Source organism: Bufo gargarizans, chromosome 5 (genome assembly GCF_014858855.1).
Source record: "Bufo gargarizans isolate SCDJY-AF-19 chromosome 5, ASM1485885v1, whole genome shotgun sequence".
Classification (NCBI taxonomy): Eukaryota; Metazoa; Chordata; class Amphibia; order Anura; family Bufonidae; genus Bufo; species Bufo gargarizans.
Window position 1 is genome coordinate 29,908,553 of NC_058084.1, and position 72,089 is coordinate 29,980,641.

Sequence of the window (72,089 nt, forward strand, 5' to 3'; positions counted from 1 at the left end):
CCCTGTAATAAATTACGCAATTTAGATTCCGCCATTGAGACCCGATCTGGATCATCATAAATTAATCCCAAGGCTTTAAAAAATTCTTCCACCGACCGGAGGGCCAGAGAACCGGACGACAGAGAAAAGGCCCAGGATTGCGTGTCCCCTTTAAGCAGGGAAATGATTATCCCTACCCTCTGACTCTCATCACCAGACGAAGATGGACGCAGCCAAAAATACAACTTGCATGGCTCTTTAAAGCGGATAAAGTCATCCACACCCCCTGCAAATCTATCAGGGAGAGCGACTTTAGGCTCCCCATAAATTTGACTTCCTCCTATTGCACCTAACGCCAGAGCATTCTGACACCGTGTGACCGAATTACGCAGATCCGCAACCTTTAGGCCTCGTTCACACTTCAGTGTTTAGTCAGTGATTTCCATCAGTGATTTGTGAGCCAAAACCAGATGCGGCTCTAAACACAGAACAGGAGCAGATCTTTCCCTTCTACCTCATGTCTGTGGAGGCTCCACTTCTGGTTTTGGCTCACAAATCACTGATGGAAATCACTGACCAAACACTGAAGTGTGAACGAGGCCTTAGGGATAATCCCTGCATGCGATCAACTAGCGCATCAATTGACTCCATCTCAAAACAGCTGAGAAATGGCAGTCAAAGTATTGGCGGGTTCTAATGTCGCGGCAGACAGGATACAAGATACACAGGATATAAACAAATAAGTGTCTAGGCAAGAAGCTGGGGATAGAGGTCACCTCCTGACAAATCCTTACCAGCTCTCCCTAGACTTCTATGTCCACGTGCAGACCCTGAAGGTGGGAATAACGTGTCCTTGTGCCTGGGCTAAAGATTCCCTAGAATCCCTAAGATGGTGAAAGGGGGAAAGAGGCAGCCTGCTCCCTCAGGACCTGGAGGGGGCAGGCGTCTCTCTAACAGCCTAGACAGACAACCACAAGAAAACAAAACCAACTTATCTTTTACTGAGCAGGAACAGCAAATCCTTCCTTCCTTCTTCTGAGCCAGACAGAAGCTAAAACCCACAAAGGACACTGGGAGTGGGCGTAATTTAAACTCAAACCAACGACCCCACCCAGTGCACCTGAAGGGAGGCGGATATAGCTTAATTCCAAAACAAAAAGGCTACACACGCGCTGCTAACCTGGCAGACCTCTGCACATAGCCTGAGCAGGGCATGACAGCCAGTGCCAGATACCACAGCGCAGCAAAAAATCCCTACCCAGCAGTGCCAGATACCACAGTGTCACGCCCTGCCCTGTGAGTGATCTGAGAAGATCTGTCAGACTTGCTGCACGTGAATCTATCTGACAGATTGCTTTGTTGTGGCTTTGGGCAGGATCCCACCCCCTCACAGGTTCTGCTCATTAGTTAGTTAGTTATGCTATTTATACCTGCCTCACACTATAGCCCTTTGCTGGTGTTTGGTGGATCTCCTGGAGATCTCTGCTGGTGTTTGGTGGATCTCCTGCTCCCAGTTCGTCTTCAGTTAAGTCCTCCTTCCTTCCCTTCTGTTGTTTGTACTGGCTAGGCCTTAGGTTGACGCTGGTTCCTTCATCTTGTGCAAGGAACCGGTTGTCTTTTCGCCTGCTCCCTAGCTGAGGGTTTGTGTCAGTTGCAGCAGGGCTTAGGTTCGAGTGCATGAACACTTCTACCATTGAGAATTATTCATGTTGGTAGAAGTCAGGGAAAGGCTCAGGGATTGTCAGGTGGTGACCTTTCTCTGTTCCCTAGCTGTGGGTCCTAGCCTGCTGTTTTGTTTTATTTTGTTGTGTTTGGTTTGCTTCTCTTCCCTCACCTTCCGCGACATTATAAACCGCCCATGCCATCATTTTTTTTTTCCTGGCTCCGTGCAAAATGGAAGCTGTTGATACTCTGGTTGATAGCATGCAGGAATTTTCTTGTATAGACCTCCGTAATTAGGTTGCACTGTGTCAGAGATCTGTGGCTTCTGGCGCCACTGGTGGGACCCAGGTCAGCCTTGAACCAAAGGTCGCTCCCCCAGATATGTTTTCCGGGGGAAGTGATAACTTTGTTCAGTTCAGGGAGTTATGTAAATTATATTTTTGTCTGCGTCCGATTTCATCTGGAGACGAAAATCGAAGAGCAGGGATTATCATTTCTCTGCTAAAAGGTGATGCTCAGTCCTGGGTTTTGTCTCTGCCGATCGGTTCCCAGTCCCCCCGATCGGAGGACACATTTTTTAGAGCCCTGGGCCTGATTTATGATGACCCAGACCGGGCTCTCTGGTGGAATCTAAGCTGCGTAGCTTGTGTCAGGGAGAACATATGGCTGAGTCAAATAGTGCTGAATTTAGAAGATGGGCGACTGACTCGGAGTGGAATGACCCTGCACTCCGTAGTCAGTTCTGTCAGAGCTCTCTGAGAGACTAAAAGACGCCCTTGCGTTTCATGAAAATCCTGATTCTTTGGAAGCGGCCATGACTCTAGCCGTAAGGATTGATAGACATCTGAGGGAGAGGTGCAAGGTTCACCTCAGGCAGGAGGCACTGTCTTTTGGGGAATCTGTCCCCCCCTGTCCCTCGGGGTACAGTGACACTTGAACCAGGGTCTGGAGAGAAACCTATGCAGTTAGGTCAGGTCTCTTCTTGCCTTGGTAACTCTAGAGTGCAGAGAAGACTGTGTTATTTCTGTGGTAAAGAAGGACATTTCGTTAATGTGTGTCCTTTTATTAGGCCTCAAACTGGTAACAAAAAACCAAAGGGGGGTTCTTTAAAAAAAAAAGAAGTTCCCTTACTCTTTGTAGCGTGAATGAAGAGTCAGAACAGGTATATTTGTATTCTACTTGCAGTACCTGATTCCTCCTCCCTGCCATGGTGGCGCTAGACTCTGAAAATATTGAATTAGAAGTATTTGTTGACAGTGGCACAGGGGTTAATCTTGTTAATTATCAATTTGTTAAGAGACATGGTTTTAGAACTAGTTCATTAAGCAAAGAGATATCAGTGTTTGCTATACAGTAGATTCGGCTCCTCTCTCTCAAAAATCTCTAACTCATATTGTGCAGGATATTTATTTGGGGGTGGGTGATTCTCATGTTAAATCCATTTCTTGTTTTGTTCTTAAAGGTTTGCCTGCTCCGCTGGTTTTTGGTTTACCATGGTTGACCAAACATAATCCTATCATTGATTGGCAAACTAGACAAATCAGTAATTGGAGTAATTTTTGTATGGACAACTGTCTCGGCGCATCTATTTCTGGGGTATCCACTAAGGTGTTACCTCCTGTTTCTTTCAGATTTTTCGGACGTATTCTCGGAGGGTGGAGATCATGAGTTGCCCCCATCGAGAGTATTATTGTCCGATCAATCTTATTCCCGGAGCAAAATCTTGGTTATATAATCTTCCCCAACCTGAAAGAGTAGCTATGCGGGAGTATATTGCCGAGAGTTTGACAAAAGGACATATTAGACCATCTAAATCACCTATGGCAGCGGGCTTCTTTTTTGCAAAAAAAAAAAAAAAAAAGACAGGTCTCTTAGACCATGCCTAGATTTCCGAGAACTGAATCTTATTACTGTCTGTGACCCTTATCCCCTTCCCTTGATTCCGCATCTATTTGATCAGATTGTCGGTGCCAAGGTGTTTTCTAAGTTGGATTTAAGAGAAGCTTATAATCTGATAAGAATCAGGGAAGGGGATGAATGGAAGATGGCCTTCGGCTGGGTTCACACCTGAGCGTTTTACAGCGCGTTCCTACGCGCTGTAAAACGCTCAATAGGCAAGAACCAATGATTCCCTATGGGAATGGTTCTCACCTGAGCGTTTTACAGCGTGTACGATCGCGCTGTAAAACGCCTGACGCCCCAAGAAGTACATGAGCTTCTTTGGGGCGTCTTGTCGCGTGTTCCCGTACATAGACCGTAGCGGGAAAGCGCGACAATGGGCATTCGCTTGTCTCTGTATGCGCGATTGCAAACGCCCGTACAAACATGCATACAGAGCGCTCCATCGCGAACGCTCAGTGTGTTAACCCAGCCTTCAATACCCCTGAGTGTCACTTCGAGAACCTAGTTATGTCCTTTGGTTTAACTAATGCCCCGGCAGTCTTCCAGCACTTTATCAATGACTTTTTCATCATTTGGTGCAGAGGTTGATTGTTATTTACCTCGATGACATACTGATTTACTCACCCTATATGGAGACTCATCAGGATCATTTAAGACAAGTGCTATTGATCCTTCGGGAGAATAAATTGTATGCTAAGTTGGAGAAATGTGTGTTTGTTGTTCAGGAAATGCAGTTTCTGGGTTACTTACTGTCTGCCTCAGGTTTTCGCATGGATCCCGAAAAGGTCCGTGCGGTACTAGAATAGGACCGGCCGGAGAATCAGAAAGCTCTGATGCGGTTTTTAGGATTTAATAAATACTACAGGAAGTTTATCCTGAATTATTAAACTTTTGTCAAACCTTTGACCGATATGACTAGGAAGGGCGCTGACTTCTGTCTGGTCGGAAGAGGCATTACAGGCTTTTTCTGCAATTAAGGAATGTTTTGCCTCTGCTTCCATTGTGATGCAACTCGATGAGTCTCAACTCTTTATTGTGGAGGTTGACGCATCAGAAGTGGGAGTCAGAGCAGTTTTATCGCACGGTCCCTCTCCTAGCAAATGGCGTCCATGTGCTTTTTTGCTGCCGAAATAAATTATGATGTTGGGAATAGAGAGTTGTTGGCCATCAAATTGGCCTTTGAGGAATAGCGTCATTGGCTAGAAGGTGCGATTCATCCGATTACGGTAATTACTGACCATAAGAATCTGGCTTACCTGCAATCAGCAAAGCGTCTAAACCCTAGGCAGGCCAGATGGTCATTGTTCTTTACCAGGTTTAATTTTGTGGTCAATTATCGTCCTGGGATCAAAAACGTCAAAGCGGATGCTTTGTCACATAGCTTTCCTGGGGGAAAGATTCGGAGGATCCAGCTCCGATTTTGGCTGATGGGGTGGTGGTATCTTTATGCCGAGTTGGAGGCGGAAGTTTTGGGGGCTCAAGGTGAGGCACCTAATTCCTTTCCTCCAGGGAAGTTGTTTGTTCCTTCAGACCTGCGACACAAGGTGTTCAAGGAACATCATGATACTGTCCTTGCGGGACACGCTGGGAGTAGATCCACGGTGGATCTTATTTCCCAGAGATTCTGGTGGCCAGGTTTGTGTAAATGTGTTGAGGGCTATGTAGCAGCTTGTGAGACCTGTGCAAGCGCTAAGGTGGCTCACACTCGGCCATCAGGATCTCTTCTTCCTCTGTCCATTCTATCTCGTCCTTGGACGCATTTGTCCATGGACTTCATCACTGATTTACAAAGTTCCTCTGGGAAAACTGTGATTTAGGTGGTGGTGGACCGCTTCAGTAAGATGGCTCACTTTGTACCATTATCGGTTTGCCCAATGCTAAAACTCTCGCTCAGGTGTTTATTGATAACATCGTGAAATTACACAGCATATCCTCTGATGTGGTGTCTGATAGGGGGACGCAATTTGTCTCCAGGTTTTGGAAGGCGTTTTGTACTCGTCTGGGTATTCAGTTGTCTTTCTCTGCGGCTTTCCATCCTCAGTCGAATGGACAAACTGAGTGCACTAACCAGAACCTGGAGACTTATTTGAGGTGTTTTGTCTCTGAGAATCAGGAAGAATGGTCCTCGTTTTTGTCCTTGGCTGAGTTTGCCTTGAATAACTGGTAAGTCACCATTTTTTGACGCATATGGTTTTCACCTTTAGTTTGGTACTTTTTCTGGGACTAAATCTTCTGGTATACCTGAAGAGGAGAGATTCTCTTCTTCGTTGTCTTCTATCTGGCTGACGATTCAGGTTAATTTGAAAAAGATGGGCGAAAGATATAAACGGATGGCTGACAAGAGACGTATGACTGGTCCTGACCTGTGTGTGGGTGATTTGGTGTGGTTGTCCACTAAGAACATTAAGTTGAAAGTACACTCTTGGAAGTTGGGCCCAAGATTTATTGGTCCTTACAAAATCTCGGCCATTATTAATCACGTGGCGTTTCGTCTGGAACTTCCGCAGGCCTGGAAGATCCATAATGTGTTTCACAGATCCTTGTTGAAGAAGTATGCTGAACCTGCTGAACCATCTCCTTTGCCTCCTCTTCCTGTCTTGGTAGATAGTAATCTGGAGTTTCAGATCTCCAGAATACTCAACTCGCGTGTTCTTCGGGGTTCCCTTCAGTACCTGGTGCATTGGAGGGGATACGGTCCTGAGGAAAGAATGTGGGTTCCGGCTAACGATGTCAATGCTAGCCGCCCTGTGAATGCCTTTTACAGGGCACACCTGGATAAAGTTGGTCCTGAATGCCCAGAGGTCACCCGTAAGGGGATGGGGGGGGGGTACTGTCACGCCCTGCCCTGTGAGTGATCTGAGAAGATCTGTCAGACTTGCTGCACGTGAATCTATCTGACAGATTGCTTTGTTGTGGCTTTGGGCAGGATCCCACCCCCTCACAGGTTCTGCTCATTAGTTAGTTAGTTATGCTATTTATACCTGCCTCACACTATATCCCTTGCGGTTTATAGTTTCTCCTGGAGTTCTCTGCTGGTGTTTGGTGGATCTCCTGCTCCCAGTTCGTCTTCAGTTAAGTCCTCCTTCCTTCCCTTCTGTTGTTTGTACTGGCTAGGCCTTAGATAACGCTGGTTCTTTCATCTTCTGCAAGGAACCGGTTGTCTTTTCACCTGCTCCCTAGCTGAGGGTTTGTGTCAGTTGCAGCAGGGCTTAGGATCGAGTGCATGAACACTTCTACCATTGAGATTTGTTCATGTTGGTAGCAGTCAGGGAAAGGCTCAGGGATTGTCAGGTGGTGACCTTTCCCTGTTCCCTAGCTATGGGGCCTAGCCTGCTGTTTTGTTTTATTTTGTTGTGTTTGGTTTGCTTCCCTTCCCTCACTTTCCGTGACACACAGTGCAGCAACAATACCTCCACAGCAGCGCCAGATACCACAGTGCAGCACAAAATACCTCCTCAGCAGTGCCAGATACCACAGTGCAGCAACAATACCTCCCCAGCAGTGCCAGATACCACAGTGCAGCACAAAAAAACTCCCCCAGCACTGCCAGATACAGCAGTGTAGCACAAAATACTTTCCCAGCTCTGCCAGACACCACAGTGCAGCAACAATACCTCCCCAGCAGTGCCAGATATAACAGTGCAGCACAAAAAAACTCCCCAGCAGTGCCAGATACAGCAGTGTAGCACAAAATACCTCCCCAGCAGTGCCAGATACCACAGTGCAGCACTAAAAAACTCCCCCAGCAGTGCCAGATACCACAGTGCAGCACAAAATACTCCCCAGCAGTGCCAGATACCACAGTGCAGCACAAAATACCTCCTCAGTACTGCCAGATACCACAGTGCAGCACAAAATACCTCCTCAGTACTGCCAGATACCACAGTGCAGCACAAAATACCTTCCCAGCACTGCCAGATACCACAGTGCAGCACAAAATACCTCCCCAGCAGTGCCAGATACCACAGTGCAGCACAAAATACTCCCCAGCAGTGCCAGATACCACAGTGCAGCACAAAATACCTCCTAAGTACTGCCAGATACCACAGTGCAGCACAAAATACCTTCCCAGCAGTGCCAGATATCACAGTGCAGCACAAAATACCTCCTCAGCACTGCCAGATACCACAGTGCAGCACAAAATACCTCCCCAGCAGTGCCAGATATCACAGTGCAGCACAAAAAAACTCCCCCAGCACTGCCAGATACCACAGTGCAGCACAAAATACCTCCTCAGCAGTGCCAGATACCACAGTGCAGCACAAAATACTCCCCAGCAGTGCCAGATACCACAGTGCAGCACTAAAAAACTCCCCCAGCACTGCCAGATACCACAGTGCAGCACAAAATACTCCCCAGCAGTGCCAGATACCACAGTGCAGCACAAAAAAACTCCCCCAGCACTGCCAGATACCACAGTGCAGCACAAAATACCTCCCCAGCAGTGCCAGATACCACAGTGCAGCACAAAATACTCCCCAGCAGTGCCAGATACCACAGTGCAGCACAAAATACCTCCTCAGTACTGCCAGATACCACAGTGCAGCACAAAATACCTTCCCAGCAGTGCCAGATACCACAGTGCAGCACAAAATACCTCCCCAGCAGTGCCAGATACTACAGTGCAGCACAAAATACCTCCTCAGCAGTGCCAGATACCACAGTGCAGCACAAAATACTCCCCAGCAGTGCCAGATACCACAGTGCAGCAAAAATTCCTCCCCAGCAGTGCCAGATTTCACAGTGCAGCACAAAATACCTTCCCAGCAGTGCCAGATACCACAGTGCAGCACAAAATACTCCCCAGCAGTGCCAGATACCACAGTGCAGCACAAAATACCTCCTCAGCAGTGCCAGATACCACAGTGCAGCACAAAATACTCCCCAGCAGTGCCAGATACCACAGTGCAGCACAAAATACCTCCTCAGTACTGCCAGATACCACAGTGCAGCACAAAATACCTTCCCAGCAGTGCCAGATACCACAGTGCAGCACAAAATACCTCCCCAGCAGTGCCAGATACTACAGTGCAGCACAAAATTCCTCCCCAGCAGTGCCAGATACCACAGTGCAGCACAAAATACCTCCCAGCAGTGCCAGATACCACAGTGCAGAACAATATACTCCCCAGCAGCGCCAGATACCACAGTGCAGCACAAAATACCTCCTCAGTACTGCCAGATACCACAGTGCAGCACAAAAGACCTCCCCAGCCGTGCTAGATACAATATCTCCTCCACAGTGCAGCACATTAAATGGATTTAGATTGGACTGCTTCTCATGGGCCATTAGCGGGCACTTGCCCCACAGAATATAAGCTGCCATCCAGTACCAGCTGTGGCAATAACATATAGTATAATGTGGAGAGAGATGACCGTCCACCCTTTATAGCATCCACCTGCTCTACAAATCTAATCAGAGCATCTCGTTCTAAAGCTGAAAAGGCTTAGATCTGAACATGTGATGCCATTCACTGACAGCAAGCACAGATCTTGAAATTGCTGTGTGCTGAACAAAAAGTGTAAGTTGCATATGTTTTTATTATAAAGTGTTTAAGCTTTAGGCAAAAGGAAGCTGCTGTAAAGCCAGCGGAGAGGGGGGCGCCCCGCAGGAGGGTATTATGCCCCTGCCAGGGCGGCAGCATGCCCAGGGCTCACTGCAATGAAGCAATGCCACACATGTCCATTATAAGCCTTTATTACAGTCAGTGTGCGCTACGTCTCTGCTTCCTTCTCGTCACTGACGTGAAATCTTCCCTGGAGCGCCCTCTGCAGGACATGTGTGGAAAATCAGCGCAGAGTCATGTCCTGCGATATCGTCCCTATTATTGTTTTCACTACTTTATGTCATATTCTCTCTCCCCCTTCTGACTTCTGGGCTGAACTAAGCTGCCGACCCTGACGCAGTCTCATAACCCCCCTCCCCCGATTAGTGGGGACAGGACAGTATTAAGTTGTTACTTTGTTGTAACAATGTTGCAGCAAAACTCTAACTCATTATCTGCTGTGGAGATGGGGAGAGGTTCTGACTCTAGTCGGCCACCGCCATCATTACGAAGCGCTCCCTCCCAAAAATGATTAATGTAAGGGACAATGATCTGCAGCAGGCGGGGGTATACTTCAGTGTGAATGTTACCGCTATACAACCTCCCCCACCAGTAATAACTGACAACCCTTTTACTGTTATGATGGGAGAGTGTCGCACCCCCACGCAGGCTGTCACGGAGGGTTCTTCCTCTTTACCACATTGCAACATTGTATTCCAATCAATTCTGAGCCGAGAAACCAAAAATTTCCCACAAAGCGGGGAGGGGAGAGCGCGTACTTCCTCATGAGAAACCAGAACCATAGCCATGGGTCTCCCCCCAGGGCGACGCAAAACAGTGTGTAACCCCACATCTGCCATATATGAGGGAGGCTGCAAGGTGAACCCCATATATGAGGGAGGCTGCAAGGTGAACCCCATATCTGAGGGGGGCTGCAAGCTGAACCCCATATATGAGGGGGGCTGCAAGGTGAACCCCATATATGAGGGAGGCTGCAAGGTGAACCCCATATATGAGGGAGGCTGCAAGGTGAACCCCATATATAAGGAGGCTGCAAGGTGAACTCCATATCTGAGGGAGTCTGCAAGGTGAACCCCATATATGAGGGAGTCTGCAAGGTGAACCTCATATCTGAGGGAGGCTGCAAGGTGAGCCCAAAATATGAGGGAGGCTGCAAGGTGAACCCCATATATGAGGAAGGCTGCAAGGAGAACCCCATAATTTAGGAAGAATGCAAGGTGAACCCCATATCTGAGGGAGGCTGCAAGGTGAACCCCATATCTGAGGGAGGCTGCAAGGTGAACCCCATATATGAGGGAGGCTGCAAGGTGAACCCCATATATGAGGAAGGCTGCAAGGAGAACCCCATAATTGAGGAAGAATGCAAGGTGAACCCCATATCTGAGGGAGGCTGCAAGGTGAACCCCATATCTGAGGGAGGCTGCAAGGTGAACCTCATATCTGAGGGAGGCTGCAAGGTGAACCCAAAATATGAGGGAGGCTGCAAGGTGAACCCCATATATGAGGAAGGCTGCAAGGAGAACCCCATAATTGAGGAAGAATGCGAGGTGAACCCCATATCTGAGGGAGGCTGCAAGGTGAACCCCATATCTGAGGGAGGCTGCAGGGTGAACCCCATATATGAGGAAGGCTGCAAGGAGAACCCCATAATTGAGGAAGAATGCAAGGTGAACCCCATATCTGAGGGAGGCTGCAAGGTGAACCCCATATCTGAGGAAGGCTGCAAGGTGAACCCCATATATGAGGGAGGCTGCAAGGTGAACCCCATATATGAGGGAGGCTGCAAGGTGAGCCCAAAATATGAGGGAGGCTGCAAGGTGAACCCCATATATGAGGAAGGCTGCAAGGAGAACCCCATAATTGAGGAAGAATACGAGGTGAACCCCATATCTGAGGGAGGCTGCAAGGTGAACCCCATATCTGAGGGAGGCTGCAAGGTGAACCCCATATATGAGGAAGGCTGCAAGGAGAACCCCATAATTGAGGAAGAATGCAAGGTGAACCCCATATCTGAGGGAGGCTGCAAGGTGAACCCCATATCTGAGGGAGGCTGCAAGGTGAACCCCATATCTGAGGGAGGCTGCAAGGTGAACCCCATATATGAGGGAGTCTGCAAGGTGAACCTCATATCTGAGGGAGGCTGCAAGGTGAGCCCAAAATATGAGGGAGGCTGCAAGGTGAACCCCATATATGAGGAAGGCTGCAAGGAGAACCCCATAATTTAGGAAGAATGCAAGGTGAACCCCATATCTGAGGGAGGCTGCAAGGTGAACCCCATATCTGAGGGAGGCTGCAAGGTGAACCCCATATATGAGGGAGGCTGCAAGGTGAACCCCATATATGAGGAAGGCTGCAAGGAGAACCCCATAATTGAGGAAGAATGCAAGGTGAACCCCATATCTGAGGGAGGCTGCAAGGTGAACCCCATATCTGAGGGAGGCTGCAAGGTGAATCTCATACCTGAGGGAGGCTGCAAGGTGAGCCCAAAATATGAGGGAGGCTGCAAGGTGAACCCCATATATGAGGAAGGCTGCAAGGAGAACCCCATAATTGAGGAAGAATGCGAGGTGAACCCCATATCTGAGGGAGGCTGCAAGGTTAACCCCATATCTGAGGGAGGCTGCAAGGTGAACCCCATATATGAGGAAGGCTGCAAGGAGAACCCCATAATTGAGGAAGAATGCAAGGTGAACCCCATATCTGAGGGAGGCTGCAAGGTGAACCCCATATCTGAGGGAGGCTGCAAGGTGAACCCCATATCTGAGGGAGGCTGCAAGGTGAACCCCATATATGAGGGAGTCTGCAAGGTGAACCTCATATCTGAGGGAGGCTGCAAGGTGAGCCCAAAATATGAGGGAGGCTGCAAGGTGAACCCCATATATGAGGAAGGCTGCAAGGAGAACCCCATAATTTAGGAAGAATGCAAGGTGAACCCCATATCTGAGGGAGGCTGCAAGGTGAACCCCATATCTGAGGGAGGCTGCAAGGTGAACCCCATATATGAGGGAGGCTGCAAGGTGAACCCCATATATGAGGAAGGCTGCAAGGAGAACCCCATAATTGAGGAAGAATGCAAGGTGAACCCCATATCTGAGGGAGGCTGCAAGGTGAACCCCATATCTGAGGGAGGCTGCAAGGTGAACCTCATATCTGAGGGAGGCTGCAAGGTGAACCCAAAATATGAGGGAGGCTGCAAGGTGAACCCCATATATGAGGAAGGCTGCAAGGAGAACCCCATAATTGAGGAAGAATGCGAGGTGAACCCCATATCTGAGGGAGGCTGCAAGGTGAACCCCATATCTGAGGGAGGCTGCAGGGTGAACCCCATATATGAGGAAGGCTGCAAGGAGAACCCCATAATTGAGGAAGAATGCAAGGTGAACCCCATATCTGAGGGAGGCTGCAAGGTGAACCCCATATCTGAGGAAGGCTGCAAGGTGAACCCCATATATGAGGGAGTCTGCAAGGTGAACCTCATATCTGAGGGAGGCTGCAAGGTGAGCCCAAAATATGAGGGAGGCTGCAAGGTGAACCCCATATATGAGGAAGGCTGCAAGGAGAACCCCATAATTTAGGAAGAATGCAAGGTGGACCCCATGTCTGAGGGAGGCTGCAAGGTGAACCCCATATCTGAGGGAGGCTGCAAGGTGAACCCCATATATGAGGGAGGCTGCAAGGTGAACCCCATATATGAGGAAGGCTGCAAGGAGAACCCCATAATTGAGGAAGAATGCAAGGTGAACCCCATATCTGAGGGAGGCTGCAAGGTGAACCCCATATCTGAGGGAGGCTGCAAGGTGAACCTCATATCTGAGGGAGGCTGCAAGGTGAACCCAAAATATGAGGGAGGCTGCAAGGTGAACCCCATATATGAGGAAGGCTGCAAGGAGAACCCCATAATTTAGGAAGAATGCAAGGTGAACCCCATATCTGAGGGAGGCTGCAAGGTGAACCCCATATCTGAGGGAGGCTGCAAGGTGAACCCCATATATGAGGGGGGCTGCAAGCTGAACCCCATATATGAGGGAGGCTGCAAGGTGAACCACATATCTGAGCGAGTTTGCAAGGTGAACCCCATATCTGAAGGAGACAGACTGGAGGAGCACAAGATACCAAACCATCACTTTATTGTATGAACGCGTTTTCGGAGGTGCTCCGCCTAAATCTTCAGATACACAGAAAGTGCGGTAAATTTAGGTAAATTGTATTTAATTTCAAGGACCTTAAAATTAGTCCTGATGTTACAGAGAAGTTGTGACAGTGAATCCCAAAAAATATATAGAAAACTGCGCCCCAGGTGGCCAAACACAGGTAGATCAGTATCATGGGCCCCACGTGACCCACACACTGTCCCATCACCCGCACTCTTCTTTCAAGTTGTTAAGGATTCCCTTCAGTCATGTCTTATATCGGTTTCTGGAAAAGCTGGGTGACAACTAACATTGCTGCCAATAAAATCAAACAAGGATTGTCACCCAGCTTTCCCAGGCTCCGTACTGGGGGGAGCCTTTCTGAGGACCCAAATGGCGGCCATATTGACCGTCATACACCATTCCAAGCAAACGGCATTTTAAACCTGTAGCTTTCTGGAGGTTGTAGAACTATAACTCCCAGTCGGAGAGCTGCAGGATAGGAATCACTGAAGTGTAGGGTCTGTATACAGTACAGACCAAAAGTTTGGACGCACCTTCTCATTCCAAGAGTTTTCTTTATTTTCATGACTATGAAAATTGTAGATTCACACTGAAGGCATCAAAACTATGAATTAACACATGTGGAATTATATACATAACAAAAAAGTGTGAAACAGCTGAAAATATGTCATATTCTAGGTTCTTCAAAGTAGCCACCTTTTGCTTTGATTACTGCTTTGCACACTCTTGGCATTCTCTTGATGAGCTTCAAGAGGTAGTCACCTGAAATGGTCTTCACTTCACAGGTGTGCCCTGTCAGGTTTAATAAGTGGGATTTCTTGCCTTATAAATGGGGTTGGGACTATCAGTACCACTTCTCCTGTCCTGTATATATATACTGCACAGCACCACTCCTATCCTTATGAAATATCTGCTCGAATTGTGTATATATATACATTGCACAGTACCACTTCTCCTGTCCTGTATATATACACTGCACAGTAGCACTTCTCCTGTCCTGTATACCGGGTGTGGACACTGCACAGTAGCACTTCTCCTGTCCTGTATACCGGGTGTGGACACTGCACAGTACCACTTCTCCTGTCCTGTATACCGGGTGTGGACACTGCACAGTAGCACTTCTCCTGTCCTGTATACCGGGTGCGGACACTGCACAGTAGCACTTCTCCTGTCCTGTATACCGGGTGTGGACACTGCACAGTACCACTTCTCCTGTCCTGTATACCGGGTGTGGACACTGCACAGTAGCACTTCTCCTGTCCTGTATACCGGGTGTGGACACTGCACAGTAGCACTTCTCCTGTCCTGTATACCGGGTGTGGACTCTGCACAGTAACACTTCTCCTGTCCTGTATACCGGGTGTGGACACTGCACAGTAGCACTTCTCCTGTCCTGTATACCGGGTGTGGACACTGCACAGTAGCACTTCTCCTGTCCTGTATACCGGGTGCGGACACTGCACAGTAGCACTTCTCCTGTCCTGTATACCGGGTGTGGACACTGCACAGTAGCACTTCTCCTGTCTTGTATACCGGGTGTGGACACTGCACAGTAGCACTTCTCCTGTCCTGTATACCGGGTGTGGACACTGCACAGTAGCACTTCTCCTGTCCTGTATACCGGGTGTGGACACTGCACAGTAGCACTTCTCCTGTCCTGTATACCGGGTGTGGACACTGCACAGTAACACTTCTCCTGTCCTGTATACCGGGTGCGGACACTGCACAGTAGCACTTCTCCTGTCCTGTATACCGGGTGCGGACACTGCACAGTAGCACTTCTCCTGTCCTGTATACCGGGTGCGGACACTGCACAGTAGCACTTCTCCTGTCCTGTATACCGGGTGCGGACACTGCACAGTAGCACTTCTCCTGTCCTGTATACCGGGTGCGGACACTGCACAGTAGCACTTCTCCTGTCCTGTATACCGGGTGTGGACACTGCACAGTAGCACTTCTCCTGTCCTGTATACCGGGTGTGGACACTGCACAGTAGCACTTCTCCTGTCCTGTATACCGGGTGTGGACACTGCACAGTAGCACTTCTCCTGTCCTGTATACCGGGTGTAGACACTGCACAGTAGCACTTCTCCTGTCCTGTATACCGGGTGTGGACACTGCACAGTAGCACTTCTCCTGTCCTGTATACCGGGTGTGGACACTGCACAGTAACACTTCTCCTGTCCTGTATACCGGGTGTGGACACTGCACAGTAGCACTTCTCCTGTCCTGTATACCGGGTGTGGACACTGCACAGTACCACTTCTCCTGTCCTGTATACCGGGTGCGGACACTGCACAGTAGCACTTCTCCTGTCCTGTATACCGGGTGTGGACACTGCACAGTAGCACTTCTCCTGTCCTGTATACCGGGTGCGGACACTGCACAGTAGCACTTCTCCTGTCCTGTATACCGGGTGCGGACACTGCACAGTAGCACTTCTCCTGTCCTGTATACCGGGTGTGGACACTGCACAGTAGCACTTCTCCTGTCCTGTATACCGGGTGTGGACACTGCACAGTAGCACTTCTCCTGTCCTGTATACCGGGTGTGGACACTGCACAGTAGCACTTCTCCTGTCCTGTATACCGGGTGTAGACACTGCACAGTAGCACTTCTCCTGTCCTGTATACCGGGTGTGGACACTGCACAGTAGCACTTCTCCTGTCCTGTATACCGGGTGTGGACACTGCACAGTAACACTTCTCCTGTCCTGTATACCGGGTGTGGACACTGCACAGTAGCACTTCTCCTGTCCTGTATACCGGGTGTGGACACTGCACAGTACCACTTCTCCTGTCCTGTATACCGGGTGCGGACACTGCACAGTAGCACTTCTCCTGTCCTGTATACCGGGTGTGGACACTGCACAGTAACACTTCTCCTGTCCTGTATACCGGGTGTGGACACTGCACAGTAGCACTTCTCCTGTCCTGTATACCGGGTGTGGACACTGCACAGTAGCACTTCTCCTGTCCTGTATACCGGGTGTGGACACTGCACAGTAGCACTTCTCCTGTCCTGTATACCGGGTGTGGACACTGCACAGTAACACTTCTCCTGTCCTGTATACCGGGTGTGGACACTGCACAGTAGCACTTCTCCTGTCCTGTATACCGGGTGTAGATACTGCACAGTAGCACTTCTCCTGTCCTGTATACCGGGTGCGGACACTGCACAGTAGCACTTCTGCTGTCCTGTATACCGGGTGTAGACACTGCACAGTAGCACTTCTCCTGTCCTGTATACCGGGTGTGGACACTGCACAGTAGCACTTCTCCTGTCCTGTATACCGGGTGTAGATACTGCACAGTAGCACTTCTCCTGTCCTGTATACCGGGTGTGGACACTGCACAGTAGCACTTCTCCTGTCCTGTATACCGGGTGTAGACACTGCACAGTAGCACTTCTCCTGTCCTGTATACCGGGTGTGGACACTGCACAGTACCACTTCTCCTGTCCTGTATACCGGGTGTGGACACTGCACAGTAGCACTTCTCCTGTCCTGTATACCGGGTGTGGACACTGCACAGTAGCACTTCTCCTGTCCTGTATACCGGGTGTAGACACTGCACAGTAGCACTTCTCCTGTCCTGTATACCGGGTGTGGACACTGCACAGTAGCACTTCTCCTGTCCTGTATACCGGGTGTGGACACTGCACAGTAGCACTTCTCCTGTCCTGTATACCGGGTGTGGACACTGCACAGTAGCACTTCTCCTGTCCTGTATGCCGGGTGTGGACACTGCACAGTAGCACTTCTCCTGTCCTGTATACCGGGTGTGGACACTGCACAGTAGCACTTCTCCTGTCCTGTATACCGGGTGTGGACACTGAACAGTAGCACTTCTCCTGTCCTGTATACCGGGTGCGGACACTGCACAGTAGCACTTCTCCTGTCCTGTATACCGGGTGCGGACACTGCACAGTAGCACTTCTCCTGTCCTGTATACCGGGTGCGGACACTGCACAGTAGCACTTCTCCTGTCCTGTATACCGGGTGCGGACACTGCACAGTAGCACTTCTCCTGTCCTGTATACCGGGTGTGGACACTGCACAGTAGCACTTCTCCTGTCCTGTATACCGGGTGCGGACACTGCACAGTAGCACTTCTCCTGTCCTGTATACCGGGTGCGGACACTGCACAGTAGCACTTCTCCTGTCCTGTATTACGGGTGTAGACACTGCACAGTAGCACTTCTCCTGTCCTGTATACCGGGTGTGGACACTGCACAGTAGCACTTCTCCTGTCCTGTATACCGGGTGCGGACACTGCACAGTAGCACTTCTCCTGTCCTGTATACCGGGTGCGGACACTGCACAGTAGCACTTCTCCTGTCCTGTATACCGGGTGTGGACACTGCACAGTAGCACTTCTCCTGTCCTGTATACCGGGTGTGGACACTGCACAGTAGCACTTCTCCTGTCCTGTATACCGGGTGCGGACACTGCACAGTAGCACTTCTCCTGTCCTGTATACCGGGTGTAGACACTGCACAGTACCACTTCTCCTGTCCTGTATACCGGGTGTGGACACTGCACAGTAGCACTTCTCCTGTCCTGTATACCGGGTGTAGACACTGCACAGTAGCACTTCTCCTGTCCTGTATACCGGGTGCGGACACTGCACAGTAGCACTTCTCCTGTCCTGTATTACGGGTGTAGACACTGCACAGTAGCACTTCTCCTGTCCTGTATTACGGGTGTAGACACTGCACAGTAGCACTTCTCCTGTCCTGTATACCGGGTGTAGACACTGCACAGTACCACTTCTCCTGTCCTGTATACCGGGTGTGGACACTGCACAGTAGCACTTCTCCTGTCCTGTATACCGGGTGTAGACACTGCACAGTAGCACTTCTCCTGTCCTGTACACCGGGTGTGGACACTGCACAGTAGCACTTCTCCTGTCCTGTATACCGGGTGCGGACACTGCACAGTAGCACTTCTCCTGTCCTGTATACCGGGTGTGGACACTGCACAGTAGCACTTCTCCTGTCCTGTATACCGGGTGCGGACACTGCACAGTAGCACTTCTCCTGTCCTGTATACCGGGTGTGGACACTGCACAGTACCACTTCTCCTGTCCTGTATACCGGGTGTGGACACTGCACAGTAGCACTTCTCCTGTCCTGTATACCGGGTGTGGACACTGCACAGTAGCACTTCTCCTGTCCTGTATACCGGGTGCGGACACTGCACAGTAGCACTTCTCCTGTCCTGTATACCGGGTGTGGACACTGCACAGTAGCACTTCTCCTGTCCTGTATACCGGGTGTAGACACTGCACAGTAGCACTTCTCCTGTCCTGTATACCGGGTGCGGACACTGCACAGTAGCACTTCTCTCCTGCAGCTGATGCGTTTACTATATTTCCGTAGAAGCAGTAATGACAGATTACTATTGGTTTTGCACTATACGGGGAACCTGTCATCTGCATACTCCCTGGCAGCAAGGTGTTCCCGTCCTGCCGTAGTGCACCACTGTGCCGGTGCCAGAGGTAATCCTGGGCCTTTGTGCCAGGGGAAGACACTGCCAAGGACGATGACACAGAACGTTTATTCAGAGATGTGTTGGGTGAAGAGACAAACAGATGAGCAAAAATAGAAATTAAATTAATAATACTAATAAAATAAATAATATAAAAATTATATAAATAGCGACAATGTAGGGATATAAACTAAAATAGTAGAAAAAAATGAGAAATACACTAATAATAATCATATTAGTAATAAGGAGAAATATTCTAGAAATAAATATGAAATATAATAAATAAAATACAACAATCTCCTAATAATAGATATGAGTTCCCATTTCTTGCGCGCCCTCTGCAGCGACTGCTTGATCTTCCACAGATTCTATTTTCTATGGGACGTTTCCTCACACACAGAATGTATGATTACACGCGCACGTTCATGAGGGTCAACATTAGCAAATATATTTAAACATATATAAAAAATATACATAACAAAACCACACAGATGGTGTAAAAAGTATACAAAGTGCATGTAAAGTGCAGAGAACAGTAAGGATGGGTTCGCACTTGTATTATGCCGGTCCGTTATAGGTTCCGTTCCTGTCGAGAGGACTTTTTTTTCCGTTCTGCATAATGGAAACCAGACGGATCCGTTATGCTGCCATAAACTTCTATTAGGACGGAGCAAAACGGAATGCCTCTTAAAGGCTACCATTTTGCATTCCGTTATAAACAGAACCTATAACGGCAGGGGCGTTGCTAGGTAAAACATTCGGGGCCTGAGCCGCTGATATTTTGTCCCTGGCCCTTAATGTCCTGCCTGCCTGCTAGATACAACTGTAAGTCCTCAGGACGGCAATACAATTGAATCTAATGCAGTGGAAGAGCTGAAGGACCTGTGATGACATCACAGGTCATGTGACCAGTAAGACAGGCAGTGCTTGAGAAGGACCTGCGATGATGTCACCATCATGTGACCAGTGCAGGAGAGGACGGCAGTGAAGAGGAGAAGACCTGGGGGAAGAAGCTGTGGAGAGGTTTGTACATGAGGAGAGGTAAGTGAAGGGAGAGGCAGAGGAATGCTGGGAGTTGTGGTTATATAACTGGGACTGTATGTTAGGGCTGAAGGGAGGGATGTTATTTACATAGGACTGTATGTTCATGGCGGCTGTGGGAGGGAATTATGATATTTACATGGAACTGAATGTTGGAGGGGGCTGGGTGATGTTATTTACATAGGACGGTATGTTGAAGGTGGCTGTGGTAAGGGATGATGTTATTTACATGGGACTGTATGTTGGAGGCGGCTGTGGGAGGGACTGATGTTATTTACATGGGACTGTATGTTGGAGGTGGCTGTGGGAGGGAGTGGTTATTTACATGGAATTGAATGTTGAGGGGGTGATGTTTACATGGGATTGCATGTTGAAGGTGGCTGGGGGAGGTGATATTATTTACATGGGACTGTATTTTGGAGGGGGCTGTATATAGAGAGGGATGTTATTTACATGGGACTGTATGGTGGGAGGGAGGAATATAACTACAGGAGGCACTGCAAATCCAGGAGACATTATAGGCGTCCTATTACTACTGGGGGGCCCTATAGGAGGCAGTATTACTAATGGGGGCACTCTTGGGAGCGTTATCATTGCTGGGGGCACTATAGGGGGCAGTATTACTAATGGGGCATTCTAGAAGGGAATTACTATTGGTGGGACTATGAGGAGCACTATTACTATGGGGGCACTGATATTTCTTAAGGATAGTATTTGGAGGTATTGGGGGGCACAGCGAGCAGCAGGATAACACTGTGGGGGCTCCAGGTTGGGGGATGATGATAGAAAAGTGAGGAACCTAAGATGTCTGTGTGTCACACTCTGCAGAGACGAGGCGGCTGAGAGAAGTTGTCCGGACGGAATGGAGAAGACGATGACAGAGAAGATCTACATCAGAGGAGACGTCACCTGGAGGCCCTGGATGTGACAGGTATGTGCTGCTGTATAGCAAGTACAGGAAAATGTGGTGTGTGGGGGGAGGGGGGCGACTTATTCATTGGGGCTCTTGAGATCCTAGTTACGCCCTGTATAACGGAATGACATAACGCTAGTGCGGACCCCACCCTAGGTTGGCGGTTTATAGTTATCACCAGTGCATGGCAGTAGTAAAATTCAAATACTGTAAATAAACAATATCGCCCAGTGTGACTGATGAATGAAGAGTCAAGTTTGAAATAAAAAACAAAACAAAAATATATTTTAAAAAAATGTATAAACTCTTTTATTCTTTGCTGTGGATTGTGATGGGTTAAAGGAGTTGGCCAGCTAATTCAATTTTTAAAAAAGGTACGCATGGTCTAATACATCCCAAGACCCTGATGGTCTCTATTTCCTGATCCACCACCAGTCTCTACTGCATGGTCCCATGATATTCTCTTCTTCCCCGTCCCCTGACGGTCTCTACTTCCTGGTCTCCTGCCAGTTTCTACTTCCTGGTGTCCTCCAGTCTCTACTTCCCGATCTCCTACTGATCCCCCACCAGTGTCTACTGCCTGCTCTTCTGATATTCTATACTTTCTACTCTCCTGATGCTCTCCACTTACCGGTCCCCTGCCATTCCCTACTTTCCAGTCCATTGTCGGGCTCTAATTCCTGATTCCCTGACAGTCTCTATTTCCTTTTCCCTTTCGGTCTCTACTTTCCGGTTCTCTGCCAGTTTCTAGTTCCTAATCCACTGCCAGTCTCTACTTCACGATCCCCTGATGGTTTCTACTTTCCAGTTCCAGTTATTCTTCAGTCCCTACTTCTTGGTTCCCTGTCAGTCTCTACCTCTAGGTCCCCTGATGGCCACCACTTTCCGGTCCCTCCCAGTCTCTACTTCCTGATCCACCCCCAGTCTCCCCTGTCGGTCTCTACTTCCTGATCCGCTGCTGGTTTTTACTTCCTGGTCCCCTGTCAGTCTCTACTTTCCAATCCTCTGATGATTTCTATTTCCTAGTTCCCCCATCAGAATTATTTCCGATCCCTTGCAGATCTCTACTTCTCAGTCCCCTGCCGGTGTCTACTTCCTGGTCCCCTGAAGGTCTCTACTTTACAATCCCACTCCAGTCTCTACTTCCTGTTCCCCTTCCCGGTCTCCTGCCAACTCTGCTTTTCAGTTCCCTGCTGGTCTCTACTCCTCGATTACTGATAATCGCTAATTTCCAGTTTCTTGATGTTCTCTACTTCCAAGTCCCCTGCTGGTCTCTGCTTCCTGGTTTCCTTCCCATCTCTGCATCCTGATCCCCCTCTGAACTTCCTGATTTCACATCGGTCTCTATTTCCAATTCCCCAACCATTCTCTACTTCCCGGTCCCCTGATAGTGTCAACTTTCGGCCCTTCTGCCAGTCTCTACTTCCTGGTTCCCTAATGGTCTCTACTTCATGGTCGATCACAACACACAGGACAGGGCTGTGGCCAGTGATTGGCTGAGTGGTCACTTCCTGTGTGTTGAGACCAGAGGGGGATTTGGGAAGCACTAAAATAGGAGCGGCGGGAGATCTGTATGACTCTTTTCTTATCACGGCCCCTTGAGATAATAAGGAAATGTATCAATGATAATGAGCCCTTTATACAAGTTGTCTCATTTTTGTAATTCTTTTTTAGAAATGTTTTTGCTCAATTCCTGAGATTGACAACTTGTCTTGATCCTGGGATGGGAGACTCTTCAACATACCATGCAAAGGTTGCAACGATCTCCAGTTTTCAGGTGCGTGCGGGGTTCCTAGAGGTCGACCCCCCCCCCCTCCCCAGTGGTCATACATTGATCCTATGGATAGGTTATAAAAGCTTTTGGTTGGGTAGAAGAAGTTCCAGGACAAGTTCAGCTCTGTTACAATCCCTATATACAGTACAGGAGCGGGACCCTGGCAGTCCAGAGGTGAGATGGTCTGCGGGCAGAGGAGTCCTTCTCGAAAATCCTATGTAAACGTATACATGAGCCCCATGGGGTCCATCTGGACCACGATGGGGCAGATATTACAGTACAGGTGGAGAAACCCTAAAATACAGAGGATTTTTTGAAAGAGGGAACAAAGTTGTCGGTTGTCAGAAAATAATTATAATATGGTGATTATAACGTATAAGGGCAGAAAACCAGAGGGACGGCTGTAATATCAGGTCATCATCCGTATATTATATTACACAGCGGCGTCCACCGCGGTCGCCGTCCTCTCTTTAACACTTTGTGCAGCTCAGAGGTGTCAGCACAAACAAATCCCAGCGCACTCCTGCAGTGATTACCTCGCCGGCTGTGACAATGCCCTTACTGAAGTCACTTACATAATTCCCCCCTCCGCTGTCCCAGAGAAGCATCCTCATGGGGAAAATTACAGAAGAAAAACTGCAGCGAAAGAAAACTGAGAGGTCTAATATGGGAGAAATCAAAACATCCCTGGAAATAAAGAAAATGATAATGCAGAACATTTCACCTGCAGTCCTATGTAACACCACAGACAACACAGTGATAACTCTCTGAGTACAGATAATGTAGTAGATGTCACCTGCAGTCCTATGTAACACCACAGACAACACAGTGATAACTCTCTGAGTACAGATAATGTAGTAGATGTCACCTGCAGTCCTATGTAACACCACAGACAACACAGTGATAACTCTCTGAATACAGATAATGTAGTAGATGTCACCTGCAGTCCTATGTAACACCACAGATAACACAATGATAACTATTTGAGTACATACAATGTAATAGATGTCACCTGCAGTCCTATGTAACACCACAGATAACACAGTGATAGCTCTCTGAGTACAGATAATGTAATAGATGTCACCTGCAGTCCTATGTAACACCACAGATAACACAGTGATAACTCTCTGAGTACATATAATGTAGTAGATGTCCCCTGCAGTCCTATGTAACACCACAGATAACACAGTGATAACTCCCTGAGTACATATAATGTAGTAGATGTCCCCTGCAGTCCTATGTAACACCACAGATAACACAGTGATAACTCTCTGAGTACAGATAATGTAGTAGATGTCACCTGCAGTCCTATGTAACACCACAGACAGCACAGTGATAACTCTGAGTACAGATAATGTAGTAGATGTCACCTGCAGTCCTATGTAACACCACAGACAGCACAGTGATAACTCTCTGAGTACAGATAATGTAGTAGATGTCCCCTGAAGTCCTATGTAACACCACAGATAACACAGTGATAACTCCCTGAGTACAGATAATGTAGTAGATGTCCCCTGCAGTCCTATGTAACACCACAGACAGCACAGTGATAACTCTCTGAGTACAGATAATGTAGTAGATGTCCCCTGAAGTCCTATGTAACACCACAGATAACACAGTGATAACGCTCTGAGTACAGATAATGTAGTAGATGTCCCCTGCAGTCCTATGTAACACCACAGATAACACAGTGATAACTCTCTGAGTACAGATAATGTAGTAGATGTCATCTGCAGTCCTATGTAACACCACAGATATCACAGTGATAACTCTCTGAGTACAGATAATGTAGTAGATGTCCCCCGCAGTCCTATGTAACACCACAGATAACACAGTGATAACTCTCTGAGTACAGATATTGTACTAGATGTCCCCTGCAGTCCTATGTAACACCACAGATAACACAGTAATAACTCTCTGAGTACAGATATTGTACTAGATGTCCCCTGCAGTCCTATGTAACACCACAGATAACACAGTGATAACTTTGTTGCACTTTGCAGCAGTATGACACATACGTGTAACATCCTGGACAGAGCTCTTATATGTACAGCACATGGTCTATTTTCTGTATATATATAAGTAACTTCCAGGATGAAGGTTCAGCTCCTCGTTTATAATACTGTAATATATAACAGCATTGAAGGGGTGTATAAATACAGATGTTAACCCTTCGCTGCCAATCATCATCCTCCTACCGCCTATTAGAAACATTGTTACACACTGAGCACATTAGTAAAACCGAGTGAAAATTGACTCAATTTTAAATTAATGTACAAAACTTTCAAAAACACAAGAGCAACAAACGCTGTGAAACCAGCACAAGGATCACCCCCAAACCTACAAATGGGGGGGATGCAAATACAACATTTTACATTATTCTTATGAAACAAAAATGGTTATTTTTTTTTTACTAATTCCAATTTCAAATAAAAGAAACAAGAACAATAAAAAATAATAAACTTTAAGAAAAAGCAGCAAATCTTAACAATAGTGTTTTTGTGAATGATGTCCCTGCGCTCTCCTTCTATTAAGGATTCGCTCCTCAGAGGCTGCAGTCCGCATCACCCCGCACGTCCCTGAGCAAAAGTTATTTTCTATACAAAATATGTAATTGTTTCTATAAAAAAAAAAGATTACAAAAAGGCTAAAAAAATTGTTCAAAAAGTTGTGTTTCCCCTAATACTACGAAAGTAGCAGCCAATCTGGAAAATATAAAAATCACCATCATGCCCGAGTGCCTTGTTCAACTGAATTTTATTTTAACTTTTTAGATAATTTTACAATTACATTCTGTTCTAATTACCATGGAAAGTGTAATAAATCAGAAGGAAGCGTCCACGACATGTGCTTACGCTCCATTTTTAGTTGGTTGTAAATGTTTTTATTAATTTTTTTGTTTTCTACAATTTCAATTCTTTTTCCAATATTTTAATTTGCCTAATTCGCTGAAATTGAAATAAATCCAGTAAATAAAATTACAGAATGAATGAAACGACCTCAGTCTGAATTTATTCCAGGTGCTAAAATCCAAACATCGCAATTCAATTCTCAATGAACTGGATTCAAAAGAGAAAGCGACAAAGAGGATGAAATCCACCAAATATTTCACCTCACAAACAAACAAGCATTCTCTCCCACATGGACAAGATTAAATGTGCTTCTTTGTATTCAAATTAATCAATTCAATAAAAAAAAAAAAAAAAAAAAGGAATTTGAATTGAAAAATGTGTGAAATGTGTTTGTTTTTGCAATTTTTTGTATTATGCTTTAACACAAAAAATTGTAAAAACTCAGGATTTACCTTTAATATTTTTCTTTATTTCAATATATTATTATTTTTTTTATTTCTAAACCTTTCCACAAGGTTTTTTTGTTGTTGAGAGCAGGATATACAAAACAAATGGACTTCGCTAAATGAATTTTTTTTTAATAGTTTTTTTCTTTAAAGATGAAACATTAAAAAACTCCAAGTTGTCAAAACTCAGACCTCAAGATTTACAATTCATGGCTCAATATCCATCAGGAATTCCTAAAAATATCACCAACCTCTCAAGCTGCTGATTCAGGACACTTGTTTTTTTTTCTTTGTTACACTTTGACATTAAGCATCGTTTTTGAAAATTAATTTTTATTTTTGATTTTTTTTTTCTATTTTCTTTTTTTTTTCTTTGCAGAAATATTTCACATTCGCATAAAGAATTTAAATAACATTTGTTTCCCAAGGGTCATATTTTTTTTATTATAATTATTATTATTTTTTATAAATAAGACCGGTGCATAGAATAAAAAGCAGCCCCAATATTTCATGAATATATTACTCTATCTCCCCAAGAGGGTGTCTTAGAATGTACGATTATGACTGATCATTTATGTAAATCTCTATAAAACAACCATACCACGTCTCCCGTTGATTCCTCTATATAGTGCATTAAGCTTTCAACTCATCCACGTTAATTGACTTATTCATTTAAATATTATTTGCATGCTAATTACATACAAACTTTTCTTAAGACTTTTATGTTTTCATATTTTTTTTTCATTTTAAGTCATTGAAATCAACAAGCAAAATATAGGCTCAGAAGAGAGAAAAAAGGCATAAAACAAACTAAATTCTACAATTCTGTACAAGTGGACACCTTAAATAATCATAATAATAATATACTCTGTCTGGCTCAGGTTCGATTTAAATAATAAAATATAGACAAGGGAAAGGGGAGTATGGGTGTAAAAACTGTTCATACGCTCATCCCAACTTTTTTTTTTTTTTTAAGTCTTAAGAAATCTTTAGTGAAATTTTTGACATTTTTGTCCCACAATGTTTTTGTTTTTTTAAAGTATTTCTTGTTTCCTGACTGGCATTTTAAGATTATGAGTCCAAGGAAGGGAGTTAAGACTTTCGAGTGTCTGGATCACTTACAAGATGCACAGTTTTCCCAGAAGGAAAAAACAACTAAACAAAAAAAAAACAGAAAAGGTTTGTGAACCCAGAAGTAAACAAGCTGAGGAGAAAAGAAAGACAAACGAATGGTACAATCTACATTGTCATGCATCCTTGTCTAGTAGAAAAGGGGACCTCACATTGCCATACATGACCTGCATGCAGGATTTTGCTAAAAAGTCAAGTTTTTTTTGTATGAATACCCTTAGAAATTGCCGTTTTGGTTGAGTTCCTTCAGTGGCGTCTCACAGGTTGGGACGTTCCCGGGCCTTAAGCGTTGCGGTGGGATCTTCATCGATGATGTTCTGGTATTGCTCTTCACGGTTTCGGACTTGGGTGTGACGCACAACAACAACAACAAAAAATTAAGACTTCAGTTCTGGCTCAAAAAGCAGTCCAGTGATAGAGGGGACATAACTCACCCCCTCCAGCCTAAAAAAAAAAACCTGTCCATCTCGGTTCTGTCCTATATACAAATCAGTGTAAGATGTGAGCGGTCACTTTGTGACGAGGAGCTCGGAAATCTCTCTAAGACTTCGATCTGTCCCAATATAAGGTGGTGGTGGAGTAAATGCGGTGCTGCATACAGTCGATAAATAATGTAGAATTTACTGTATTTGGCTACAAGTTCTTTACCTCTATGTACAGGGGGTCTGGGAGGTCAGGGTGGGGGCACAAAGTTCACATGAAGAAGTCTGCAGAGCCTTTGCCAGGGTTGGTCTGTTGCGGGGACTCTCTGGCTGTGAAGCTTCTGCTGGCCAGCTTCTCATATTTGTCTTTGTATAGATCCCTCTCCTTGGCCAGTCGAGACACCTCTTGCTTGAGTTGTTCCACTTGGCTCTGGAGCTGACACTTCTCCGTCTCCAGGATGTGCCTCTGCTGCACCCTTTTGTACCTGCAGGACTGGGCATAGCCCCTGTTCTTTAAGGTCCTTCGCTTCTGCTTAAGACGTATGACCTCTTCCTTGCTGAAGCCCCTCAGCTGTCGGTTAAGCTCTCTCACGGACATGCTGACCAGCTGCTCATCGGAGAACCTTTCTTCCAGCCTTAGGTGGTGGTGGTTGTGGTTGTGCAGGTGATGATGGACCTGGTGGTGGTGACCCGATGGCGCCATCTCATCCCCAGGGTAGTGCTGACCCCTGAAGCCGTCATAGCCTTGATGATGGTGGTGATGTGGGTTTCCTATCAAAGCCTCCACGGCATCTTCAGGAGTCAAGTTGAGGGCTTCAGGGTTGATGTGGTGCTGATAATTAGACATCCAGTACAGGTCCTCCAGTTGGGGTTTATTGGCAGTGTTGGGGTTGTTGGGGTTGACGTTAGGTTGTGCCCCAGGGCTTGGGGCGCAGAAGCTGGGCGAGGAGGGCACCGAAGAACAAGGGGTACTGATAGGAGTGGAAGACAATGATCCGGGCGGCAGGCGGTGGCAGAACCTCTCAGCTTCTGGGGGTTCCTTCTTGACCTCAAATTTCATCAGATCAAAATCGTTGACGTACTCGATGGCAAGAGGGCTGTTAGGCAACTCTGCGCTCATAGCCAGATCAGAGGCCATCTCAGTCCATATAAGAGTTGTCACTGTCACTGCTTACAATTTAGGAGCTCCACGCCCCCTAGATGGTGTGTCTGTGCCCAACAGCCTGCAGGAGGATGAGCCTTCTTGTGGTATCTGTCAGCAGCTGGCTAATATACTCCAGTCACAGCCCCCAGCCCCTTCGTGCTGACAGGGGGTGCTGGCAATGAGGTAATTGTTTCTGCAGGGTCCAGGTAATGCAAATAGGGGTGCTGCGGAGTCCAGGTAATGAAACCAGGGTGCTGCAGAGTCCAGGTAATGTAATCAGGGTGCTGCAAAGTTCAGATAATTGGACGAGGGGTGTCACAAAGTCCAGACAATCAGATGAGGGGTGCTGCAAGGTCCTTACTGGTTATTGCTGACTCTCGGGAAGTTTGCAGAGCGGTCTCAGCTCTTCTGCATGCCCTGCTTTGCTGGTTGGGGGTTCCAGGCAGTCAGATGAAGGCTGCTGCAGGTTCTCTCTCTTGCTTAGAAGGAAAGTTGCTTCTCCTGAAGTTTGCACAGCAGAATGCGTGTGCGCAGGCCACTCAGCTGCACGCTCTGCTGTGTTGCATGCCGTCTTGCATGCTGTGTGTGCTCTGCAGCATGCTCTGCTCCCAGGACTGTGTATATTGACAGCATTTGCCGGCTGCTCTGCCTCCCCAGCCCCTGATTTGCTGTTTGCAGGGTCGCAGCCTGCGCTTCTACTGAGGGCTCATAAGAGCACTCTGCCCTTTAACAAGGCAACATGGCTGGCCACTCCCTCTTAGGTGTGGGGATCCCAGGCCCAACCAATCACATCCCCCCACAGCACTTTACATTTACATATCTGTGTAGCAGGGGCTGTCAATCTCCCGGAGGGAACAGCTGGAAGGAGAAAAGAAGAACAGGGGCCCTCTAGTGGCTTCAGGAGGGTACTGCAGCTGCACAGGTAGGACCCTGGATCATCCTCCTCATCCAGCAGAGGGGTCATTTTTCTTCACATTTGGTGCATTTTTTGTGTCCATGGTGAATTTTTGTTATACGCAGCATGCTCCGAGTACAGCGTCCTGTGTGAAGCGAGTCTAACTATGCCTCCCAACTGCTAAACAGCGCAGCTTCATTTTATATCCTGCCTATATCTGACTATTTATATTCACTTTTTCTGTGTCCTCTGACAAGTCCATGCTCCTCAGAACTCCCCAATCAGGAAGCGACCTCTTTTCAGCTGGAGCCATCTGATTCATGAATAGAATTATATAATTCCGGTGAAGACTGACACGGGCAGAGTATTAGGGCAGATAGGTAAGAATGTGATTCCAAATGAAAACGCACAGGTACATGCCATTCGGGGGGTGTGGGAAGCTGGGTGACAAAGCTAAGGGCAGTGTAATGAGAAATATCTGTAGTTGTGGACGAAAGTTTTAAGATTTTGGTTTTCACAGGGTTTGCTGCTTCAGTGTTTTTGGATCTTTTTGTCAGTTGTTTCTATGGTATAGTGAAGAACAGTTATAAGCATTTCATTTTCTTGACAAATCCATCAAGTTTATGCAAAGACTCAATATTTCCACCATTGACCCTTCATTCTCTTCTGAAGTTCGGCCTGGAGGCTGCAAATCAGCTTCTGGGCCAAAAACTGACTGATGACAACGCATTCTTGCCTAATCAGTGCTTAGAATTTATCACAATTTCAGTTTTTTTGTTTTTGTTTGTCCCTCTGCTTTTTGAGGCCTGACCTCAGGTTGTCAATGAGATTCAGATCCAGGGAGCTTCCAGGTCACGGACCCAAAATTTTAATGTTTTCTTTACAGAGCCAACTAGATTTCACTTTTGCCTTGTAATATGGTCTCCATCATGCTGGAAAAAGTATTGTTCATCGCCAAATTGCTCCTGGATGTTTGGGAGAAGTTGCTCCTGGATGGTTGGGAGAAGTTGCTCCTGGATGCTTGGGAGAAGTTGCTCCTGGATGCTTGGGAGAAGTTGCTCCTGGATGCTTGGGAGAAGTTGCTCCTGGATGCTTGGGAGAAGTTGCTCCTGGATGCTTGGGAGAAGTTGCTCCTGGATGCTTGGGAGAAGTTGCTCCTGGATGCTTGGGAGAAGTTGCTCCTGGATGCTTGGGAGAAGTTGCTCCTGGATGCTTGGGAGAAGTTGCTCCTGGATGGTTAGGAGAAGTTGCTCCTAAGTGGTTAGGGGAAGTTCATCCTGGATGGTTGGGAGAAGTTTCTCCTAAGTGGTTGGGGGAAGTTGCTCCCGGATGGTTGGGAGAAGTTGCTCCTGGATGGTTAGGAGAAGATGCTCCTGGATGGTTTGGAGAAGTTTCTCTTTGAGGAGGTTTTGATCCCATTCTTTATTCATGGCAGTTTTTTTAGTCAAAATGTGAGTGAGCCTACCCCATTAGACGAGAAGCAACCCCACACATGAATAGTTTTAGAATGCTTTACTGTTAGCATGACACAGGACTCATAGTGGCGCTCATCTTTCCTTCTTCAGGCAATCATTTTTCCAAATGTCCCAAATAGTCTGCAAGGGGTTTCATAAGAGAAAATGAGTTTCCCCCAAGACCTCTGCAGTCCAATCTCTGTATTTCCTGTAGAATGTCATATTTTTTTCTTAGACAGAAGTGGCTTCTTTGCTGCACTTTTTGACACCAGATCATACTCCAAAAGCCTTCACCTGACTGTGCATGCTGATGCACCTACACCTGCCTGTGCATGCTGATGCGCCTACACCTGCCTGCTGTTAATCCTGAGCAAGCTGTGCATTGGTAGCTGAATCCTTTTTTGCAGATGGTTCTGGCAATTGCTGGACATTCTGGGGCATCTTGGAGCCTTCTTTTACAGCAATTGAACCTCTCTTCTTGAAGCTCTGGATGATCTAATAACTGGTTTATTTAGGTGCAATCTGGCAAGCAGCAATGTCCATGTCTGTGAAGCCCTTTGGGTGCAAAGTAATGGTGACTGCACGTTTACTTGGAGGTAACCATGGTTAACAGAAAAGAAAATAATTTGAAGCTTTTAAAGCAACCAGTTCCAGCATGACAGAGTGATAGCATCAGTTTCAAAGTTTTTGGCCATGACTGTATACAGGACTATGGCTTTGTTTGCCTGCAGTTACCACTAGGGGGAGTTGAGGAGGCTACTGCCTATTCCCTATGGTTTGTATTGAGCTCCCCCTAGTTGATGATGCAGACAGTCAGAATTGATCTGCAAGGGTTTGGAGCTCTGTATCAGGAAAGTTAATCAGTGCAGAATATTGTGCCATTCATGGTGCTGACAGATGGACATTAACTTTTAAAGCCCAGTTTTTCAGGGATTTGTTTATGTTGCTTGGGTTTTTTCAGCACAGTACTGGCTGTTTTGGGGACTGTGGACCCATACAGTACCGCTCATGCCCGCTCCCCTGCAGTGCACAGCTGTTCTCTCTGTACTTGTTGTTTGTGTAGCAACTTAATCCTGTGTGTGATAAGAGGGTTGAGGGTCCAGACGCTTGTTGTCTGGGTAAATATTGAGAGGCTTCAGGTTAAAAGGTATCATTCCTTCTTATCCAGGCTTGGACTGTCCCACCGGGGAGGCGGGGGATTCCTCGGTAGGCCCCCAGTCTCCTGCACCCGGAGATAAGACGGAGGAGTAATTATTTCTCTTGTTTCTCAGGAGAGATATAATTATTGTAGCGACTAGGTGGCAGTGTAGCACAGTGATGCAGCCTCCTACTGGTGCAAATTGTACAGGAGGCCCCGCAGTATCTTCTAAACTTCCCGGGCTGCTGGCAGTGAAGGAGGAGAGAACATGTCTGGCCATCCTCCTGCTCTCCCTGCGGTCAGAAAACTGTGGTTGCTGGAGAGAAGTGTAACACCCCAGAGTGGTGTCTGCTAACATTAATGTCATCTATGCATTCTGTTCCAGGTTCACCACACTGTGCATTTCTAATGTTTGCAACTGTTCATATGTAATGTGCCTAGTTCCCTAGTAGGTGGCAGCAAACATGGCAGAGCTGCAGTTAGATAGAATGGAACCTTCCATTCCACTCTAACCCCCCTCTGTGGAGAAGTGGGCGAGTCCAATTTCCTGCAGGAAGGGTGGGGATCAGTGAGAGTGTAGTCTTGCTTACCCCCTGCTAGGGGAAGGTGTGCAGGGCACGTCTCTGCTGGCCATGGAGGCCAAAGCTTAGAGCCTCAGGAGCCAGGAGGAAAGTTCTCTGACCTAATCTAGAGACAGACCATACAAAGAGAAGTGCAACATACCAGAAGAAGCAAAGTCATACAGTCAGCCTGTCAGTACAGCAGAGCCAGAGAGAAACACATGTAGCAGAGTCGAGTTTGCCTGCCATTTTTAATGCTAAAGCCTGCTGGGACCAAGACAAAAACTGTAAACCGTTTTGGAGAAAGTTTATGCAAAGTAAAGCTGCTAATCAACTACATACAAGGTCTGGACTCAATAGTTTTTGCAAATTCCTAAATTAACCCCCCTATTTATTGCTTCGGAGCCAAAGCCTGGCGTCCAGCCGTATCCAGGTAGGAGCACCGTGACACACATAAAGGGACATTTTAGGCTGCACCATTACACCTCTCGGCATTCCTACACCTTATAGATAGATGGCCCTAGGGGGAGGCGCCCGTTGCAGAAGGACTCCTCTGCGGTTCTGATTTCTCAGGTGTGTGACAGTAGTGAGCTGTAGGAGACTGTAAGGGGGAAATAGGGGATTTACTTATAGTAGACCCAGATGTGTGTATGTGTGCTGCTCTCTGCAGAGTTCAGAGTGGCATTGGAAGGACTCTGTCCTAGATCCCCCTAATGCCTCTGCTTTAGGTGCACCCCTATTAGTGCCACAGCTCCAGATGGCCCCCAATGCCCCCACTCTAAATGCACTGCTAATATTGCCTTTTCTCCAGTTACCCCCTAATACCCCTGCTCCAGGATCCCCACTATTACCCTGCCTCAGGCGACCCTGATGCCTCTTCTTCAATGATGACCGTCCATTTGTGCCCTTTGCTCACATTGCTCCTCTAGCACATTTGCTTGGGCTTTGTTAAAGGTTATGACCTGCAAAGGGGGTTGGACTTATGCCCAAAAAATTCTGCCCAGTGCGTCACATTCTCCAGTATTGACACATATGGTTTACATGGCGGCAGTGATGATATTTCGTATTTACAGGCATCACTGCTGCCATGTAAAGAGATACTGGTGGTGGAGGATTTAAAGGGGTTGTCCTTATGCACCCACTGCTAGATAAGGGTTACCACCTGTACGTGGATAACTTTTATACCAGTATCCCCTTGTTCGGGTCCCTTGCCACCAGATCCACGTCCGCTTGTGAGACCGTGCGGAAAAATCAACGCGGCCTCCCTGCCCACCCCCTCCAGGTACCTATCCCCAGGGGTGAGACCCGTGCACTTACCAGTGGAAACCTGTTGCTGGTCAGGTATAAGGACAAGAGGGATGTCCTTATGCTGTCCACAATCCACGGTAATGGCATCACCCCTGTCCCTGTGCGAGGTATCGCGGCAACGGTCCTCAAGCCCGATTGTATCGTCGACTACAATCGGTATATGTGAGGAGTTAATCTCTCTGATTAAGTCCTTAAGCCATATAACGCCATGCGCAAAACCCGGGCATGGTACAAAAAAGTTGCGGTCTACTTGGTGCAGGTTGCCATGTACAACTCTTTTGTACTATCCCGAAGCGCTGGCAGCACAGGGACATTCCTCCAGTTCTATGAGGCAGTCCTCAAGGACCTGATCTTTTCAGACCAGGGAAGAGCAGGCCGGAGTACCTCGGGAACTGGAGGCGCCCGGATCGTCCCTGGCCAACACTTTCCAGGTGTGGTCCCCCATACTGGAAAGAAGGGACGTACCCAAAAAAGTGCAGAGTGTGTCACAGGAGGGGGATACAGAAGGACACCACTACTCAATGTGACACGTGCCCCGATCATCCGGGCCTCTGCATTATTGGTTGCTTCAGGGAGTACCACACTTCCATGGAGTACTACATTTATATCCCAATTTAGCCACTGACAATCGGATAAAAAAATGGTTCTCAGACTTGAGACACTAAAACAAAAAAAACAAAAATCAAAAATGTTATTTAGTAAAACTAAAATAAATAAAAAAGTATACATATTAGGTATCGCCGCCTCCGTAAGAATCTGCTCTATAAAAATAAATAAAAACGGTGCACCTTACATCACAAAAATTGTAATAGCAAGCGATCAAAAAGTCATATGCCCCTCAAAATAGTGCCAATAAAACCCTCCTCTCATCCCGCAAAAAATTATCCCCTACTTAAGATAATCGGCTAAAAAAATAAATAAAATGACTATGGAGACACTAAAATGTTTTTTTTTTATAAAAAGATAATATAGTGTAAAACATAAATAAATAAAAAGTAGACATATTAGGTATCGCCGCGTCCGTAATAATCTGCTCTATAAAAATACCCCCCCAACCCCTCAGATGAACACGGTAAAAAATAAAAACTGTGCCAAAAAGCAATTCTTTGGCAAATTTTCCATGTTAATCCGTTTTTTTCCAATAACAAAGCAAGGGTTAACAGCCAAACAAAACTTTATATTTATTACCCTGATTCTGCAGTTTACAGAAACAGCCCCTTTGTGGTCGTAAACTGCTGTACGGGCACACGGCAGGGCGCAGAAGGAAAGGAACGCCGTGTGGTTTCTGGAAGGCACATTTTGATGGCCTTTTTTTTTTTTACACCATGTCCCATTTGAAGCCCCCCTGATGCACCCCTAGAGTAAAAACTCCATAAAAGTGACCCCATCTAAGAAACTTCACCCCTCAAGGTATTCAAAACTGATTTTACAAACGTCGTTAACCCTTTAGGTGTTCCACAAGAGTTATTGGCAAATGGAGATGAAATTTCAGAATTTCTATTTCTGGTAACCTTGCCTCACAAAAGTGTAATATAGATAAACCAAAAATCATATGTACCCTAAAAATAGTCCCAACAAAACCGCCACCTTATCCCATAGTTTCCAAAATGGGGTCACTTTTATGGAGTTTCTACTCTAGGGGTGCATCAGGGGGGCTTCAAATGGGACATGGTGTAAAAAAAACAGTCCAGCAAAATCTGCCTTCCAAAAACCACACGGCGCACCTTTCCCTCTACGCCCCGCTGTGTGGTCGTACAGTAGTTAACAGCCATATATGGGGTGCTTCTGCAAACTACAGAATAGGGGCAATAAATATAGCATTTTGTTTGGCTGTTAACCCTTGCTTTGTTACTGGAAAAAATGGATTAAAATTTGCCCAAAAATCTAAATTCAGAAATTTTATCTCCATTTGCCATTAACTCTTGTGGAACACCTAAAGGGTTAACGATGTTTGTCAAATCAGTTTTGAATACCTTGAGGGGTGTCGTTTCTAGAATGGGGTCATTTTTGGGTGGCTTCTATTATATAAGCCTCGCAAAGTGACTTCAGACCTGAACTGGTCCCTACAAAATTGGGTTTTAGAAAATTTCTGATTTGCTTCTAAACTTCTAAGCCTTGTAACATCCCCAAAATATAAAATACCATTCCCAAAATGATCCAAACATGAAGTAGACGTATGGGGAATGTAAAGTAATAACTATTTTTGGAGGTATTACTATGTATTATAGAAGTAGAGAAATTGAAACTTGGAAATTTGCAATTTTTTACACATTTTGGTATTTTTTTATAAATAAAAATGATATTTTTTTTACTTCATTTTACCAGTGTCATGAAGTACAATATGTGACGAAAAAACAATCTCAGAATGGCCTGGATAAGTCAAAGCGTTTTAAAGTTATCACTACTTAAAGTGACACTGGTCAGATTTGCAAAAAATGGCCGTGTCCTTAATGTGAAATAAGGCCGTGTCCTAAAGGGGGTTAACAGGCGAGCATTTCTATTTTAGTTTGACACATACACTGCCTGTCCAAAAAAAAAGTCGCCACCTGGATGTAACTAAGCAAATAGTTCTGAGCCTCCTATTGGATAATTACTGCAGGGGCGATTATCTTTCAGCTGGCAACAAGTTATTTACCCCGACTGGTGCAATAAGTTGCTTCTCATTTCTTAAACAACCATGTCGAAAGACACATCTCGTGGTCATGGAGAAGATGTTAGTCTGTTTGAGAAGGGTCAAATCATTGGCATCAAGCAGAGAAAACATCTAAGGAGATTGCAGAAACTACTAAAATTGGGTTAAGAACTGTCCAACGCATTATTAAAAACTGGAAGGATAGCGGAAACCCATCGTATTCGAGGAAGAAATGTGGTGGGAAAAAAATCCTGAATGATCGTGAGCGGCGATCACTTAGACTTTTGGTGAAATGAAATCGAAGAAAAACAGCAGAACTCAGGGCTATGTTTAATAGTGGAAGTAAGAGCATTTCCACACGCACAATGCGAAGGGAACTCAAGGGATTGGGACTGAACAGCTGTGTAGCCGTAAGAAAACCACTAATCGGTGAGGACAACCAGAAAAAGGCTTCAATTTGCTGGGGAGCATAAAGATTGGACTCTGGAGCAATGGAAGAAGGTCGCGTGGTCTGAGTCCAGATTTACCCTGTTCCAGAGTGATGGGCGCATCAAGGTAAGAAGAGAGGCAGATGAAGTGATGCCCCCATCATGCCTAGTGCCTCCTGTACCAGCCTGTGGGGGCAGTGCTATGATCTGGGGTCCTGCAGTTGGTCAGGTCTAGGTTCAGCAACAGTATGTGCTCCAAGAATGAGGTCAGCGACTACCTGAACATACTGAACGACCAGGTTATTCCATCGATGGATCTGTTCTTCCCTGATGGCACGGGCATATTCCAAGATGGCAATGCCAGGATTCATCGGGCTCAAATTGTGAATGAGTGGTTCAGGGGGCATGAGACATCATTGTCACACATGGAGTGGCCACCACAGAGTCCAGACCTTAACCCCATGGAGAATCTTTGGGATGTGCTGGAGAAGACTTTGCGCAGCGGTCAGACTCCACCATCATCAATGCAAGATCTTGGGGGAAAATTACTGCCACACTGGATGGAGATAAATCTTGTGACATTGCAGCTTATAGAAACAATGCCACAGCGAATGCGTGCCGGAATCAAAGCTAAAGGCGGTCCAACAAAAGATTTTGGTGGTGACTTTTTGGGGGGGACGGCAGTGTATTTTGGGCCAGATTATTATTTAATTTTTTTTACACCGAAAGAAAACCTTTAAGGATAGGGAATGTGAAAAGGTCCAACAGCTATGACTCTGACCGCTGGGACCCCCATGATCAAGGGAACGTGGTCTTAAGACCCTCGTGTACATAGATTGGCGGTCATGTAACTGAATGTCTCAGGACCCCTTTTTTCCTGATCAGTCTGAGGAGGTTAAGATTTGGTAAATTTCTTGCCAGACATTTATGCTTGAAGGGGTTAAAGGGTTTGTCTCACTTCAGTAAATGGCATTTATCATGCAGTTAATACAAGGCACTTACTAATGTATTGTGATTCTCCATATTGCCTCCTTTCAATCACATTATACACAGCACGTATCCATGGTTATTACCACCGTGTAATCCAGCAGCGGTGGCCGTGCTTACACACTATAGGGAAAGGCTGGAAGTCTACATAGGCCAACACCTTTCCCTATAGTGTGTAAGCACGGCCACCGCTGCTGGATTACACGGTGGTAATAACCATGGATACGTGCTGTGTATAATGTGATGGAAAGGAGGCAATATGGAGAATCACAATACATTAGTAAGTGCCTTGTATTAACTGCATGATAAATGCCATTTACTGAAGTGAGACAAGTCCTTTAGCCCCTTTAGGTCTGCTACACCTAATAGGGTTGGGCATAAATGTCTTGGTGTGTGCATTGCGTGTTTCCTGTGTGTGATTGGTGTGTGCTATGTATGCTCTATGTATCAGTGGTGTATGTGCAGTGACATGTGAGCCACGTATAAGTGTCTTGTGTGCCACATGTGTCCAGTGAGTGATTGGTGTGCGCTGCATGTGTAAGTGCAGGATAGCCATACATGTGTCTGTGCGTGCTGCTGTGACTGTCCGCCATCATACTTCATCTGTAATATTCCTGTTATCGCTGTAAGGGCTCATGAACACGACCGTTGGTGGATGTTTTGCAGTCTGCAAATTGCGGAACCGCAAAACATGGATACCGGGTGTGTGCATTCCACATTATGCGGAACAGAACGGCCTCTAACAGAACAGGCCTATCCCTGTCTATCATTGTGCAGAGCGGCCATGCGGACATACAGACACGGAATGCACACGGAGTCATTTATTTTTATTTTTTGCGGCCCCATTGAAGTGAAGGGAACAGTACGGACATGGAAAAAACTAGGTTAGTGTGCAGGAGCCCTCGGGTGGGCCCCCAGGATCAGCTTCCCCAGTCCGACACTGTTCTTAGCTCCCTCTTATTCAGACCCCAGGTGTCTCTAGGGGCGAAAACTTAATTTTCATGCATTCGTAAGGTGACAAGGGTTGAGATCAGAACAGTCATTTAGAGTAATAGTATAAAGTGCAGCATGGTAAAATAGTGGTAGAGTAATATATGGAGGAGGAGTAATAGTATAATATCCATATGCTACAGTATAGTCAGAACATATAGCAGCGCAGCGTAGTAGTATGACAGTTATAATGCAATATCCATATAGTGACGGCATACAGAAGAACAGTATAGTAATGGTATCACACAGTAATAATGTAACATAATAATGTCATGTCATATTTATACAGTAATTACTTGTAGAGTATAGAATAGTATAGTAGTAGTATCAGTCATAATGTAATATCCATTTAGTGATGATATACAGTATAGTAATATTATAATATCCATATAGCACAGTATAGAAATAACATATAGCAGCACAGCGTAGTAGTGGTAGTAGTATACATGTATAGCGGACATCGTCTCTTTGAAGGTGGCCACACAGCAGACACCCAGGGCTAGTGTCTGCAATCAGCAATTAGCCGATCACAGACATTTAACCCCTCAAGTCTTGTGGTCAGTCTGAGGCGGCTTTCCCTGGAAGTGTTGCACTCCCGGGGCCCGAACGGCTTCCCCACGCAGAGATTGTGGAAGCTGTTACTTGGTGGTGAAAGGCCAGAGCCTGTACGAGGCTACCAGGCCTATGCCAGGTATGTTCCAATGTAGATCTGCAGGTAGCACATACTGAATTGGAATATACCAAATTTCCCATACACTAATGTATGGGGGAAGCAATCTAATGATGCATTTTCAGGTCCCCTAGTGGGGGCTAAAAAGAAGTAAAAAAAAAAAAAAAAAGTTTTTTTAAATAGAAAGAAAATTAATAAATATATAAAAAGTCAAACAACCCCCCTTTCAAATCATAGGCATCACCACCTCCCAAAATGCCCAAACTACTAAAATACAAATGTATTTATCCCATACGGTGAACCCTGTAACCAAAAAAATAAAAATGTCCAATTTCCATTTTTTTTCTCACTTCACCTACCAAAAAAATTGAATACTAAATGATCAAAAATGGTAGATGTAACTACAAAAAAGTCATGGCGATGCAAAGAAGAAAAAAACATTTTTTCCAAAGTTTTAATTTTTTCAGTTTTAAACCAACTGTATAAATGTGGTATCGGTGTACTGGTACTGACCCAGAGGATGAAGGGAACTGGTCAATTTTACAGTAACGCCATAAAAATTAAAGACATAAAACTACGGTGCAACAGTGTTTTTTCTCCAGCCATTTGGAACTTTTTACCAGCTTCCCACTATATTGTACGCAACATTAAATGGTGCCATTAGAAAGTACAACTGGTCCGACCAAAAAACAAGCCCTCATGCGGCTACATGAACGGAAAAATAAAAAGGTTATGGCTCTGGGAAGGCAGAGAGTGAAAAAACGAAAACGCAAAAACAGAAACTCACCATGTCCTCAAAGGGGTATCACAAAGTAATAGTATAATAGTAATAAAGAGAATACAGTAATAATATCATATAGTAATAATATGCAGCAATAACATATAGCAGCGCAGTGTAGCGTGTAATAGCATAATATTCCGTAAGACATTTTTCGAAGCGCATAGTTTAATAATAAAAATCACATAGTAATAATATAACCTGCAGTAGGTAATAAAATACTACAATACTGTAGTAATCATAATTGTAAGGCGGACAAAAATAGGACATGTTCTATTTATTTGTGGAGCAGAAATACGGAAACGGAATGCACACGGAGTACCTGCCGTTTGTTTTGCGGGTGCATTGAAATGAATGGTTCCGTATACGGTCCGCAAAAAAAACGGAACGGACACGGAAAGAAAATACGCTCGTGTGCAAGAGGCCTTTTAATAGTGTAAAATGATTCACCCAAAAAAATAATAATATATTAGTAAACTAAAATTATACTGCAGCATAGAAAATCTATACCTGTCCAGGTATAGCACAATATCCGCATTACACATCATAGACGGCATGTATTACAATAATGCACAGCAATGGTATAGTAGTAATGCAGTGCAATAGTTCAGGATAGTAATCTGATAATGCAGCATAGTTCTAGTATTACATGATTGGACAGTCTAGTCATTATATAATAAATCCCAGGTACAGTGGTAGCACAGGACAGGGCAGTAATACTGAAGGCATACAGCAGCATAGTCACGGAGCACTGGAGTAATGGCTGCCACAGCCAGATGTGTGGGACTGAGGCAGAAATGTCAGCAACCAGTATGCCGTGTGTGACGGCGCATGGCTTCATAGTAATAGTGTAGTATGCTAGTATAGAAAGGTATGATAAACCTACAGCAGAGTAACACTATAAAAGTGCAGAACAATACTAAAGAATAGGATGGCAACAGCAGAGTAAGGCCTCATGCACACGACCGTTGTTTTGGATGCGGACCCATTCACTTCAATGGGGCCGCAAAAGATGCAGACAGCACTCTGTGGGCTACCAGCATCCATTGCAATTTGCTCCGTTCCGTGGTCCGCAAAAAAAATATAACCTGTCCTATTCTTGTCCGCACTTTGCGGACAAGAATAAGCAGTTATATTAAAAGCTGTCCGTGCCGTTCTGAAAAATGGCGGAACGCACACGGATGTCATCAAAACACACAACGGTCGTGTGCATGTAGCAATAATCATAGCGTTAGAGCAGAATGGGGGGCTAGAAATGCAACAGTAGAGCAAAATTATTATAGTGATAATGCAGTATAGTAACATGGAATAGTAGAGTAACAAAAGAATAATAATATTATAGTGCTCTATTGCAGAATTGAATGGTACTGGTATAATATAGTAAAAGTATCATAATAATACTGCTGTACATAGAATACATTTGTAAGAGAGTAATAGTATAATGTATTATAGTGTAGTATATTAGTAAAGAATAGTATTGTAACAGCATAACAGAGTAAAAGTATAAAGTATCATAATAATAGTGTATAGACAAGGAATATAATCGTATACCAGAATAATAGTATAACCTCTGACAGTAATACTATCATAGTGCAGTATAGAATGGCACTGTAGTCCAATAGTAGAGCAATAGAATATACTAATAGTATAACATATTATAGTCATTGTGAAACACAGAATAGTAAAGTATTATAATCATAGTGTAGTATAGAATATCACAGTAATAATATAAAGTATGATAGGGATAGTGTAGTATAGAATAGTATAATACTATTATAATGTATGGTAGTGATAGTGAAGTGTAAAATATTATAGTAATAGTATAAATTACAATAAATACAGTGTAGTATAGTATGAGTATAAAGTATCATAGCCATAGTATAGTATAGAAGAATATAGTAACAATATAAAGTATCATAGTCAAAGTGTAGTATAGAATAGTATATTAACAGTGTAAAGTATAGTCATAGTGTAATATAGAATAGTATAGTACGAGTTTAAAGTATCATAATAATAGTTTAGTATAGAAGAGCATAGTAAAAGTATAAAGTATCTTGTCATAGTGTGGTATAGAATAGTATAATAACAGTATAAAGTATAGTCACAGGGTAGTACAGAATATTATAGTAATAGTATAAATTACAATAAATACAGTGTAGTATAGTATGAGTATAAAGTATCATAGCCATAGTATAGTATAGAAGAATATAGTAACAATATAAAGTATCATTGTCATAGTGTGGTATAGAATAGTATAATAACAGTATAAAGTATAGTCACAGGGTAGTACAGAATATTATAGTAATAGTATAAATTATCATAGTCATAGTGTAGTGTGTAGTATAGAATAATATAGTAACAGAATAAAGTATCATAGTGATAGTGTATTATAGGATAGTAACAGTATAAAGTATAGTCATATAGTGTAGTATAGAATAATATAGTAACAGTATAAAGTATAGTCATATAGTGTAGTATAGAATAATATAGTAACAGTATAAAGTATAGTCATATAGTGTAGTATAGAATAATATAGTATGAGTATGAAGTATCATAATGTAGTAAATCCAGTAGTGTGCTCTCTGAATACCCCAATACCCTCCTATAATGGCTTACTGCATATCGTATATTGTAACGCTCTGTAAGTTTGAGGCAGAATTCTGGAGAACATGACGAACGCCCTTTCATTGTCTGCTTGAGATACTTTTTGCGCCTCCAAGTGAAAGATCACTGCTTGCTGTCAGTGAATGTGAAGAAGTCCAGAGTATGGTAAGCAAAATGGCCCTAGTAGTTCTCACTGCTGAGTGTTCGTTACAGTTGAATCTAGTCTAGACAATCCTCTATGAGGTAAAGAGCCTGGACTCCAGACCGAAACATTGTAACAAACTATCAAAAGATCATCAGATACTCTCTACACTGAGACATTGTAGCAATCTCCCAGATGTGGGATGCATCAGCTCAGGATGGGTTTGCAGAATGTTTCCATTCACTGACAGCAAGAAAAAATCTAAAAAATATTGGTGGGAAAGTTATAACGATGACTGGTTGTCATCACCTTGGTCCTTATAATCTACCAGAGCTTTCCAGTGCACTATTATATTCGCTTTCTGCCTCCTTTGGCAGGTGGATCCGCGGCTATGAGGGGTTTACATGGATATCCTTCAATAAGAGCCCCCCCAGTGCAGACACGGCTGCTGGGATTTGGGGGGTTTGGGAGGATCTCGGGTCAGGAAGGGTTCAGCACCTGCAATGGGATGGACTCCTATAATATATTGCATCCACAGTAATCTCCATGCTGTAACAGGAGACCCTGCGAGCCCCCCGGCCGCGGAGAGGAGGATTTTACGCAGGGATTTAACAAGGGGCCCAACAACCAAATTCACAACACAGGCTGGAGAAACCTGTGCACCAAATACAGAGGGGTCAGAGGATCCATTTCTATTCCACCTGGACCCCTGGGGCCCCATAACTATGGACTATGGGTGCAGATTACATATATCGGGGTGCAGGGGAAGCAGGACATCATGGTCTGCGGGTGATGACAATAGCCGGCAGTCTGTACAGACCTCTGCTCTCAATGACAGATGGGGGTCCTAATCAGGAGAGCCCCTCTAGGGTATTTCATAGTGGAGTTTTCTACAATATGGGACCCCAACTCACAGACCTATCGCTCTCCACATCAGCAGTGGAGGTAGGTAGACTTTAAGTGTTATTCCGCGTACCATTATAAGCAGGATACCGTGTTCTGCTTTATATGGAGGGGTAGATATGTGGGGGCTGTAGCCCCTCTGCCCCCTCTAAGTACACCGCTTCTCTGACATGCTTTCTCCCCAGCAGCCTCCTCCTCGGCCACTGACATCACATTCATCAGTCACAATCAGCTGCAATACCAAGCATGGCCACTATCCAATGTACGGTGCTGTACCTGGTATACTATGAAGAGGGCTCGGTGCTCGCGCCCTTCACACAGCTGGGAGTCAGACCCCCACTGGTCACAGATTGGAGACCGAAATACGCCATCTGTGTTGTACTCCCAGAAAACCTCCAAAAGGTACATGATGTAAACTGTAGTGAAGGTCATCTTCTTACCAGTATCTGTGAGTTATAACCTCCCTTCTGATTCTCAGCTTTGTCATGTGACCAACACTCTGACTCTCCATATAACACAGCATCTTATGTGTGGACAGGAAGACGGTTTCTCTATGTATCCCTATGGGAACCTCAATGTCAGTCTCATAGGAATGAATAGAGAAGTAACTGACTTCCTGTCCTCTGTCAGTTGGATCAGAGAGCTGGTCACATGACATAGCTGAGGATCAGAAGGGAGGTTATAACTCACCCTGGAAAAAAATTACCTTCACTACAGTTTACATCATGTACCTTTCTAACAGGTCACAGAATAAAAATGTTTGTAGGAGTGCTTCTTTAACCACTTCAACCCCCCCTAGCTGAAACCCCCTTAATGACCAGGCCACTTTTTACACTTCGGCACTACACTCCTTTCACCGTTTATTGCTCGGTCATGCAACTTACCACCCAAATGAATTTTACCTCCTTTTCTTCTCACTAATAGAGCTTTCATTTGGTGGTATTTCATTGCTGCTGACATTTTTACTTTTTTTTGTTATTAATCGAAATTTAACGATTTTTTTGCAAAAAAATGACATTTTTCACTTTCAGTTGTAAAATTTTGCAAAAAAAACGACATCCATATATAAATTTTTCGCTAAATTTATTGTTCTACATGTCTTTGATAAAAAAAGAAATGTTTGGGTAAAAAAAAAAAATGGTTTGGGTAAAAGTTATAGCGTTTACAAACTATGGTACAAAAATGTGAATATTCGCTTTTTGAAGCAGCTCTGACTTTCTGAGCACCTGTCATGTTTCCTGAGGTTCTACAATGCCCAGGCAGTACAAACACCCCACAAATGACCCCATTTCGGAAAGTAGACACCCTAAGGTATTTACTGATGGGCATAGTGAGTTTATAGAAGTTTTTATTTTTTGTCACAAGTTAGCGGAAAATGATGATTTATTTTTTTATTTTTATTTTTCTTACAAAGTCTCATATTCCACTAACTTGTGACAAAAAATAAAACTTCAATGAACTCACTATGCCCATCACAAAATACCTTGGGGTGTCTTCTTTCCAACATGGGGTCACTTGTGGGGTAGTTATACTGCCCTGGCATTTTAGGGGCCCAAATGCGTGCAAAGTAGTTTGAAATCAAAATCTGTAAAAAATGACCGGTGAAATCCGAAAGGTGCTCTTTGGAATATGTGCCCCTTTGCCCACCTAGGCTGCAAAAAAGTGTCACACATCTGGTATCGCCGTACTCAGGAGAAGTTGGGGAATGTGTTTTGGGGTGTCATTTTACATATACCCATGCTGGGTGAGAGAAATATCTTGGCAAAAGACAACTTTTCCCAATTTTTTATACAAAGTTGGCATTTGACCAAGATATTTATCTCACCCAGCATGGGTATATGTAAAATGACACCCCGAAACACATTCCCCAACTTCTCCTGAGTACGGCGATACCACATGTGTGACACTTTTTTGCAGCCTAGGTGGGCAAAGGGGCACACATTCCAAAGAGCACCTTTAGGATTTCACCGGCCATTTTTTACAGATTTTGATTGCACACTACTTCTCACACATATGGGCCCCTAAAATGCTAGGGCAGCATAACTACCCCACAAGTGACCCCATTTTGGAAATAAGACACCCCAAGGTATTTTATGATGGGCATAGTGAGTTCCTAGAATTTTTTATTTTTTGTCACAAGTTAGTGGAATATGAGACTTTGTAAGAAAAAAAAATTTAAAAAAAATCATTTTCTGCTAACTTGTGACAAAAACTAAAAAATTCTAGGAACTTGCCATGCCCCTCACGGAATACCTTGGGGTGTCTTCTTTCCAAAATGGGGTCACTTGAGGGGTAGTTATACTGCCCTGGCATGGGTATATGTAAAATGACACCCCAAAACACATTGCCCAACTTCTCCTGAGTACGGCGATACCACATGTGTGACACTTTTTTGCAGCCTAGATGCGCAAAGGGGCCCAAATTCCTTTTAGGTGGGCATTTTTAGACATTTGGATCCCAGACTTCTTCTCAAGCTTTCGGGCCCCTAAAATGCCAGGGCAGTATAAATACCCCACATGTGACCCCATTTTGGAAAGAAGACATCCCAAGGTATTCAATGAGGGGCATGGCGAGTTCATATAAATATATTTTTTTTGGCACAAGTTAGCGGAAATTGATTTTTTTTTGTATTTTCTCACAAAGTCCTACTTTCCGCTAACTTGGGACAAAAATTTCAATCTTTCATGGACTCAATATGCCCCTCACGGAATACCTTGGGGTGTCTTCTTTCCAAAATGGGGTCACATGTGGGGTATTTATACTGCCCTGGCATTTTAGGGGCCCTAAAGCGTGAGAAGAAGTCTGGAATATAAATGTCGAAAAAATTTTACGCATTTGGATTCCGTGAGGGGTATGGCGAGTTCATGTGAGATTTTATTTTTTGACACAAGTTAGTGGAATATGAGACTTTGTAAGAAAAAAAAATAAAAATAATTTCCGCTAACTTGTGCCCAAAATATGTCTGAATGGAGCCTTACAGGGGGGTGATCAATGACAGGGGGTGATCAGGGAGTCTATATGGGGTGATCACCCCCCTGTAAGGCTCCATTCAGACGTCCGTATGTGTTTTGCGGATCCGATCCATGTATCCGTAAAAATCATACGGACGTCTGAATGGAACCTTACAGGGGGGTGATCAATGACAGGGGGGTGATCAGGGAGTCTATATGGGGTGATCAGGGGTTCATAAGGGGTTAATAAGTGACAGGGGGGTGTAGTGTAGTGTAGTGGTGTTTGGTGGTACTTTACTGAGCTACCTGTGTCCTCTGGTGGTCGATCCAAGCAAAAGGGACCACCAGAGGACCAGGTAGCAGGTACATTAGACGCTGTTATCAAAACAGCGTCTAATGTACCTGTTAGGGGTTAAAAAAGTCGCATCTCCAGCCTGCCAGCGAACGATCGCCGCTGGCAGGCTGGAGATCCAGTCTCTTACCTTCCGTACCTCGCGAGATGACGCACGGATGCGTCCAGGAGGAATGAATCGACCGCCTCCCGGACGCATCCGTGCGTTACATGGTCGGGAGGCGGTTAAGAAAGGGCAGAGGTTCACAAGTCAGGGCTGAACCTGCCAAAGAAAAAGGGTTAACTGTTATAGTCATACATGACTATAATGACACTGTTAGAAGCAGGACTGTCACCAGATACCTGCATCATACATGACTATTATAAGGATAGCTTCACACTAGCTAGATCTCACTGGATCCGGCATTGCCGGACGGTACCCGAATGTCACCTGGCCCTGTTCACTATAATGGACTCCTGTAGAGATCCGACTGCTACCCGGCAAACCCTGCCAGAACAGCCTGCCGGATCTCTAACTGCATATGTGAAACTCGCCGAGCACTGCTGGAAGCAGATCAATTACCAGACACAGATACATGTATCATACATGACTGATAATACTGCTGAAAGCTGGACTGTCACCAGACATAGTTACATGTATCATAGAGGATTCTGATAACACTGCTGAAAGCAGGACTGTCACCAGATATAGTTCCATGTATCATACATGACTATGATAACACTGCTGGAAGCTGGACTGTCACCAGATATAGTTACATGTATCATACATGACTATGATAACACTGCTGGAAGCTGGACTGTCACCAGATATAGTTCCATGTATCATACATGACTATGATAACACTGCTGGAAGCTGGACTGTCACCAGATATAGTTCCATGTATCATACATGACTATGATAACACTGCTGGAAGCTGGACTGTCACCAGATATAGTTCCATGTATCATACATGACTATGATAACACTGCTGGAAGCTGGACTGTCACCAGATATAGTTACATGTATCATACATGACTATGATAACACTGCTGGAAGCTGGACTGTCACCAGATATAGTTCCATGTATCATACATGACTATGATAACACTGCTGGAAGCTGGACTGTCACCAGATATAGTTCCATGTATCATACATGACTATGATAACACTGATGGAAGCTGGACTGTCACCAGACATAGTTACATGTATCATACATGATTATGATAACACTGCTGGAAGCTGGACTGTCACCAGACATAGTTACATATATCATACATGACTATGATAACACTGATGGAAGCTGGACTGTCACCAGACATAGTTACATGTATCATACATGATTATGATAACACTGCTGGAAGCTGGACTGTCACCAGATATAGTTCCATGTATCATACATGACTATGATAACACTGCTGGAAGCTGGACTGTCACCAGATATAGTTCCATGTATCATACATGACTATGATAACACTGATGGAAGCTGGACTGTCACCAGACATAGTTACATGTATCATACATGACTATGATAACACTGCTGGAGGCTGGACTGTCACCAGATATAGTTCCATGTATCATACATGACTATGATAACACTGCTGGAGGCTGGACTGTCACCAGATATAGTTCCATGTATCATACATGACTATGATAACACTGCTGGAAGCTGGACTGTCATCTGACATAGTTACATGTATCATACATGACTATGATAACACTGCTGGAGGCTGGACTGTCATCTGACATAGTTACATATATCATACATGACTATGATAACACTGCTGAAAGCTGGACTGTCACCGGACATAGTTACACGTATCATACATGACTATGATAACACTGCTGGAGTCTGGACTGTCACCGGACATAGTTACACGTATCATACATGACTATGATAACACTGCTGGAAGCTGGACTGTCACCAGATATAGTTACATGTATCATACATGACTATGATAACACTGCTGGAAGCTGGACTGTCACCAGATATAGTTCCATGTATCATACATGACTATGATAACACTGCTGGAAGCAGGACTGTCACCAGATATAGTTCCATGTATCATACATGACTATGATAACACTGATGGAAGCTGGACTGTCACCAGACATGGAAGCTGGACTGTCACCAGACATGGAAGCTGGACTGTCACCAGACATAGTTACATGTATCATACATGATTATGATAACAGTTCTGGAAGCTGGACTGTCACCAGACATGGAAGCTGGACTGTCACCAGACATGGAAGCTGGACTGTCACCAGATATAGTTCCATGTATCATACATGACTATGATAACACTGCTGAAAGCTGGACTGTCATCTGACATAGTTACATATATCATACATGACTATGATAACACTGATGGAAGCTGGACTGTCACCAGATATAGTTACATGTATCATACATGATTATTATAACACTGCTGGAAGCTGGACTGTCACCGGACATAGTTACACGTATCATACATGACTATGATAACACTGCTGGAAGCTGGACTGTCACCGGACATAGTTACATGTATCATACATGACTATGATAACACTGCTGGAAGCTGGACTGTCACCGGACATAGTTACACGTATCATACATGACTATGATAACACTGCTGGAGTCTGGACTGTCACCGGACATAGTTACATATATCATACATGACTATGATAACACTGCTGGAAGCTGGACTGTCACCAGATATAGTTACACGTATCATACATGACTATGATAACACTGCTGGAAGCTGGACTGTCACCAGACATGGAAGCTGGACTGTCACCAGACATAGTTACATGTATCATACATGATTATGATAACACTGTTGGAAGCTGGACTGTCACCGGACATAGTTACACGTATCATACATGACTATGATAACACTGCTGGAGGCTGGACTGTCATCAGACATGGAAGCTGGACTGTCACCAGACATACAGTCATGTGAAAAAATTAGGACACCCTTTGAAAGCATGTGGTTTTTTGTAACATTTTTAATAAAAGGTTATTTCATCTCCGTTTCAACAATACAGAGAGATTAAAGTAATCCGACTAAACAAAGAAAACTGAAGAAAAGTCTTTTCAAGATCTTCTGTAAATGTCATTCTACAAAAATGCCTATTCTAACTGAGGAAAAAGATAGGACACCCTCACATGTATTCCCTCTTAAATTGGCTCAGATCTCACACAGGTATATCACACCAGGTGCACATAATTAGTAGATCGTTACTCTGCATGTTGAATGAGGCTTGCCCTATTTAAACCTCAGACATTTAGTTTGGTGTGCTCCTGACTGTTGAAGTGAGAGTGAGCACCATGGTGAGAGCAAAAGAGCTGTCAGAGGACTTCAGAAAAAAGATTGTAGCAGCCTATGAGTCTGGGAAGGGATTTAAAAAGATCTCAAAAGATTTTGAAATCAGCCATTCCACTGTCCGGAAGATAGTCTACAAGTGGAGGGCTTTCAAAACAACTGCCAACATGCCCAGGACTGGTCGCCCCAGCAAGTTCACCCCAAGAGCAGACCGCAAGATGCTAAAAGAGGTCTCCAAAAACCCTAAAGTGTCATCTCGAGAACTACAGCAGGCTCTGGCTACTGTTGATGTAGAAGTACATGCCTCTACAATCAGAAAGAGACTGTACAAGTTTAACTTGCATGGGAGGTGTGCAAGGAGGAAACCTTTGCTTTCCAAGAGAAACATTGAGGCCAGACTGACATTTGCCAAAGATAAAGTTGACAAAGACCAGGACTTCTGGAATAATGTTCTTTGGACAGATGAGTCCAAAATTGAATTATTTGGACACAACAGCAGAGGACATGTTTGGCGTAAACCAAACACAGCATTCCAAGAAAAGAACCTCATACCAACTGTGAAGCATGGAGGTGGAAGTGTCATGGTTTGGGGCTGCTTTGCTGCAGCAGGACCTGGTCAGCTCACCATCATAGAATCCACGATGAATTCTACTGTGTATCAGAAGGTGCTTGAAGAACATGTGAGACCATCAGTTAGAAAATTAAAGCTGAAGCGGAACTGGACCATGCAACATGACAATGACCCAAAACATACTAGTAAATGAACCAAAGATTGGCTGAAAAAGAAGAAATGGAGAGTCCTGGAATGGCCAAGTCAAAGTCCAGATTTGAATCCCATTGAGATGCTGTGGGGTGACTTGAAAAGGGCTGTACGTGCAAGAAACCCCTCAAACATCTCACAGCTGAAAAAGTTCTGCATTGAGGAGTGGGGTAAAATTTCCTCAGACCGATGTCGAAGACTGGTAGATGGCTACAAGAACCGTCTCACTGCAGTTATTTCAGCCAAAGGAGGTAACACTCGCTATTAGGGGCAAGGGTGTCCTATCTTTTTCCTCAGTTAGAATAGGCATTTTTGTAGAATGACATTTACAGAAGATCTTGAAAAGACTTTTCTTCAGTTTTCTTTGTTTAGTCGGATTACTTTAATCTCTCTGTATTGTTGAAACGGAGATGAAATAACCTTTTATTAAAAATGTTACAAAAAACCACATGCTTTCAAAGGGTGTCCTAATTTTTTCACATGACTGTAGTTACACGTATCATACATGACTATGATAACACTGCTGGAAGCTGGACTGTCACCAGATATAGTTCCATGTATCATACATGACTATGATAACACTGCTGGAAGCTGGACTGTCACCAGACATAGTTACACGTATCATACATGACTATGATAACACTGCTGGAGGCTGGACTGTCACCAGACATAGTTACACGTATCATACATGACTATGATAACACTGCTGGAGGCTGGACTGTCACCTGACATAGTTACACGTATCAAATCTATAATATTCCAGCCTCAAGTTATAGAGTCCAGAAGAGCAGATGGATGGGAAAATCCCTGAAGAGGCATCAACGAGCAGAAAGGGTTAATGGTGCCAGGCGGCCGCCACTGTGTTTACTGCCTGTAGTGGAGTTTGACACCTGTTGCTTTTGAGGCCTGTGCCCTGTCCACACATAGAGGTTCTGACGCAATGCAACCGGATCCCCACTCTACTCTCCACTGCCAGTTACCAAGAAAAGCCCTCAGAGTTGTCACACACTCCGGGGGGCAGCTGCGTATCACAACTCCACTTACATCTCCATGTTCCCAACACTGAGACGGATCAGCGAGCCGAGAACCACTTATATTTACAAATTAGATTGTCACCCATGACCCGGCACTGACACTCATCGGCCTGTCCATCAAGAGGCGGCGAACGCGGAATATTGCTATATAAGGGAATCCCCATACATTATAAATTACAGCCATTGTCTTGGGTGCATTTGACCGGCGATTTTAGAAAATAGTGCAAAATTTACCAGAAAGGCACCAAAATGAATTCCCTCCAATCCTGACAATGCAGTCAGATAATTTTCCTGGTATCTATATTATTAACAGTTACTAGACATAGTATATAGTGTGACTGCCCTTACTGTAAAGAGCCCTTTCTTATACAGATGTTCTGTAGTGTGACTGCTCTTACTGTAGAGAACCCATCATTATGCTAGTATTCTGTGGTGTGGACAGTGCTTCCCTGCACTGAGAGTCGGTAGGGTGACTGATTTTATTGTAAATAATCCTTCTCTATACTTATATTCTGTAGTATGACTGCTTTACTGTAAATAATACTTCTCTATACTGATATTCTATGGTATGATTGATTTTACTGTAAAGAATCCTTTGCTATACTTACATTCTGTAGTTTGACTACTCTTACTGTAAAGAACCCTTCCCTATACTGATATTCTGTAGTGTGACTGCTTTTACTGTAAATAATCCTTCTCTATATTGATATTCTGTAGTATGATTGATTTAACTGTGAATAATCCTTCTCTATACTTACATTCCGTAGTATGACTACTCTTACTTTAAAGAATCCTTCCCTATACTGATATTCTGTAGTGTGACTGCTTTTACTGTAAATAATCCTTCCTTATACTGATATTCTGTAGTATGACTGCTTAAGCTACTTTCACACCTGCGTTTAGGTGCGGATCCGTCTGGTATCTGCACAGACGGATCCACACCTATAATGCAAACGCTGGCATCCGTTCAGAACGGATCCATCTGCATTACTCTGTCAAAAAAAAGTCTAAGTCTAAGTGTAAGTTAAACGGATCCGTTTTGACTTACATTAAAAGTCAATGGGGGACGTTTGGCTCCGCATCGCCAGGCGGACACAAAAACACTGCAAGAACCCTTCCCTATACTGATATTCTGCAGTATGACTTACTGTAAAGAGCCCTTCCTTATACAGATGTTCTGTAGTGTGACTGCTGCTACTGTAGAGAACCCATCACTATACTGATATTCTGTGGTGTGGACTGTGCTTACAGTAAAGAACCCTTCCCTATACTGATATTCTGTAGTATGATTGATTTAACTGTGAATAATCCTTCTCTATACTGATATTCTGTAGTTTGACTACTCTTACTGTAAAGAACCCTTCCCTATACTGATATTCTGTAGTCTGACTCCTTTAACTGTGAATAATCCTTCCCTATACTGATATTCTATAGTGTGACTCCTTTTACTGTTAAGAACCCTTCCCTATACTGATATTCTATAGTGTGACTCCTTTTACTGTTAAGAACCCTTCCCTATACTGATATTCGGCAGTATGATTGATTTTACTGTTAAGAACCCTTCCCTATACTGATATTCTGTAGTTTGACTACTCTTACTGTAAAGAACCCTTCTCTATACTGATATTATGTAGTCTGACTCCTTTTACTGTTAAGAACCCTTCCCTATACTGATATTCTATAGTGTGACTCATTTTACTGTGAATAATCCTTCCCTATACTGATATTCTGTAGTATGATTGATTTAACTGTGAATAATCCTTCTCTATACTGATATTCTGTAGTTTGACTACTCTTACTGTAAAGAACCCTTCCCTATACTGATATTCTGTAGTCTGACTCCTTTAACTGTGAATAATCCTTCCCTATACTGATATTCTGTAGTATGACTCCTTTTACTGTGAATAATCCTTCCCTATACTGATATTCTGTACTATGACTCCTTTTACTGTTAAGAACCCTTCCCTATACTGATATTCGGCAGTATGATTGATTTTACTGTAAAGAATCATTTCTTATACTGGTTTTTCATAGTGAAAAAGACTTAAACTTTATTAATGAAATGACAGATTATAAAGCTCTAGGCGCGTCAGAGACATACTCAGAGTACAGAGATAATCTTATGTGACAGAGACATACTCAGAGTACAGAGATAATCTTATGTGTCAGAGACATACTCAGAGTACAGAGATAATCTTATGTGACAGAGACTTAACTAATAGAACGTTTTTATTCAGTATCTTTAATTTGCATAAATATAAAAGTCCACATATCTACACAGTTGTGCAAACTAAAAAGAAAAGAAAGGTATCGTTCTAATCAGCATGATCAACCCTAACAGGCATCTTTCCATGTGGAGATAGGATTAAAGGGGTTATCCAGCCTTTTTAAGGGATGTCCTATCCTCAGGATAGGCCCTCTGTAGCTGATCAGCTGGGGCCCGACACCCCATGTACCCGCTAATCAGCTGTAGTGTTGAACGCGAATATTCGAATCGCGAATATCGCCACTTCGAGAATCCGCAAATATTTAGAATATAGTGTTATATATTCGTATTCGCGAATAGTGTTTATCGTGAATATTCTAATTGCAAATTTATCGCGAATATCGGCACTTAGCAACATCCCTAGCAACCAATAGGAAAGCTGCAAATGTGTAATGCCGTCGCCTATGTCAGACCCATGCCAATAAGCTCAGGATCGGCCATCCCTTAAAAAAAGGCTGCACTACCCCTTTACCCCTTTAATCCTATTTTCACATGGAAAGATACTGTATTTACGCTTTTTATTACTAAAGAGCCTCTGTCAGCATGATCAACCTTACTTCACCAGGCATAAAGCCTCATTCACACGTCAGTGTTTCACGGATGTGTGCTGTGCGTATTCTCCACGCGGTATTTTAGCGCGGCCTGTGGGTCTAGCACGGATGCACGCTCTATTTTGTCTGTGTTCACAGATCCGTCACGCCCATTATAGTCTATGGGTCTGTGAAAACCACGGTTGCCATCCGTGTTGCATCCGTTTTTCACGGATCATTAAGAAGAGATTCTTAGAAAATAATTTTTAGGCTGTTCAGTTTCAGTGAAACACGGATGCAACACGGACAGCAAAAAGCGGACACACGGACCCAACACGGATCCTTCACGGACAGCTTCACAGATGCATCACTGACCACCTGCTCACGGATTTGAGCACGGACGTGTGAATGAGGCTTTAGGGTTGATCATGCTAATTAAAAAGGTATCTTTTCTTTTTAGTTTGCACCACTGTGGAGATACGTGGACTTTTATATTTATGCTAATTAGGCAGTTGGAGCACTGAGGACCTGTCACAGCTCTTGGGGGGGGGGAGTACTCCAAGAGCTACAGCCGCCCCTTGGTGCTTGAAACGCCTAATTTGCATAAATATTAATAAATATAAAAGTACACATATTTCCACAGTGGTGCAAACTAAAGAGAAAAGAAAGATACAATTTTAATCAGCATGATCAACCCTACCAGGCTTCATGCCTGGTTTATTAAGGGTTGATCATGCTGACAGAGGCTTCCCAGTCACTGATACCGTACATAAGGTCATCTTTACTGTACTCCGATTATGTGCCTGAGTAAAGAGGTAGTTTATCTCCAAAATGTGTAGCACTTTGTAATCTATATATCTGTATTGTCACTGCTCTGTAAAGAAACATTCCCTATTCTGATATTCCATAGTGTAACTGCTTCTACTGTAAAGAAGTCTTCCCTATCCAGATTTTTTTTATTGTGACTTCTCATACTGTAAACAACCCTTCTCTATTTCATAGTGTGCTTGCTCTTACTGTAAAGAACCCTTCCCTATGTCATAGTGTGCTTGATCATACTGTAAAGAACCCTTCCCTATGTCATAGTGTGCTTGCTCTTACTGTAAAGAACCCTTCCCTATGTCATAGTGTGCTTGATCATACTGTAAGGAACCCTTCCCTATGTCATAGTGTGCTTGATCATACTGTAAAGAACCCTTCCCTATTTCATAGTGTGCTTGCTCTTACTGTAAAGAACCATTCTCTATTTCATAGTGTGCTTGCTCTTACTGTAAAGAACCCTTCCCTATGTCATAGTGTGCTTGCTCTTACTGTAAAGAACCTTCCCTATTTCATAGTGTGCTTGATCATACTGTAAAGAACCTTCCCTATGTCATAGTGTGCTTGATCATACTGTAAAGAACCCTTCCCTATGTCATAGTGTGCTTGCTCTTACTGTAAAGAACCTTCCCTATTTCATAGTGTGCTTGCTCTTACTGTAAAGAACCTTCCCTATTTCATAGTGTGCTTGATCATACTGTAAAGAACCCTTCCCTATTTCATAGTGTGCTTGATCATACTGTAAAGAACCCTTCCCTATGTCATAGTGTGCTTGCTCTTACTGTAAAGAACCCTTCCCTATGTCATAGTGTGCTTGCTCTTACTGTAAAGAACCTTCCCTATTTCATAGTGTGCTTGATCATACTGTAAAGAACCCTTCCCTATTTCATAGTGTGCTTGATCATACTGTAAAGAACCCTTCCCTATTTCATAGTGTGCTTGCTCTTACTGTAAAGAACCTTCCCTATTTCATAGTGTGCTTGCTCTTACTGTAAAGAACCTTCCCTATTTCATAGTGTGCTTGCTCTTACTGTAAAGAACCATTCTCTATTTCATAGTGTGCTTGCTCTTACTGTAAAGAACCTTCCCTATTTTATAGTGTGCTTGCTCTTACTGTAAAGAACCATTCTCTATTTCATAGTGTGCTTGCTCTTACTGTAAAGAACCCTTCCCTATTTCATAGTGTGCTTGCTCTTACTGTAAAGAACCTTCCCTATTTCATAGTGTGCTTGCTCTTACTGTAAAGAACCTTCCCTATTTCATAGTGTGCTTGCTCTTACTGTAAAGAACCATTCTCTATTTCATAGTGTGCTTGCTCTTACTGTAAAGAACCCTTCCCTATTTCATAGTGTGCTTGCTCTTACTGTAAAGAACCTTCCCTATTTCATAGTGTGCTTGCTCTTACTGTAAAGAACCCTTCCCTATTTCATAGTGTGCTTGCTCTTACTGTAAAGAACCCTTCCCTATGTCATAGTGTGCTTGCTCTCACTGTAAAGAACCCTTCCCTATGTCATAGTGTGCTTGCTCTTACTGTAAAAAACCCTTCCCTATGTCATAGTGTGCTTGCTCTCACTGTAAAGAACTCTTCTCTATTTCATAGTGTGCTTGATCTTACTGTAAAGAACCCGTCCCTATGTCATAGTGTGCTTGCTCTTACTGTAAATAACCCTTCCCTATTTCATAGTGTGCTTGATCATACTGTAAAGAACCCTTCCCTATTTCATAGTGTGCTTGCTCTTACTGTAAAGAAACCTTTCATATTTCATAGTGTGCTTGCTCTTACTGTAAAGAACCATTCTCTATTTCATAGTGTGCTTGCTCTCACTGTAAAGAACCCTTCCCTATTTCATAGTGTGCTTGCTCTCACTGTAAAGAACCTTCCCTATTTCATAGTGTGCTTGCTCTTACTGTAAAGAACCCTTCCCTATTTCATAGTGTGCTTGCTCTTACTGTAAAGAACCATTCTCTATTTCATAGTGTGCTTGCTCTCACTGTAAAGAACCTTCCCTATTTCATAGTGTGCTTGCTCTTACTGTAAAGAACCTTCCCTATTTCATAGTGTGCTTGCTCTTACTGTAAAGAACCATTCTCTATTTCATAGTGTGCTTGCTCTTACTGTAAAGAACCTTCCCTATTTCATAGTGTGCTTGCTCTTACTGTAAAGAACCCTTCCCTATGTCATAGTGTGCTTGCTCTTACTGTAAAGAACCCTTCCCTATATGGTCACTTTGCAGTGTGACTGCTGTTACTGTAAAGAATGCTTACCTGTTATGACGATCTGTACCATGACTGCTCTTACTTTACAGAAACTTTCGCCATAATGATATTCCATGGTATGACTGCTCATACTGTGAAGAACCCTTCTCTATACTAATATTCCATAGGGTGCTTGCTCTTACTGTGAAGAAACCGTCATTGTTTTCAAATTCCATAATGTGACTGTTCTTCCTGTAAAGAACTTCCTATAGTAATATTCTCTAGTGTCCCCATTCTTACTGTAATTAACCCTTCCCTATACTAATACTGTGCAGTGTTACCATTCCTACTGTTAAGAACCCTTCTCTATATTGATATTCTGTAGTGTAACCACAGTAACCCTTCCCTATACAGATGATGGAGCAGCCTTTCCTCATCATGTAAGGAATGTGTTAATGAGGTGGTGAAGGGCAGGGCGGGACCTTTAACCCCGCTGTCACCCTGCAGTAGAGGGTCCATGTGTTTCTCATCTTGGCTGGTCCATACACAGGGGGCGCTGTTCATCTGGGTCACTATCACTATACTGATATTCTGCAGTGTGGACTGTGCTCATGCACACAAACGTATTTTCTTCCCGTGTCCGTCCCGATTTTGTTGCGGACCGCATGCGGAACCATTCACTTCAATGGGTCCACAAAAAAAACGGAAGTTACTCTGAGTACATTCTGTTTCCGTATGTCCGTATTTCCGTTCAACAAAAAAAATAGAACATGTCCTATTATTGTCGGCATTACGGACAAGGATAGGACTGTTCTATCAGGGGCCGGCTGTTCCGTACCACAAAATACGGAATGCACAGGGACGTCATCCGTATTTTTTGCGGATCTGTTTTTGCGCACGGTTGTGTGCATGAGCCCTAAAGAACGCTTCCCTATACTGAGATTCTGCAGTATGATTGATTTTCCTGTAAAGAATCAGTTCTTATACTGGTTTTCCATAGTGAAATGACAGATTATAAAGACCTAGGCGCGTCAGAGACATAATCAGAGTACAGAGATAATCTTATGTGCCAGAGACATAATCAGAGTACAGAGATATCTTATGTGCCAGAGACATAATCAGAGTACAGAGATATCTTATCTTACATAGTTACATAGTTAATACGGTTGAAAAAAGACACACGTCCATCAAGTTCAACCAAGGGATCGGTGGGGACGCGAATCCCAGAAGGAAGTGAGACTCAGATTTCTGCACCTTTCCATAAGTATTAATGTTTTTTACTTTTAAGAATTCATCTAAACCCTTTTTGAAACTGTCCCCTGTTCCTGCTGTGACCACGTCCCGAGGTGTCTATTCCACAGAATCACAGTTCTTACAGTAAAGAAGCTTTGACGCTTCTGGAGACGGAGCTTCTTCTTCTCCAGTCGGAGGCAGCGCCCCCTTGTCTTTTGAGGGCATTTTACATGAAACAGCTTTTCACAGTATTTTTTGTATGGCCCGTTTATATATTTGTATAGGTTAATCATGTTCCCCCTTAGACGTCTCTTCTCAAGACTAAATACATTCAATTCTTTTAATCTTTCTTCATAACTAAGACCCTCCATGCCTCTCATCAGTTTAGTCACTCTCCTCTGTACTCTCTCCAGCTCCAGGGCATCCTTTCTATGGACTGGTGCCCAGAACTGGACTGCGTATTCCAGATGAGGCCGCACCAGCACTTTGTAAAGTGGTAGTATTACATCCCTGTCCCGTTAGTCCATGCCTCGTTTAATGCATGACAATATCCTGGTGGCCTTAGAAGCAGCTGATTGACATTGTATACTATAATTTAATCTACCATCTACAAGGACACCCAAATCCTTCTCTATAAGTGACTCTCTCAGTGTTACATCCCCCAGGACATATGATACCCGGAGATTGTTACTACCAAGATGCAGAACTTTACATTTGTCCACATTGAACCTCATTTGCCAAGTTAATTCCCAATCACTCAGAGTGTTCACGTCAGCTTGTAGTTTATGGACATCTTCCATAGACCGTACAGCACTGCACAGCTTAGTGTCACCTGCAAAAATAAAGGAAAAAGTCTGGTACCGTGTTAGCCAATAGAAAACTAGTTGAGTGCTCTCATTAAGAGAAACAAAATAGGAGTATTGCAGGTTTGATACCTTTTAATGGCTAACAAAAATAGAAGTCATGATGATGTTACAGAGCGAGCTTTCGAGATATCACCAGTCCCTTCATCAGGCGGACTACAAGAATATATGAAGATATATACAATGAGAACAGAGACATGGGGGAAAGAATGGACATTTGAAAAAAAAACAGAACAACACATTAAAGATCTTGAGAATGAGTCCTTAATTATCTTACAGATAAGGGGTGTGAAAGTTTTATGGTCTCTAAATTGATGTTATCTCAGAGACCTGGTGCCCCGACTACGTCTATAGAAGACTCCTTAGATCTCGTAGTGTGTCATAAATCCCGGGGACAAATTCAGTCCAGTATTCAAAGTGTCAAGCAGTGTTATAAATTTGTATTCCCAAATTCTTCTAGCTTTTTGGGATTTGAAGTTACCTATTTTTGTTATCAAACCTGCAATCCTCTTATTTTGTTTCTCTTAATGAGAGCACTGAACTAGTTTTCTATTGGCTAACACGGTACCAGACTTTTTCCTTTTTCTTTCAACCAAATGGAGGATACCATAATGTACCGTACACGGATGGAATTAAGGAATCTTCTGAAGAAACTGGCACACCTGGACAGCGACATTTTCTTTTTATCCACATGCAAGAAGGAATATGTAATCCCCAAAGGACTTTGCTTAAAGAATCCTATGCTGCACACCTACAACACTCCTTATGCACAACGTTTATGCTACAGGACTTCTGAAAGGCTGCGGAACCACCTTATTCATGTCTTCTACAGCTCCAAAAAAAAAGATTCAAATAGAAATACAAATGCTAAAGAGCAAACTTACCGAGAATTTGGTCCTGCAAATGCAAAAATACTACAGAACACTACAACTATATTTGATAGACAACAAGAAAAAGAAACTCCACAGACTTCGACTTAGAGCGGGTGGTATTCACACACCAATCGAGTACAAGCCAAAGCTAACAGGATGGATCAGAACATCGATCAGGAACCTGGTAAAGTCAGCTGTGTCATCAATCTGTCATCATACAAACCGAATAATGTGGAGCTCAAGGTGCTCTCCAGAGGACTCTCATTCTGCCCTACCAAAAGTCTTGACAAAACAGAACTCTGTAGTGACATGGAGGAATATTTTAGGAGATTAAGGCTAAAAGAGTTCTTCCATGACAAACAGGAGAGAGAATACTCAAACAGCCAAACACAATTGGCACTGGTGGACAAAAAACAGTCTGACTGGACCCTTCCTCCTGGCCGCAATACCATTTTGGACCAGTACATTGACTCCTTTAGAAATGTAGTACAGTCTACAATACTGGACAAACATATAAAAGAAACATTCAACATCAACATACAGGAAAGGAGGGCGATTCAAACCTTAAAAAACAACCAAGGAATCACCATAAAACCTGCAGATAAAGGTGGCGCTATAGTCCTTTTGAACACGTTGGACTATGTAGAAGAAGCACACCGACAACTCACAGACACACAATACTATATCAAATTGGAGGGAGACCCAACTCAGAAATATTTGAAAGAGTTGAAAAAGGTCATCAGGGGTCTTACTGCAGGATCCACGCAACTTTTAGACTTGGAACCTGAGAATCCCAGGATCGGAGTATTCTACATGCTTCCCAAAATACACAAAGCAGGGAATCCAGGGAGGCCGATCATTTCAGGTGTGGGAACCCTCACTGGAAAAATCTAGAGGGTAGAGGGCATCCTCAAACCATTAGTGAGGAACACAAAAAGTTATCTACAGGACACCACTGACTTATTGAACAAACTGTCAACCATAGGTCCCCTCCATAAAGGCACAATCTTGGCAACCATGGATGTGGAATCCTTGTATTCGAATATCCCGCACAATGATGGATTAACTGCTTGCCGAGTATACTTGGAGGCGAATGGGATAGTCTCAGAGTCTGTACTACAACTGACCAAATTCATCCTCACCCATAACTATTTCTCTTTTGACAAGGAGATATATGTACAGTGCACTGGGACCGCCATGGGCACCGCAATATGCAAATATCTTCATGGCAAAACTGGAAAGTGACTTTTTGGTATCCTGCCCCAAAAAACCCTTGGCCTGCTTCCGTTTCATTGATGACATCCTAATAATCTGGACTGACTCTGAACATAAACTGATAACATTTTATGAACAATTCAACAATTTCCATCCCACCATAAACCTGACCCTCAACTATTCCCACACAGAAGTCAGCTTTCTGGACACCACCATAAAACTTCAAGACGGCTCAATACAGACATCCCTGTATCGGAAACCTATTGATCGGCCTACATACCTCAAATGGGACAGCTTCCACCCCAAACATATTAAAAAGTCCATCATCTATAGTCAAGCCGTCAGATATAACCGAATCTGCTTCAGCCCATCAGACGGGGATGAGCATTTACAATATCTGAAAAGGACATTTTTACACCAGGGTTACCATCCTGTTCAATTGAAGATCAGATCACAAGAGCCACCAAGATCCCCAGAAGTCAACTTCTCCAATACAATGAAAAGAAACAGAACCAGCGCGTACCTCTGGTTGTGACCTACAACCCACAACTAGAAGTACTGAGGAAAACTGCCAAAAAATTACATCATGTCCTACGTAAGGATGATCAACTAAAAACAATCTTCCCAGATCCCCCCTTACTAGATTACCGACAACCTCCAAATCTAAGGAACATTCTGATCAGATCAAGTTCAAGGACATGTACCACAGAAAAAGGAACCCATCCCTGTAATATAAGAAGATGCAAAACCTGCTCCCATATAATGACAACAGATAAGATCCGGATCCCCAACACACGGCAGGAATATAGGATCCCTGGGACATTCACATGTTCTACATCTAATGTGGTTTATCTGATTCTCTGCACTAAATGTCCTGTTGGAGGCCTCTACGTTGGAGAAACAGGACACAAACTCAATGCAAGGATGAGGTCCCACCGCCACACAATTAAAGAGAAGAAGCTACACTTTCCTGTGGCTAAGCATTTCTATAGCCCAGGACACAATGAAGTTCTCATATTGAAAGGTAACTTCAAATCCCAAAAAGCTAGAAGAATTTGGGAATACAAATTTATAACACTGCTTGACACTTTGAATACTGGACTGAATTTGTCCCCGGGATTTATGACACACTACAAGATCTAAGGAGTCTTCTATAGACGTAGTCGGGGCACCAGGTCTCTGAGATAACATCAATTTAGAGACCATAAAACTTTCACACCCCTTATCTGTAAGATAATTAAGGACTCATTCGCAAGATCTTTGATATGTTGTTCTGTTTTTTTTCAAATGTCCATTCATCCCCCCATGCCTCTGTTCCCATTGTATATACAGACGTGGACAAAATTGTTGGTACCCTTTGGTCAATGAAAGAAAAAGTCACAATGGTCACAGAAATAACTTTAATCTGACAAAAGTAATAATAAATTAAAATTCTATAAATGTTAACCAATGAAAGTCAGACATTGTTTTTCAACCATGCTTCAACAGAATTATGTAAAAAAATAAACTCATGAAACAGGCATGGACAAAAATGATGGTACCCCTAGAAAACACAGAACATAATGTGACCAAAGGGACATGTTAATTCAAGGTGTGTCCACTAATTAGCATCACAGGTGTCTACAACCTTGTAATCAGCCATTGGGCCTATATATATGGCTCCAGGTAATCACTGTGTTGTTTGGTGATATGGTGTGTACCACACTCGACATGGACCAGAGGAAGCAAAGGAAAGAGCTGTCTCAAGAGATCAGAAAGAAAATTATAGACAAGCATGTTAAAGGTAAAGGCTATAAGACCATCTCCAAGCAACTAGATGTTCCTGTGAGTACAGTTGCACATATTATTCATAAGTTTAAGATCCATGGGACTGTAGCCAACCTCCCTGGACGTGGCCGCAGGAGGAAAATTGATGACAAATCTAAGAGACGGATAATCCGAATGGTAACAAAAGAGCCTAGAAAGACTTCTAAAGAGATTCAAGGTGAACTTCATGCTCAAGGAACATCAGTGTCAGATCGCACCATCCGTCGTTGTTTGAGCCAAAGTGGACTACATGGGAGACGACCAAGGAGGACACCATTGTTGAAAACGAATCATAAAAAAGCAAGACTGGAATATGCCAAACTACATGTTGACAAGCCACAAAGCTTCTGGGAGAATGTCCTGTGGACAGATGAGACAAAAATCGAAGTTTTTGCCAAGGCACATCAGCTGTATGTTCACAGACGAAAAAATGAAGCATATCAAGAAAAGAACACTGTCCCTACTGTGAAACATGGAGGAGGCTCTGTTATGTTCTGGGGCTGCTTTGCTGCGTCTGGCACAGGGTGTCTTGAATCTGTGCAGGGTACAATGAAATCTCAAGACTATCAAGGAATTCTAGAGAGAAATGTACTAGCCAGTGTCAGAAAGCTTGGTCTCAGTCGCAGGTCATGGGTCTTGCAACAGGACAATGACCCAAAACACACCGCTAAAAACACCCAAGAATGGCTAAGAGGAAAAAATTGGACTATTCTAAAGTGGCCTTCTATGAGCCCTGACCTCAATCCTATTGAGCATCTTTGGAAGGAGCTGAAACATGCAGTCTGGAAAAGGCACCCTTCAAACCGGACACAACTGGAGCAGTTTGCTCATGAGGAGTGGGCCAAAATACCTGCTGAGAGGTGCAGATGTCTCATTGACAGTTACAGGAAGCGTTTGATTGCAGTGATTGCCTCAAAAGGTTGCGCAACAAAATATTAAGTTAGGGGTACCATCATTTTTGTCCATGCCTGTTTCATGAGTTTATTTTTTTACATAATTCTGTTGAAGCATGGTTGAAAAACAATGTCTGACTTTCATTGGTTAACATTTATAGAATTTTAATTTATTATTACTTTTGTCAGATTAAAGTTATTTCTGTGACCATTGTGACTTTTTCTTTCATTGACCAAAGGGTACCAACAATTTTGTCCACGTCTGTATATTGCTGTTTCTTCATATATTCTTGTAGTCCGCCTGATGGAGGGACTGGTGATGTCTCGAAAGCTCGCTGTGTAACATCATCATGACTTCTATTTTTGTTAGCCATTAAAAGGTATCAAACCTGAAAAACTCTTATTTTGTTTCTCTTAATGAGAGCACTCAACTAATCTGCAAAAATAGAGATGGGGCTGTTAATCCCGTCCTCAATATCATTAATACATAAATTAAATTACAGAGGGCCCAGCACTGAACCTTGGGGTCACCACTTATAACCCCGGACCATTCTGAATAGGAATCATTGACCACAACTCTCTGGACACGGTCCTTCAGCCAGTTTTCAATCCAATTACAGACTAGACTTTCCAAGCCTAAAGGTCTATAATTACCTGTGGAGGATCTAGATCTTTTTTTGAATTTGGGCACCACGTCTGCCTTGCGCCAATCACTTGGCCCTGTACCAGTACCTAGATGTGCCAGAGACTTAACTAATAAAACTTTTTGTATTCAGTATCTTTAATTAGCATAAATATAAAAGTGTACATATCTGCACAGTGGTGCAAACTAAAAAGAAAAGAAAGGTATTGTTTTAATCAGCATGATCAACCCTAACAGCATATCTGCCTGGATTAATAAGGTTGATCATGCTGACAGAGGCTCTAATAATAAAAAGTTTGAATAAAGTATCTTTCCATGTTCTTAGGCTCTGCACATATTCTATAGCTATAACTGGGGATGTCTTCTAGATAATAATATAGATAATAATGAGAAAACATGATATAAAAAGTATTCACACCCCTCTCCTCATATATATATATACACTCACCTAAAGAATTATTAGGACCACCATACTAATACGGTGTTGGACCCCCTTTTGCCTTCAGAACTGCCTTAATTCTACGTGGCATTGATTCCACAAGGTGCTGATAGCATTCTTTAGAAATGTTGGCCCACATTGATAGGATAGCATCTTGCAGTTGATGGAGATTTGAGGGATGCACATCCAGGGCACGAAGCTCCCGTTCCACCACATCCCAAAGATGCTCTATTGGGTTGAGATCTGGTGACTGTGGGGCCATTTTAGTGCAGTGACCTCATTGTCATGTTCAAGAAACCAATTTGAAATGGTTCGAGCTTTGTGACATGGTGCATTATCCTGCTGGAAGTAGCCATCAGAGGATGGGTACATGGTGGTCATGAAGGGATGGACATGGTCAGAAATAAGGCTCAGGTAGCCCGTGGCATTTAAACGATGGCCAATTGGCACTAAGGGGCCTAAAGTGTGCCCAGAAAACATCCCCCACACCATTACACCACCACCAGCCTGCACAGTGGTAACAAGGCATGATGGATACATGTTCCCATTCTGTTTACGCCAAATTGGGACTCTACCATTTGAATGTCTCAGCAGATATCGAGACTCATCAGACCAGGCAACATTTTTCCAGTCTTCAACAGTCCAATTTTGGTGAGCTCGTGCAAATTGTAGCCTCTTTTTCATATTTGTAGTGGAGATGAGTGGTACCCGGTGGGGTCTTCTGCTGTTGTAGCCCACCTTTCTTTCCCATTCTGACATTCAGTTTGGAGTTCAGGAGATTGTCTTGACCAGGACCACAACCCTACATGCATTGAAGCAACTGCCATGTGATTGGTTGACTAGATAATCGCATTAATGAGAAATAGAACAGGTGTTCCTAATAATTCTTTAGGTGAGTGTATATTATACTGAATAACTTCTAGATAGGGCTACATTCACATGACCATATGTGTTTTGCGGTCTGCAAAACACTGATCTGCAAAAAATACCGTTCTTATCCAATCCGCAAAAAAAAAAGAAACGGACACGGAAGCAACATACGTTTGGGTGCATGTAGCCTAAGAGGATGGACTTTGCTTTGTAAACTTGATGATAAAGAATGGAAACTATAGGCACCCAAACAAACAGGTAGAGCATGCAGCTTCCATGGGGCCCCTAGGGATGTAGGCTGTGCAGGGCTCTGAAGTATCCTTATGGTTACTAACCAGGAAGTGGAAACTTGGCCCTGGGGTCCTAAACAGGGAAGGGGAAGCAAACACCGGGCCCTTCAATCCGAGATGTCAGCATCATAATGATGTGACATCACTATGTACATTATCCCTATAATATGACATCATTGTTGGCGAAATTCATGTGCAGTAATGTCACTGTCCGTACTGTGACATCACTGTGTTTATTATATCTGTACTGTGACATCATTATATTTACTATCCCTGTACTGTGACATCACTGTGTTTATTATCTCTGTACTGTGACATCACTGTTTATTATCTCTGTACTGTGACATCGCTGTGTTTATTATCTCTGTACTGTGACATCACTATGTGTATTATCCCTGTCCTGTGACATCACTATGTTTATTATCCCTGTACTTTGACATCACTGTGTTTATTATCCCTGTACTGTGACATAACTATGTTTATTATCTCTGTACTGTGACATCACTGTGTTTATTATCTCTGTACTGTGACATCACTGTGTTTATTATCGCTGTAGTGTGACATCACTGTGTTTATTATCCCTGTATTGTGACATCACTGTGTTTATTATCTCTGTACTGTGACATCACTGTGTTTATTATCTCTGTACTGTGACATTACTGTGTTTATTCTCTGTACTGTGACATCACTGTGTTTATTATCTCTGTACTGTGACATCACTGTGTTTATTATCTCTGTACTGTGACATCACTGTGTGTATTATCTCTGTACTGTGACATCACTGTGTTTATTATCCCTGTCCTGTGACATCACTGTGTTTATTATCTCTGTACTGTGACATCACTGTGTTTAATTATCCCTGTACTGTGACATCACTGTGTGTATTATCCCTGTACTGTGACATCACTGTGTTTATTATCTCTGTACTGTGACATCAACTGTGTTTATTATCGCTGTACTGTGACATCACGTGTTTATTATCTCTGTACTGTGACATCACTGTGTTTATTATCGCTGTACTGTGACATCACTGTGTTTATTTCCCTGCACTGTGACATCACTGGTGTTTATTATCTCTGTACTGTGACATCAGCTGTGTTTATTATCCCTGTCACTGTGACATCACTGTGTTTATTATCTCTGTAGCTGTGACATCACTAGGTGTATTATCCCTGTCCTGTGACATCACTGTGTTTATTATCCTGTACTGTGACTCACTGTGACATCACTGTGTTTATTATCCCTGTACTGTGACATCACTGTGTTTATTATCTCTGTACTGTGACATCACTGTGTGTATTATCTCTGTACTGTGACATCACTGTGTTTATTATCCCTGTACTGTGACATCACTGTGTTTATTATCTCTGTACTGTGACATCACTGTGTTTATTATCTCTGTACTGTGACATCACTGTGTTTATTATCCTGTACTGTGACATCACTGTGTTTATTATCCCTGTACTGTGACATCACTGTGTTTATTATCCCTGTACTGTGACATCACTGTGTTTATTATCGCTGTACTGTGACATCACTGTGTTATTATCTCTGTACTGTGACATCACTGTGTGTATTATCTCTGTACTGTGACATCACTGTGTTTATTATCCCTGTACTGTGACATCACTGTGTTTATTATCCTCTGTACTGTGACATCACTGTGTTTATTATCTCTGTACTGTGACATCACTGTGTTTATTATCTCTGTACTGTGACATCACTGTGTTTATTATCCTGTACTGTGACATCACTGTGTTTATTATCCCTGTACTGTGTTTATATCGCTGTACTGTGACATACTGTGTTTATTATCTCTGACTGTGACATCACTGTGTTTATTATCTCTGTACTGTGACATCCTGTGTTTATTATCCCTGTACTGTGACAGCACTGTGTTTATTATCCCCTGTCCTGTGACATCACTGTGTTTATTATCCCTGTACTGTGACATCACTGTGTTTATTATCTCTGTACTGTGACATCACTGTGTTTATTATCGCTGTACTGTGACATCCTGTGTTATTATCCTGTACTGTGGACATCATGTGTTTATTATCCTGTACTGTGACATCCTGTGTTTATTATCCCTGTACTGTGACATCGCTGTGTTTATTATCTCTGTACTGTGACATCACTGTGTTATTATCGCTGTAGTGTGACATCACTGTGTTTATTATCCCTGTACTGTGACATCACTGTGTTTATTATCCCTGTACCTGTGACATCACTGTGTTTATTATCTCTGTACGTGTGACATCACTGTGTTTATTATCTCTGTACTGTGACATCACTGTGTTATTATCCCTGTACTGTGACATCACTGTGTTTATTATCTCTGTACTGTGACATCACTGTGTTATTATCTCTGTACTGTGACATCTACTGTGTTTATTATCCTGTACGGTGACATCACTGTGTTTATTATCCCCTGTGACCCTGTGACATCACTGGTTTATTATCTCTGTACTGTGACATCACTGTGTTATATCTCTGTACTGTGAAATCACTATGTTTATTATCTCTGTACTGTGACATCACTGTGTTTATATCCCTGTACTGTGACATCACTGTGTTTATTATCCCTGTACTGTGACATCACTGTGTTTATTATCTCTGTACCTGTGACATCACTGTGTTTATTATCTCTGTAGCTGTGACATCACTGTGTTTATTATCGCTGTATGTGACATCACGTGTTTATTATCCTGTACTGTGACATCACTGTGTGTATTATTCCTGTACTGTGACACACTGTGTTTATGATCCCTGTACTGGACATCACTGTGTTTATTATCTCTGTACTGTGACATCACTGTGTTTATTATCTCTGTACTGTGACATCACTGTGTATATTATCTCTGTACTGTGACATAGCTGTGTGTATTATCCTGTACTGTGACATCAGCTGTGTTTATTATCCCTGTCCTGTGACATCGCTGGTTTATTATCTCTGTACTGTGACATCACCTGTGTTTATTATCGCTGTACTGTGACATCACTGTGTTTATACCCTGTACTGTGACATCACTGTTTATTATCCTGTACTGTGACATCACTGTGTTTATTATCTCTGTACTGTGACATCACTGTGTTTATTATCCCTGTACTGTGACATCACTGTGTTTATTATCTCTGTACTGTGACATCACTGTGTTTATTATCCTGTACTGTGACATCACTGTGTTTATTATCCCTGTACTGTGACATCACTGTGTTTATTATCCCTGTAACTGTGACATCACTGTGTTTATTATCTCTGTACTGTGACATCACTGTGTTTATTATCCCTGTACTGTGACATCACTGTGTTTATTATCCTGTACTGTGACATCACTGTGTTTATTATCTCTGTACTGTGACATCACTGTGTTATTATCTCTGTAACTGTGACATCACTGTGTTATTATCCCTGTACTGTGACATCACTGTGTGTATTATCCCTGTACTGTGACAATCACTGTGTTTATTATCCCTGTACTGTGACATCACTGTGTTATTAATCCTGTACTGTGACATCACTGTGTTTATTATCCCTGTACTGTGACATCACTGTGTTTATTATCTCTGTAGTGTACATCACTGTGTGTATTATCTCTGTACTGTGACATCACTGTGTGTATTATCCCTGTACTGTGACATCACTGGTTATTATCCTGTACTGTGACATCACTGTGTTATTATCTCTGTACTGTGACATCACTGTTTATTATCCCTGTACTGTGACATCACTGTGTTTATTATCCTGTACTGTGACATCACTGTGTTATTATCCTGTACTGTGACATCACTGTGTTTATTATCCTGTACTGTGACATCACTGTGTTATTATCCCTGTACTGTGACATCACTGTGTTATTATCTGTACTGTGACATCACTGTGTTATTATCCTGTACTGTGACATCACTGTGTTTATTCTCCTGTACTGTGACATCACTGTGTTTATTATCCCTGTACTGTGACATCACTGTGTTTATTATCTCGTACTGTGACATCACTGTGTATTATCCTGTACTGTGACATCACTGTGTTTATTATCCTGTACTGTGACATCATGTTTATTATCCTGTACTGTGACATCACTGTGTTTATTATCCCTGTACTGTGACATCACTGTGTTTATTATCCCTGTACTGTGACATCACTGTGTATTATCCTGTACTGTGACATCACTGTGTTATTATCCCTGTACTGTGACATCACTGTGTTTATTATCTCTGTACTGTGACATCACTGTGTTATTATCCCTGTACTGTGACATCACTGTGTTATTATCCTGTACTGTGACATCACTGTGTTTATTATCTGTACTGTGACATCACTGTGTTTATTATCCCTGTACTGTGACATCACTGTGTTATTATCCTGTACTGTGACATCACTGTGTTTATTATCCCTGTACTGTGACATCACTGTGTTTATTATCCCTGTACTGTGACATCACTGTGTATTATCCTGTACTGTGACATCACTGGTTTATTATCCTGTACTGTGACATCAGTGTTTATTATCCTGTACTGTGACATCACTGTGTTTATTATCCTGTACTGTGACATCACTGTGTTTATTATCCCTGTACTGTGACATCACTGTGTTTATTATCCTGTACTGTGACATCACTGGTTTATTATCCTGTACTGTGACATCACTGTGTTTATTATCCGTGTACTGTGACATCACTGTGTTTATTATCCCTGTACTGTGACATCACTGTGTTTATTATCTCTGTACTGTGACATCACTGGGTTTATTATCTCTGTACTGTGACATCACTGGGTTTATTATCTCTATACTGTGACATCACTGG

General features: G+C 43.6%; 1 protein-coding gene across 1 annotated transcript; it reads right to left on the bottom strand.

Moving 5' to 3' along the window:
• Nucleotides 1-25,782: 25,782 nt before the first annotated feature.
• MAFA (MAF bZIP transcription factor A) lies at nucleotides 25,783-29,158 on the bottom strand. The gene has a single exon (XM_044293462.1). The coding sequence runs from the start codon at nucleotides 28,470-28,472 to the stop codon at nucleotides 27,606-27,608; it is 867 nt and encodes a 288-aa protein (XP_044149397.1). The 5' UTR covers nucleotides 28,473-29,158; the 3' UTR covers nucleotides 25,783-27,605.
• Nucleotides 29,159-72,089: the final 42,931 nt, after the last annotated feature.

Coding starts and splice junctions, on each gene's coding strand:
- MAFA (XM_044293462.1), bottom strand. CDS start 28,472: ATGGCCTCTGATCTGGCTATGAGCGCAGAGTTGCCTAACAGCCCTCTT.